A 72,089-nucleotide genomic window follows, 5' to 3' on the forward strand; every position below is an offset into this window, starting at 1 on the left:
CCTGCCTGTTCTCCATACCTAAACCCCATCGAGCACGTCTGGGATGCTCTCGGTCGGCGTATCGCTGCACGTCTTCAAACCCCTAGGGCACTTCACGAGCTCCGGCAGGCGCTGGTGCAAGAATGGGAGGCTATACCCCAGCAGCTGCTCGAGCACCTGATCCAGGGTGTGCCAACCCGTTGTGCGGCCTGTGTACGTGTGCATGGTGATCATATCCCATATTGGTGTCGGGGTACATGCGCAGGAAACAGTAGCGTTTTGTAGCTCATGTGTTTCGGGACGGTTTTCTAAACTTATCACCAATACCGTGGACTTACAGATGTGTGTCGTGTGTGTTCCCTACGTGCCTATGCTATTAGCGCCGGTTTTGGTAGTTCCAAGTTGTGTGGCAGCACATTCTGCAATTATCCTTAGTTTATGAGCATGAGTGTAATTCGTTGAGATACTGATCTCGGGCTGATACGTTACCCCCACCAAACAAGCAGCGGACAGCATGCCCACTAATCCAAGTCACTGAGTGGGTCTTCGCCCGCCGGATATAGTCCGTGTGCGGGAAGAGAAGCGTATGAACGGTGATACTTCAAATGGTTCAAATGGCTCTGAGCACTATGGGACTTAACGTCTTAGGTCATCAGTCCCGTAGAACTTAGAACTACTTAAACCTTACTAACCTATGTGAGCCGTGGCGCTCGTTATTGGCGCGCCAGTCTCTTGGATGTCCATTATCGATTGTTCGTTTCTTATCTTTGCCTGCGTTGTTGTTTTCCGCATCCGTGGGACGAGTGGCAGTTGACGTTTGCTCGGGCTACCTGCTGAGACCCCGCGAGGTACGAGGTGGGAAGCAGCCACGTATATGTGGAGTTGGTTGTACGCGGTCTGCCGGTTCAGTATGGAGGATATGTGTTGGCTGCCTTCCTGTCTGCTCTTGATTTTGCTCGCCGTGCCTTGCGACCGCCTAGCTTGGGTTGCTGCCTGGTGTATCCTACACGAGCCATACCGGACGTCCAGCAGAAGCCAGCAGAAGTTAAGCAGCCTTGTGTTTCTTTAAAGAAAAGGAGCAAATGTATAAGACCTTTTGTAACCAATATTGGTGGCCTCTTAAGTGTGGCCTTAGCGTTTACACTGCCTTTGGGGAGAGCTAATTCTTTTAAATTTAAATAGTTGGGCTTCCCTGTCCTTTATAATCATTTGGGGGTTTTATTTGAATTTTCTCTTTGGGGTTCCTTGTTTGTTTACTTGTATAGCGGGAAGTGACTCCTGGTTAAAACTCGGAGAAGGTGTTTGATGTTACTGCCGCCTCCGGCATTCGTCTTTTCAATTAAGTGTTGTCATCCCTTCGAGCGACTTAGTGTCACTCCTCGTTAATTAATTCTGGTTTATGTGTACTTAATTTTGAAATGGCCATTTGAATTAATATTTTGGAGCGCAGTATAGCACTAAGGCAGCCTCACTGTACACCACCTTGTGCCCCGGTCTAGTACTTTAATTTCCAGTGGCACGAGTTAGCTCCACTACCGGTTTTACTGATGTGCTCCCTTCAAAATCTTGTCTTGTATAAGTTTGCCCCATGTGTGTCTGGGAACACAGAGATGAGCTTTAGTGTAACTTCAGTGCTAGTCAGTTACTGTAATCTTCATTTTGGCTTGGCTTCCACTGAAGAGTTTGAGTGGAGCGTAGTGTGTTTGATTTGTTTTTCATTTAATTACTGTAAGTTTGTTTATTTAATAGGTAGCAAGTCATTTAAAGGCTGTTGGTATTAACTCCCCTAGTTTCTGGGTGTTGCTAATTCGTTCCAAATGGCCTACTACTTATTCAATGGCAAGGCTGTTGATTAGTTGGTTACTATGAGTACAAATTCACGCTATTTATTTGTTGCCGAAATTGTTAAAGTGTCTGTGTCGTGATTCAATCACTAGCTACGTGTTTGAGTTAAATTGATATAAACCTTACACTACTGGCCATTAAAATTGCTACACCACGAAGATGACGCGACGCTACAGACGCGAAATTTAATAGACAGGAAGAAGATGCTGTGATATGCAAATGATTAGCTTTTCAGAGCACAACATGTTCACATGAGGAAAGTTTCCAACCGATTTCTCATACACAAACAGCTGTTGACTGGCGTTACCTATTAAAACGTTGTTCTGATGCCTCGTGTAAGGAGGAGAAATGCCTACCATTACGTTTTCGACTTTGATAAACGTCGGATTGTAGCCTATCGCGATTGCGGTTTATCGTATCGCGACATTGCTGCTAGCGTTAGTCGATATCCAATGACTATTGGCAGAATATGGAATAGGTGGGTTCAGGAGGATAGTACGTAACGCAGTGCTGGATCCCAACGGCCTCGTATCACTAGCAGTCGAGATGACAGGCATCTTATCCGCATGGCTGTAACGGATCGTGCAGTCACGTCTCGATCCCTGAGTCAACAGATTGGGACGTTTGCAACACAACAGTCATCTGCACGAACAGTTCGACGACGTTTGCAGCAGCATGGACTATCAACTCGGAGACAATAGCTGCGGTTACCCTTGACGCTGCATCACAGAGAGGAGCGCCTGCGATGGTGTACTCAACGACGAACCTGTGTGCACGAATGGCGAAACGTCATTTTTTCGTATGAATCCAGGTTCTGTTTACAGCATCTGATGGCCACATCAGTTTTTGGGGACATCGCGGTGAACGCACACTGGAAGCGTGTATTCGTCATCGCCAAACTGGCGTATCACCAGCGTGATGGTATGGGGTGCCATTGGTTACACGTCTCGGTCACCTCTTGTTCGCATTGACCAACTGAAAACGTCTGGTCAATGGTGGCCGAGCAACTGGCTCGTCGCAATACGCTAGTCACTACCCTTGATGAACTGTGGTATCGTGTTGAAGCTGCATGGGCAGTTGTACCTGTACACGCCATCCAAGCTCTATTTGACTCAATGGCCAGGCGTATCAAGCCCGTTATTACGGCCAGAAGTGGTTGTTCTGGGTACTGATTTCTCAGGATCTATGCACCCAAATTGCGTGAAAATGTAATCACATGTCAGTTCTAGTATAATATATTTGTCCAATGAATACCCGTTTATCATCTGCATTTCTTCTTCGTGTAACAATTTTAATGGCCAGTAGTATACATTGCCTCCTTAAAATTTGTTGCCAGCGGAAACCCTTAAGAGAACTAAGTATTGTCACTGCTTATGTTAACCTTTACTGGGAGCAATATTTCATGAAGTTAAATTTTGTCTGAAAATGTGTATTCCTCTGATGTAATAAACGAGTGATAAAACAAAAACCAAAGGGCCCTGGTCTTTCCTATTTTGTCCGGTTTGTAAGCCCGAGGCAGGATTCGAACCTGCGACCGTAGCGGTCGCGCGGTTCCAGGCTGAAGCGCCTAGAACCGCTCGGTCACAACTGACGGCAAATGCTAAGAGACCGTTACAGGTTTGCTGTACACGTTTCAAGATAAGTAGAACCGAAAACTATATAAATAAAAATGGGAAATGTTCGCTTGTTCAAAATCGTGTACTTCCGAAAGTTCTTGACCGATTTCTCTGAAATTTTAAAACAGCGTTGCATTCTAATATAGGCGTTTTTTACGTACTTGTTTAAACATATAACTTTTTGGGACTTTTAACAACTTCTCCCTGTTAGCATATTTGTGTATTACATTTATTAAAAAATACCAGGGGAACGTTGTGTCCAAATTTCAAAGCAACCGCTCAAAACTTGCGGAGATTTGCGATTAGGAACATCTACATTTTCCAAGTGCAAACGTAGATGTTCGTTTCTACAAAATTTCAGATCTGCGCAAGTCCTTCGTGGATTGGTTTGACATTTTGTCACAACGTTGCATTGGAATACTCAAATTGTTTTTTTATACATACTGAAACGCCATCTGGTATATTGTAAAATACATGTAATAAAAGGGGAAACGGTATAAAAGTGTAAATGACAGATTGTTCAAAATCGTTTATCTCCGAAAGTTCTTGTCCGATTGCCTGGAAATTTTGACACAATATTCAATACTAATAAGAGCGCGCCTTTAGGTACCTAATTCGATAACATATGTATATTTTTAACAAATATAATACATAAACGTGTATATGTAATATATAAAGGAAAAATATAATTACCAAAAGTCTCAAATGAACTTTTTGGATTCACTTCAAATTTCTGCACGCTGCTGCAGTGAATATATACAACAGAGAGACGTTGTTGGCAACAATCGTGTTGCAATCGAGGATCTTAGCATTACTTCCGTTTAACGAATAATCAGTACTGAAGGGTGAAAACTGAGGTTTGAGTCGAGGTGACATTTCTGAAAGGGCACGGGCGGTTTCCTTCCCCACCCTGGAATCCGTCCGAGCTTGTGCTCTGTCTCTAACGACCTCCATATCGACGGGACGTTAAACACTAATCTTCCTTCTTTCCCGAGGTTGGAGAACTCTTGTTTCTGAAGTTAAATTATTCGTTTGCAAGGGACAGAAGCAGATAAAAGCATGTTATGTAGTCATAGACAGTAAATGAGCTACTTCTACTTTTATTACAGCTGTGAATGAATGAATTGTTAACTTTTTATTTTTTACTGTTGCCATAATTTACTTTCGCTTTTACTATTTCATATAAATGGCTGAAAAATAGTAAGCTTTTGAGTAAAATTTGAGACATTCATTTTAGTCAAATTATTTCGAATGTGAAATCTCGTTTTAACAGGAGTTTGAGTACAATTGTTTTTATACTGTCAATACTAAAAACACTTCTTTAAAAAATTCAAAATAACAATTTCGTGCCGCCGCTGTGTCCGAGCGGTTCTAGGCGCTTCAGTCCAGAACCGCGCTGTTGCTACGGCCGCAGGATGTGTGTGATGTCCTTAGGTTAGTTAGGTTTAAGTAGTTCTAAGTTCTAGGGGCGGATGACCTCAGATGTTAAGTCCCATAGTGCTCAGAGCCATTTGAACCATTTTGAACAATTTCGTGGTAGGCAAAATGTTACATGTACCAAGAACAATTAAATAAGAACAGTTAAAATTTCAATAACGAATTAATCTGCTGGGCACTGTTCAATATTTGAAAGCAAACACAGCACTGTACTTCACTGCTACCGTACTTCACAGAATACTGCGAAATCAAGGATGGTGTCATTTTGCAACACAATCGATTTGCGGCGACGACATCGATAAACTACCGTACAGACAAGATGGGGGAAAGATTTTTCAGCATACGTGTCAACCTAACCTTCACCTCTTCACGATATGAGGAGTCGCCAGAAATGAGAAGTTGTTCGGTTTCCACGTTGAACTGTACGTTCTCTTTTTTCCCGATGAATAACTGGGGTATGTTACGGACACGCAACTCAACGAAATGACTTGTCTATGCTTCCAGACAAGTAAGAATCAGCAAACGAAGAAGGCAAAGATGAACAAAACACAAAGCCTTCGTTCGTACAATGGACGAATATATGTTGAGGAAGAACAAATAACAAAGAACGTTAATGTGATGAATTCGTCCTGGTTCACTTACGATTGTAACTCTTAAATCGTCGTCGAAATCATCTTTGTCTCATCATAACTCTTCCCTGCGTTGCATTGTCATAGTAGTCATTTACGCACACAACCGCACTGTCAATAGTTGTGTCTGTTTCTTATCTGCAACAGAGGCACATATGCTCACACAAACACCACCCAGAACCGATTGTCTTTATACTAAGTTCAACCCTTTACGACCTGAATCGTTGATGTCTTATTATATACTGTACTACTGAAATCAAATGCGACGCCATTTGACTGCGTATTTCAGTATAAAGGATCTCATAGTATTTCATATTGTGACGCCTCCTATTGCTACCTTCTGGCACTTCCACGACCACGGAAAGTGTAACGTCGTTTCCCTACGCCCAGCCAGTGTTCTTCACCTCGGCGACATACGTGAAAGTAAGGCGACACAACACTATTATTGGAGTCAATATTTGTTGATAATATCCGCTCTTCATACTAATCTGAGACTATATCTTTCGTTTATAAGATCAGATTCTAATTATTACTATCGTCTAGCTGCGTTGTTTAGCGTTTGCCACCAAAGATGCTCATTACATTTACTAGACTGCCGATTCGCGTTTCAAAATGAATTTATATCTTTGATACCGTATCACTTGAACACCGAACTAATTCCTTCAAAAGACCAGGGTTTATTTAACCCAGCACAATGTTTTGTCCACTAAAAATTATTTCCTTTAACATTAATGTAGAATAAACGAGTATTGTTATTATTATTACTACTGTCCAGCGGTAATCCAATATACGGTTCACTTCTCGTGATACTCTACTCGAAATCGGTTTTTACGAAAACAGTTACTTTGATATGATTCACTACTATGAATGGTCACACATTAGCTCTATAATCAAAGTCTTAAACAGGGTCTATAATTGAAAGTCAAGTAGCGACGCGATGTTTGGATAGTAGCTTTGGCAACAACTGAAGTTGTCAAATTGGAGTTAATTATATGGATTTTTTATGGATTGAAATGTTCGCTGGATGTTAGCGTTGTCTCACGTCTGTCACTTTTAGTACTTTTCACAATAAATTAAAAGAAGGAAATTTACTTTTAACTAGCCTGGTTTCCAATGAAGTTAACTATTTCACTCAGTGATACATGAACTTCAGAGACGCGAATACTCAAACGCTGGAAGCTCAGACACTAAAATCTCGAACACAAAGACTCCCAGAAGCTAAAGACGTTATCAGTATTTTCGCTGGGTTTATATAGTAGTTGTGAAACAAAAGGTACGATCTTTAGAAACTCTTTGAATAAAGCCCCTTGCTACTTTGCATGTTGTTGTTGCTGTTGTGGTCTTCAGTACTGAGACTGGTTTGATGCAGCTCTCCATGCTACCCTAACCTGTGCAAACTTCTTAATCTCCCAGTACTTACTGCAACCTACACCCTACTCTATCCTGTGCAAGCTTCTTCATCTCCCAGTACGTACTGTAAACTACATGCTTTTGAATCTGCTTAGTGTATTCATCTCTTGGTCCCTCTCTACGATTTTTGCCCTCCACGCTGCCCTCCAATACTAAATTTGTAATCGCTTGATGCCTCAGAACATATCCTACCAACCGGTCCCTTCTTCTTGTCAAGTTGTGCCACAAACTCCTCTTCTCCCCAATTCTATTCAGTGAAATGAAATGAAGTCCCTTGCTTCTTTACAGAGCGTAGGGGAACGATGCTGGAGACCCGCATCGCTTTACTAGGCCAGGTCCTAGTGGAGGTGGTTTGCCATTGCCTTCCTCCGACCGTGATGGGGATGAATGATCATGATGAAGACGACACAACAACACCCAGTCATCTCGAGGAAAAATCCTTGCCCCGCCGGGAATCGAACCCGGGACCCCGTGCTCGGGAAGCGAGAACGCTACCACGAGACCACGAGCAGCGGACAATTCTACTCAATACCTCCTCATTAGTTACGTGATCTACCCATCTAATCTTCAGAATTTTTCTGTAGCACCACATTTCGAAAGCTTCTATTCTTTTCTTGTCTAAACTATTTATCGTCCATGTTTCAATTCCATACATGGCTACACTGCATACAAATACTTTCAGAAACGACTTCCTGACACTTAAATCTGTACTCGATGTTAACAAATTTCTCTTCTTCAGAAACACTTTCCTTGCCATTGCCAGTCTACATTTTACATCGTCTCTACTTCGACCATCATCAGTTATTTTGCTCCCCAAATAGCAAAACTCATTTACTACTTCAAGTGTAGCATTTCCTAATCTAATTCCCTGAGCATCACCCGATTTAATTCGACTACATTCCATTATCCTCGTTTTGCTTTTGTTGATGTTCATCTTATATTCTCCTTTCAAGACACTGTCCATTCCGTTCAACTGCTCTTCCAAGTCCTTTGCTGTGTCTGACGGAATTACAGTTACGTCAAAGTTTTTATTTCTTCTCCATGGATTTTAATACCTACTCCGAATTTTTCTTTCGTTTCCTTTATTCCTTGCTCAATACACAGATTGAATAACATCGGGTAGAGGCTACAACCCTGTCTCACTCCCTTCCCAACCACTGCCTCCCTTTCGTGCCCCCCGACTCTTATAACTGCCATCTGGTTTCTGTACAAATTGTAAATACATTGGCTCTTGTTATTCATTCATTTAAGTATCTCTACTTTAAAACATGAATTCATAATTTTATGTAAAATATTGGAACTGTTCATGGCCAGTTAGAATAAGTTTTAGTTTCAAAAATAGACCAACTATGAAATGAAGGGTTACAATATTCACTGTGTAGAACTTATCGAGGCGGAGATATTAATGTTCTCACAAAAATACATGCTTTTCTATTGATTTCCACAACTGCAGGTGAGAATGGAATCACGTATGCGCAGTGTTGAGTGAGAGGCGTACGCCTACACGCATACTTCTTCTTGTCTGTTAGGCAAGCAGAGACGCACGGCGAGCCGGCCGCTGTGGCCGAGCGGTTGTAGGCGCTTCAGTCCGGAACCGCGCTGCTGCTACGGTCGCAGGTTCAAATACTGCCTCGGGCATGAACGTGTGTGTCGTCCTTAGGTTAGTTAGGTTTAAGTAGTTTTAAGTTCTAGGGAACTGATGACCTCAGATGTTAAGTCCCATAGTGCTCAGTCATTTGACCATTTGATCTATTGCCAAATAGATCTATAGAGCTAAATAAATTTCATGCATGGTGAATGCTACATTTCAACTGTTATTGCAAATAGTCCCAGATTTTTCTAGGAATTAAGATCGAGTGTTCCAGTGGTGCAGTAGGGGTATAATAGACTCGCTGAGTTTTCGCCGAACCAGGTATGTGTGCATGCAGCCCAGTATGCAGAAACTGGTGGCAGTACAGCGTTTATGACCAAAGGGAACGACACTCTGAGGCTGATGTAAGCTGGTGACTCCCGTATATAAGAAAGGTAGGAGAACGGATTCTCAAAATTACAGACCAATATGCCTAACATCGGTTTGCTGCAGAGACTGAGAAGCTTATCTCCATGAATCAGCACGGTTTTAGTAACCATCGTTCATGCGAAACTCAGCTTGCACTTTTCTCCCGATGTACTGCGAAATATGGACGAAGCGCAACAGGAAAACTCCACATTTACGGAAAGCATTTGACACGATGCCCCATTGCAGGCTGTTAACGAAGGTACGAGCATATGGAATAAGTTCACAGATGGGGAGTGGGTAGAAGACTTCTTAAGTTGTAGAACCCAGGATGTTGTCGTCGATGGTGAGTGTTCATGAGAGACTACGGGATCATCAGTAGTGCCCCAGCGTAGTTGATGTTAAGTCCCGTAGTGCTCAGAGCCATTTGAACCATTTGAACGCATGGCGACCAGGCGCAAGGGGCACAGGAGCAAACGCACGTTGAAAGAGGGACGCCACGAGAGGAGCCTTTCAGAGCTTTCGTCTGTCCCTTGAACGTAATATTGTTTTGGAGAGAAGACCAACGCTTCTGAGCTTTGTCCACAAAAAACTCGGTGAAGGGCCAGGAAGACTTGAGAATGAAAACAAGGGCGAAACGAATTCCTCCGAGTGGGTGACGCAGCAGTTCACGTCCGTCCTTGCGTTCGGGCAGCGTGCCAGTGGAACGCGCTCTCATTATGGCCTCTGTCGTAAGCGGTGAGTGGCGGAGGGTGCTTTGTGTGAGATTCCTGCGGCCTCAGGAGGTAACGCTGGTGGGATGGTGGGATGGTGGGATGAGTGAGTGAGGGGGTTAGGGGGGACCGTGGACTGTCCACGGCGGCCTGGACGCAGGCGAGGCGCCGTGCTGTCCGGCCGGAGAAAGTGTTTTGGAGCCGTGGTGGGGCCGGCAGCAGTTTTGCGCTGCTAGTGCGGTATATATAAGGCGGGCCGAGACCGCTATGGGCATAGTGCGCTCTTCGCCGCGGCTTCTCCTGCTTCCACGCAACCTACCCTCTCACACATCTCGACATGAAGCTCTTGGTAAGTAATGAAGAAGCGTAGAAAACATCGCGGTGCTTTAAAAAATAAATAATAATAATAATAACAAAATGTTCGTATCGTCTCATCTCCGGACAGGGCAGCGTAATCTTTCGTTCTTGCAACTACAATCTTTCCAGAATGAGATTTTCACTCTGCAGCGGAGTGTGCGCTGATATGAAACTTCCTGGCAGATTAAAACTGTGTGCCGGACAGTCTCTCGAATTCGGTCCCGAGTTCGAGTCTCGGTCCGGCACACAGTTTTAATCTGCCAGGAAGTTTCATATCAGCGCACACTCCGCTGCAGAGTGAAAATCTCATTCTGGAAACATCCCCCAGACTGTGGCTAAGCCAATTTCTCCGCAATATCCTTTCTTGAGGAGTGCTAGTTCTGCAAGGTTCGCAGGAGAGCTTCTGTAAAGTTTGGAAGGTAGGAGACGAGGTACTGGCAGAAGTAAAGCTGTGAGTAGCGGGCGTGAGTCGTGCTTGGGTAGCTCAGTTGGTAGAGCACTTACCCGCGAATGGCATAGGTCCCGAGTTCGAGTCTCGGTCCGGCACACCGTTTTAATCTGCCAGGAAGTTTCATATCAGCGCACACTCTGCTGCAGAGTGAAAATCTCATTCTGGAAACATTCCCCAGGCTGTGGCTAAGCCATATCTCCGCAATATCCTTTCTTGAGGAGTGCTAGTTCTCCAAGGTTGGCAGGAGAGCTACTGTAAAGTTTGGAAGGTAGGAGACGAGGTACTGGCAGAAGTAAAGCTGTGAGGAAAGGTGTGAGTCGTGCTTGGTTATCTCAGTTGGTAGAGCACTTGCCTGCGAAAGGATTAGGTCCCCAGTTCGAGTCTCGTTCCGGCACACAGTTTTAATCTGCCAGGAAGTTTCAACTACAATCTTGGTAGGAGCACCGATGTAGAGCAATCATTTCTCCCATCAGCGAAACAGTGAAGCTGGAATCCGGCATTTACCACCGTTTGGTTGATGGTCGGACTGATTCCTTGATAATGGTGCTCTAGACGCAGAGAACGATAGATGAAACAAAAGAAATAAAAAGTAAAGGCAGTGTCTAGTTACAAAACAGATAGCTGCCCGTCCTTCAAAATAATGGGCAAGATCTCTAGGAATGTCTTTATATCCCGCAAATCATTAAAAAGCACTGGGGAAGATCTCTAATGATATCGATAAGCCCTGCACATAGCGCGCCTAAAGACTGTTACTCACACAGTGTAGTGAAAAAAAATGGTTCAAAAGGCTCTGAGCACTATGGGACTTAACCTCTGAGGTCATCGGTCCCCTAGAACTACTTAAACCTAACTAACCTAAGGACATCACACACATCCATGCCCGAGACAGGATTCGAACCTGCGACCGTAGCGGTCGCGCGGTTCCAGACTGTAGCGCCTAGAACCGCTCGGCCACATCGGCCGGCAGTGTGGTGAAACATTTTTGCTTTCGCCGTACGCTGCTATGTGGAAGGCCTTTGTGTTTTTGTCGTACGCCGATGCTACGCGAAAGGCGCTTGTTTCGCTGGCGACATCGTGTAAATGTACACGGAGCAGCACCCGAACGCTTGCATTCAGTACGGTAGCTCTCGTGTGGAACATGTGCTGCCGGTTCCAGCTCGTGTTTTAACAAGTTACGACGTATTTTATGGGTATACATTCTCATTTAACGCATCCTTTCCTACTACAGCGTGTCGGCCGGTTAGCTATCGATTTCACTTCTCTTCGTTTTCTCCCTCTTTTTTGATTTTCGTATCAGTATCAGCATGACTTGGAAGTGCAGTTGAACGAAATGGACAATGTGTTGAAACGAGGATATAAGATGAATTTCAGCAGAAGCAAAACAAGGATAATGGAATGTAGTCGAATTAAGTCAGGAGGAGATACCGAAAGAATTAGATTAGGAAACGTGCCACGTGAAGTAGTACATGAATTTTGTTATTAGGGCAGCAAAAGTAACTGTTGGTGGCCGAAGTGGAGAGGATGTAAAATGCAGAAGGCAAGGGCAAGGAGAGAGTTTCTAAGGCAGAGAAAATTCTAAGATCGGATATAGATTTTAGTGATAGGATTTTTTTTTTGTGAAAGTATTTGAATGGATTGTAGCCATGTATGGAAGTAAACGTAGATTTTAAACAATTTAGACAAGAAGAGAGTTAAAGCTTTTGAAATGTGGTGCTATAGAAGAATGCTGAAGATTAGATTGGTAGACCAAATAACTAATGGGGATGTACTGAATAGAATGGGTGGGGAAGAGAAATTTGTGGTTTACCATGACTAGAAATACGCGGTTGATAGCGCACATTCTGGGACATCAGCAAATCAACAATTTACTACTGGAGGGAATTGGGGGAGGGGAGGGGATAAACATCGTAGAGGGAGACCAAAAGATGAAAACAATAACCATATTCAACACTCAGGGAGTGTTATACTCCGAATAGTGTAACTGCCCAGAAAACTTTAACATCATGGACAAAAACAGATGAATCATTGGCTTCAACGGGCAGTATAATTTTGAATAGAATTATTTTGAGAACAATGCTGTCTTGTTCCAAAACACTAAAAATAGGGATTTAGAAAAAACAGCGATCTACTTTGGACATCTCCCCAGGACTGTAGTGACTTTTGGAGAATGGCATAACTGAACCAACGAAATCTATTATAATGCATATTTACCTGCCGTCTTCAAGTCGCGAGATGAGACTCTATGAAGAATTGAAGGAAGGATCTTTGGCGTCAAATACGTTACCTGTTACTATTTGCAGCATGCGTATGTATGTCACAGACTCTGTAGCCAAAGAAAAAGTTGTGTATCTGACGCAGTATTCCTTCCTTTAGCTTAATACAGTCTGAATCTATGACTTGAAGATGGCCACTTGACCGAAACTTGTGGCCTGTGAAAAAATACAAATCGCCAAATTACGTCAAATTTCGGTGGCTCCAGGACCCTGTTCACTAAAATGGCGAAGCTGTACAGTACTGTTTACAGAACATATCTCAGTGTCTGTGTCGCAATGAGGCAACGGCCTTGCCGCCGTGGATACACCGGTTCCCGTCAGATCACCGATGTTAAGCGCTGTCGGGCGTGGCCGGCACTTGGATGGGTGACCATCCGGCCGCCGTGCGCTGTTGCCATTTTTCGGGGTGCACTCAGCGTCGTGATGCCAATTGAGGAGCTACTCGACCGAATAGTAGCGGCTCCGGTCAAAGAAAATCATCATAACGACCGGGAGAGCGGTGTGCTGACCACACGCCCCTCCTATCCGCATCCTTAACTGAGGATGACACGGCGGTCGGACGGTCCCGATAGCCCACTTGTGGCGTGAGGACCGAGTGTGTCGAGTGCCCACGGTATGGCTGAGTTGCATGTTTACCGTTTGGACGCGCGATCTGTGCCAGCGTGGAGCACCATAACACAAGTGTTCAATACAATTGGTGTTCTATTGAAGCTAGCATTAATTGTTAGTTGTACCTCGAGCATTTACATGGTCATGTTTTTCAGGCTTTCCCCTGACTAAAGTAACTGTGACGGTTAACCTAGACAGTACACGAGATACTAACTTAAATGTGGTTGGATCTGTATAAGGTTCACAGAAATGGGACAGTCTTGGACACGCGTTCGAGTAGTAAATAATTTGTACTCCACTTAAATACACTGACTGAAAAAAAGTCGCAACCCCAAAAAATAGCTAATGTAGTATAATGAAATTATGGGAATACATTTAAGTGATTAACATTGCAAGAGCCGGCCGGAGTGGCCGTGCGGTTCTAGGCGCTTCAGTTTGGAACCGCGTTACCGCTACGGTCGCAGGTTCGAATCCTGCCTCGGGCATGGACGTGTGTGATGTCCGTAGGTTAGTTAGGTTTAAGTCGTTCTAAGTTCTAGGGGACTGATGACCTCAGAAGTTAGGTCCCATAGTGCTCAGAGCCATTTGAACCATTTGAACATTGCAAGATCACAGATTAATGTAGGCGAGAGATAAGCTATTGCAAATGTGAAATGCCGGTACGTTAATGACGGGTGTTAATCGCTAGAGTTTTGAATGCAAGCATGAACACGTGGACGGCGCTGAAGTTGCCGTCCGATGATGTCCCACATCTGCTCGATTGGAGACTGGTATAGTGATCGAACAGGCTAAGGCAAGATGTCGACATACTGTAGAGCATATTGGGTTACAACAGCGGTATATGGGCGAGCGTTATCCTGTCGGAAAATGCTGTCCATGAATGACACCACAACAGTTCGAACCACCAGGCTGACGTATAATTCTGCAGTCAGGTTGTGTGGGATACCCAAGAGAGTGCTCCTGCTGTCACTCGAAACTGCACACCACACCATAACTCCAGGGGTAAGACCAGTGGTTCTAGCATGCAGACAGGTTGGTTAGAGGCCCTACTTCCAACAAACACAGGGCCGTAACTGGCACCGAGATAGAACCACCTTTCATCAAAAAAGACAACCGACCTCACATTACCATCCAATGGGCCCTCGCTTGACACCAATGAAGTCGCAAATGGCGGTGGTTTGGGGTCAGTTGAATCCATGTCACAAGACATCTGGCTCAAAGCTGCCCTTGAAGTAACAGATTTCTAATAGTTCGTTGTGCCACTGCCTTGCCAACTGCTCCTCAAACTGCTGTTGCTGATGCACTAGGATGCACGATAGCCATAAGCCAAACCCGATGGTCTTTCCTCTGTGGTGGCACGTGCCCTATGAAGCCCGGTCTTACTGCGACCAGACATTCCCGTGACCACCGCTGCTAGCAATCATGCACTGTGGCTACATTCCTGTCAAGTATTAGTACAATATCGCGGTAGGAATATCCGTCTTCTGGTAGACCTATTACACGCCCTCGTTCGAACACAGTGAGATGCTGACAATGGCGTCTTTGTCACTTTAAAGACATTCTTGACCAACACCAACACACCACGTCCAATCTCAAAGGTAAAACAACGCCCACTACCGTTATAGCACGTATTTAAAGCAAACCTTATCTGCTTTCTTATAGCAGCGCTACTAGCGTTCTTTGGCTACTGGCTCAAAATTTGAATAGACATCATCTTTCAGACGTAGAAATTCGCCCACCAACTTTCGTTTATGTCGCACAACTCCTTCTTTGTGTTGCAATTTTTTTTCGACAGAGTGCGTAGTTTAAAAAAAAAAATTCTTTAGCAAGTGTATGAAAGCTGCAGACTACCGTCATCCGAAATGTTCAGAACCGACGCTCCGACCATATTTGTGGCCATTCTCTTCAGTGCGCCTAAAACTGCCGTTTACTCCTATTCGCTATGCGGGGACGTCATTGGACAGTCCAGCGTCAGGATGCCTTTGGAGCAATGTCACTGAAAAGCAACTGCTTTGCTTCAAGCCAGCCCGCAAGGGAACTTACATTAATTGAAGGGCTATCATGCTAAAGGTTCTAAACGCCAGTTTTCCATAAATTGTGTTTTCTGCTTCGCTAGGTGGTATGTGAAAAGGGATTTTACACACTAAAAAGGCTATCTGCAATGATGTAGGTGCTAGAAAGGCCGGTAAATGGCATGAGAGGTAACTCCTATGACTTGGTCAAGATAAATGGGAAAAGTTCAAAATGTTTTATAGAAGTTGGCTATCGTTTTGTAGCGTGTCCCTTGCGAGTCTTCACTGGCGGTGGCGCCTACAAGTCAATGAACACAAACATTTAGTTTCTGGGAACAGTTTTTTGGCTTGTGACTGTGACTTGCCAGTTATAGAAGTTGGCTATCGTTTTGTAGCGTGTCTCTTGTGAGTTTTCATTGGTGGTGGTGCCTACAAGTCAATATGACACAAATATTTAGTTTCTGGCAACAGTTTTTTTGCTTGCGACTGCTTTATTTTAAAAATTAGTAAAAGTAAGGAAGACTGTTAAACGCTGAGAAAAAGCAACTATCGGAATGAAGTGGGACATATCAAGGCCACAATTATCACAGTATCTGCACATAGAAATATATGAGCAGAGACTGTGATCATTGTGGTCTTGATATATTGGTGGTACGTTCTCGTATTACATTTCGCGGAATTTGACTGACGTATCGAGATATAATCATCGGTTGGTATGTACGTAGGGACATAATAAATTATATCCCGCCACTACGTAACAACAGCGTCGCATTGTCAGAAGACAGGACGTGTTCCGTGTTTCCTGCGGAGACACTTGTACTGTGGTACGGATAACGGGTGCGTCACAGCGTCACAGAGTGAAATACCTCCAAAGCTGAAGTACGCGAGAGGGAGAGATAATTTTAGACAAAACTTATGGAACAAGAGGCGTCGTAAATTAAACAAAGTCATTGTTATCCAGCACGACAATGCAGCATCACATACGACGAGCACAACACAAGCTTTGCTTCAATGTGTTCGGCAGGAAGCTTGGAAGCATCCACTATATTTTCTACCACAAGATTTCCATCTTTTCGGCAAGCGGAAAGAACGTCTGGGGGGTGGGTGGGGGGAGAGAGGGGGGAGGGGAGGGGAAAGAAATTTTCCAAAGATGAGGACGTTGAGAGAGTGGTTCTCAAATGTTTCTGTGACCGAGAAGCTGATATCTGTTGTCGAGAAATTGAACGACTGCAGCTGCAGAGACATGGTGGCTATGTTGAAAAACAGTGTCATGCACCTACGTCACTTTGAAGTGTGGTACAGTATTCAATAAAAGTTCCTTCACCTGCGGTAGTAATGTATAACTTACGTTAAGTCCCATAATACCTGATCTGGATACGTTTGCTATATACTTATCTTCATTAAGGAGTGTTTTGGAGATTCCTCGAGAGAGAGAGAGAGAGAGAGAGAGAGAGAGAGACAGAGAGAGACCGAGCAATAGTGTGTGTGTGTGTGTGTGTGTGTGTGTGTGTGTGTGTGTGTGTCTATGTGTCTGTGTGTGAAAGAGAGAGACAAAGAGAGAGAGAGAGAGAGCATATACAGACAGTGGTAGAACCGTGGGCTGGTAAGCGTACGATTCTAAATGGCATTACTTTGAATTTTAAACAGCAGTTAAATTAGTGGGGAAAAAAAGAAACATTACCACTGCCATTAACGTAGGCCTATTTCATTGATTGATGCCACCTGCGATACACATATAATTTGGCTTTTTGTGCTCGTGTAGCTAATTGTATCGGTTATAATTTGTGGGAACTGACGAAACTGTCGTTTTGAAGAGGAATGGCAAAGACAGAAAGAGGAACAACAGCGCAGACTTTGAAAGAAAACAGAGGTTAAGTTTTCAGAAACGCGTGCGCTGATATCTGTCTTCATTCTGGTCCGACAGGTCGACGAAGGGGCATTAATACGACCAAGGCATCCAGCGAGGGAACGCGAGACGGGTTCTGTTCGGCTAATGAGCTCATCACGGAAGCCACACAACCTAAGTAGCTCAACCGGTTCGGACAGATCCTCCACTCGAATAGCGTCTTAATTGGGTAGCTTCTCGGCTTAATCAAAAGCGCAAGCATTCATTAAGCTACCGTTTACATGTCGGTAGGGTCTGTATCCCCACTCTACTGGTGGGGGGCCCACGTCTTGCCCAATAATCACCGCATCACTTATGAATTGCTTCCCACACAATGTATCGTTCATTGGAATAAATAGATGGAAGTCGGAAGGTGTGACATCCGGTCTGTAGGCTGGATGAAGAAGAACAGTCCATCGAAGTTTTGTGAGCTCCCTTTGGGTGCGCATACTTGTCTGACGCCACGGACTGTCGCGGAGAAGGAGAAGTTTTCTTACATTCTTGTGGCGACGAACACACTGAGGCCAACGGCCTTGGCGCAGTGGTAACACCGGTTGCCGTCAGATCACCGAAATTAAGCGCTGTCGGTCTGGGCTAGCACTTGGATGAGTGACCCTCCGGTTGTCGAGCGGTGTTGACAAGCGGGGTGCACTCAGCCCTTGTGAGGCAAACTGAGGAGCTACTTGACTGAGAAGTAGCGGGTCCGGTCTCGAAATCTGACATACGGCGAGGAGTGCGGTGTGCTCACCACATACCCCTCCACATCCGCACTCAGTGATGTCTATGGGCTAAGGATGACACGGCGGCCGGTCGGTACCGTGGGGGCCTTCATGGCCAGTGCGGGAGGAGGTTGGTATTTTTGGAACATACTGAAGTCGTTTCTTCAATTTCCTGAGGGCAGCACAGTATGCTTCAGAGCTGCTTGATGCACTATGAGGGAGCACATCAAGCAGAATAACCCTTTCAGAATCACGAATGACCGTCGCCAGTACTTCACCTGCCGAAGATGAGGCCTGAAATTTTTCGTCGGAGGAGAGGTGGCGTGGCTCCGCTCCGTGGATTTCTGTCTTGTTTCCTTTTCGAGGTAATGAACCCAAGTTCCATCGCCTCTCATGATGTCCAGCGAAAAATTGTCACCATCAGCTTCGTAACGCGCAAACAATTCCTTCGTCGCTTTTTACAGTTTTCTATTAGGCGGCGAGGCACACACTTCTGAGCACCCCCAACTAGTGGACGGGTGTGTCAGTAACAGAGGCGCCCAGTTGAGCAGCGAGGTCACCTCGAATGAGAGTGTCCACACGTTCCAGGCGTCACAGCCGTGTGCGGCCGACAGGCATTCGAGAGATCGGACAGATATGCGCCACCTTGCTGGGATGGTAACAGTTGTCAGACTCAGCGTTTTGCCAACCGAAATTGGCAGAGAAAAAATGTGTTAAATTACTTATTGAACGTCTCTCGTAGCTTGGTGATTAACCAAAGGCAGCTTAACATGGCGGTTACTTCTCATGATGTACGCTGGGTGAACCAGAAATCCATCAACAAAATTTCGGAAGTCGTTCCGCATTTTTTGGTATCAAGGACTCGTGATCAGCGCAGGTTCTTTAGAGGCCAGTTACATTTCGTTTGATTTCTTACCCTCCGTCTTTGTACTTGCACTGCACTGAACGTACCAGCAAAACAGTGCAAATGTCGACGGTTGGTGTGGCGTGTCTTGTGAGGTCTGGCGATCTGGGAGGCCCAAAGGAGTGAGCAAGATGTTGTTGTCCACCTCTTCCAAGCCATCGTTGTCGGGTAGCGTTTCATGTTCGGCTACGATGCCAGGATTTTATGACTCCCGAAACTAGTACATTATTAGCGGTTCAGTTTACTCGATAGGCGAAACGTCGACTCGTTCGAAAAGAAGAGTCGTTCGGAAAATGTGTCCCAGAGAACTGAAATGCAAAAGTAGTACCTTCTATTACGGTCTCCCGGACACAGCTGCTGCATAGACTGAGACCTGTAACGCCTCATATGTAGGTATCGTTCCAGAACACGCCACACCCTTGTTTGAGAAAGTTGACGGTGCTGGGCTGCCCATCTTGTGGAATATCAGAGGCTTCGTGTGAACGGATCGCTGATGCGCTAGACGTTTTCATGAGATGTGCATGGCTGACCAGTACTCTTCCGTTTGCGTATGCAAGAATTTCGTATGCCAATCGTAAATCTGCGTGCGCAGCGGTGGCTACTTGGGGAAGCGACGGGAAATGCACGTTGCACTTGAACAATGGATCGACTTCGTGTACATTCTATCATACAAACTGATTTCCCTTGAGATGTACGACGAAGTGACAAATGCCATGGGACAGCGATATGCAGACCTACAGAAGCCGGTAGCAATGTGTACACAAAGTATAAAAGACCATATCACTGTTGGAGCTGTCATTTGTACTCAGGTGATTCATGTGAAAAAGTTTATGGCCGCAAGATGTAAATTAACGGACACTGAATGTGGCAAGGGAAGCGTTTCTGCAGAAGATAAATTTTTTAACATTGAGCATCGATTTAAGTGTCAGGAAGTCGTTTCTGAAAGTATTTGTATGGAGTGTGGCCATGTATGGAAGTGAAACGTGGACCATAAATAGTTTGGACAAGAAGAGAGTAGAAGCTTTCGAAACGTGGTGCTACAGAAGAATGCTGAAGATTAGGTGGGTAGATCACATAACTAATGAGGAGGTATTGAATGAAATTGGGGAGAAGAGGAGTTTGTGGCACAACTTGACTAGAAGAAGGGATCGGTTGGTGGGACATGTTCTGAGGCATCAAGGGATCACCAATTTAGTATTGGAGGGCAGCGCGGAGGGTAAAAATCGTAGAGGGAGACCAAGAGATGAATACACTAAGCAGATTCAGAAGGATGTAGGCTGCTGTAGGTACTGGAAGATGAAGAAGCTTGCACAGGATAGAGTAGCATCAAACCAGTCTGAGGACTGAAGACCACAACAACAACAACAACAACAACAACGATGTGAAATGGTGATTTTAGCTGAACGCATGAGACATTCCTTTTCAAAAATAAGGAATTCAGTATTCCGAGATCCACAGTGTCAAGAGTAGTCCGAGAATACCAAATTTCAGGCATTACCCCGCACCAAGGACAACGCAATAGCTGACAGTCTTCACTTATCAACTGAGAGCAGCGGCGTTCGCTTAGAGTTGTGTCAGTGCTAATAGGAAAGTACCACTGCTTGAAATAACCGCAGATGTCGTTGTGGAACGCACGACGAACGCGTCGATTAGGACGTTGAGGCGAAATTTGGCGTTAAAATGTAATGTCGTGTGACTAGGGCCTCCCGTCGGGTAGACCGTTCGCCGGTCGGTGCAGGTCTTTCGAGTTGACGCCACTTCGGCGACCTGTGCGTCGACGGGGATGAAATGATGATGATTAGGACAACAATGATGATGATTAGGGCAACACCCAGTCCCTGAGCGGAGAAAATCTCCGACCCAGCCGGGAATCGAACCCAGGCCTGTAGGACTGACACTATGTCGCGCTGGCCACTCAGCTACTGAGGGCTGACAATTTGGCGTTAAGGGGCTATGGTAAGAGACGACCGACGCGAGTGCCTTCTCTAAAAGCACGACATCATCAGCATTGTCTCTCCGGGGCCCGTGACCATATGGGTTGGCCCCTAGACGACTGCGAAACCGTCGACCTGCCAGCTGAGTCCCGTTTTCGGTTGGTAAGAGCTGATGCTAGGGTTCGAGTGTGCCACAGACACCACGAAGCTATGGTCCCAAGTTGTCAACAAGATGGTGTGCTCGCTGGTGGTGACGCCATAATGGTCTCGGCCCTCTGGTCCAACTGAACAGATCATTGACTGGAAATGTTTGTGTTCGACTACTGAGAGACCATTTGCAGCCATTCATGGACTTTGTTTTTATGGATGACAATGAGCCAGTTTACGGGCCACAACAGTCCGCGATTGGTTCAAAATGGTTCAAATGGCTCTGAGCACTATGGGACTTTCTCTGAGGTCATCAGTCACCTAGAACCTAGAACTACGTAAACCTGACTAACCTAAGGACATCACACACATCCATGCCCGAGGTAGGATTCGGACTTTCGACCGCGTGGTTCCGGACTGAAGCGCGTAGAACCGCTCAGCCACAACCGCCGGCGTTCGCGATTGGTTTCCAGAACATGCTGAACAATTCGAGCGAATTATTTGCCCACAGATGGAATATTTATTGAACAGAATGTGGAGGTCAGTCCGTGCACAAAATCCTACACTGGCAACACTTTCGCAGTTATGTGCGGTTGTGAAGGCAACGTGGCTAAATATTTCTGCAGGGAATTTTGGGCGACTAGTTGAGTCTATGCCAGGTCGTGTTGGTGCGCTACGCAGGGAAAAATGAGAGCAGACACAATATTTGGAGGTATCCCATGTGTGTAGTCGCCATGTTGCTACAAACAAAGTGGCTGTGCCAAAACTATGAACCTTCGTATATCCACTGACTGACGCAACGTGTTTCTATCTTTTATAGTTTGTCTCCAATGAACAACTGAAAAGTGTTCTTTATTTTTCAGTTATTCGATACTGCCGCCAGATAAGGTTGATGTAGATGAAGTATATAGACGGTCTATACCAGGGCGATGTACTTGAGGACAATATTATGGAAATGATGTAGATGAAATGCGAGATATGATACTGCGTGAAGAGTTTGACAGAGCACTGAAAGACCTGAGTCGAAACAAGGCCCCGGGAGTAGACAACATTCAATTTGAACTACTGACGGCCTTGGGAGAGCCAGTCGTGACAAAACTCTACCATCTGGTGGGCAACATGTATGAGACAGGCGAAATACCCTCAAACTTCAAGAATAATATAATAATTCCAATCCCAAAAAAGCAGGTGTTGACAGATGTGAAAATTACCGAACTATCAGTTTAATAAGTCACAGCTGCAAAACACTAACGCGAATTCTTTACAGACGAACGGAAAAACTAGTAGGAGCCGACCTCGGGGAAGGTCAGTTTGGTTTCCGTAGAAATATTGGAACACGTGAGGCAATACTGACCTTATGACTTATCTTAGAAGAAAGATTAAGGAAAAGCAAACCTACGTTTCTAGCATTTGTAGACTTAGAGAAAGCTTTAGACAATGTTGACTGGAATACTCTCTTTCAAAGTTGATGGTGCCAGGGGTAAAATACAGGGAGCGAAAGGCTATTTACAATTTGTACAGAAACCAGATGGCACTTTTAGGAATCGAGGGGCATGAAAGAGAAGCAGTGGTTGGGAAAGGAGTGAGAAAGGGTTGTAGCCTCTCCCCGATGTTATTCAATCTGTATATTGAGCAAGCTGTAAAGGAAACAAAAGGAAAATTCCGAGTAGGTATAAAAATCCATGGAGAAGAAATAAAAACTTTGAGCTTCGCCGACGACATTGTAATTCTGTCAGAGAAAGCAATGGACTTGGAAGAGCAGTTGACCGGAATGGACAGTGTCTTGAAAGGAGGATGTAAGATAAATATCAACGAAAGCTAAACGAGGATAATGGAATGTAGTAGAATTAAGTCGGGCGATGCGGAGGGAATTAGATTAGGAAATGAGGCACTTAAAGTAGTAAAGGAATTTTGCTATTTGGGGAACAAAATAACTGATGATGGTCGAAGTAGAGAGGATATAAAATGTAGACTGTCAATGGCAAGGAAAGCGTTTCTGAAGAAGAGAAATTTTTTGTGATCGTATATAGATGTGTTAGGAAGTCGTTTCTGAAAGTATTTGTGTGGAGTGTAGCCATGTATGGAAGTGAAACATGTACTATAAATAGTTTGGACAAGAAGAGAATAGAAGCTTTCGAAATGTGGAGCTACAGAAGAATGCTGAGGATTAGATGGGTTGATCGCATAAGTAATGAGGAGGTATTGAATAGAATTGGGGAGAAGAGGAGTTTGTGGCACAACTTGACTGGAAGAAGGGACCGGTTGGTAGGACATGTTCTGACTCATCAAGGGATCACAAATTTAGCACTGGAGGGCAGCGTGGAGGGTAAAAATCGTAGAGGGAGACCAAGAGATGAATACACTTGCAGATTCAGAAGGATGTAGGTTGCAGTAAGTACTGGGAGATGAAGAAGCTTGCACAGGATAGAGTAGCATGTAGAGCTGCATCAAACCAGTCTGAGGGCTGAAGACCACAACAACAACAGATGAAGCGCCTACTTGCTCGGCATTCCACCTGTTCCAGTTACTGGTCAGTAGAACTACAGAAAGCATTTACATGGTGACCTTCCTCTGATGACACGTGGACCTGGAGGACGCCCTGAGTAGGAAAACGACCTCACAGCTGCCGTTGCGTCATCGCACACGTGGGCGGCCTGGTTCATCCGTCCTGTTCCGTAACAGCGCGGCCGCTGCTACTGGTGCTGGATGAAAGGCGGCGGTGACGCAACACCTTTCCCGGCGGCCGCTCGCCTATGTGAGTCAGGTTCGAGGCCGGACGCTCGGTGGAGAAAGCAAGGACGCGCCGGGGCCTTGATGCCTCGCCAGCGGAAGAAAACGAGGAAAGGCGGCCCGGCGCGCTTTCCCACCTGCTGGACAGCGTCCACACCACCTCGGCGCTGCACTGCATTTGATATGAAGCAACGAAAAAATGCCTCTGAGCACTATGGGACTTAACATCTATGGTCATCAGTCCCCTAGAACTTAGAACTACTTAAACCTAACTAACCTAAGGACATCACACACGTCCATGTCCGAGGCATGAATCGATCCGGCGACCGTAGTGGTCGCGCGGTTCCCGGCTGAAACAACTAGAATCGCTCGGGCACACTGGCCGGCTTATGACGCAACGATCGTGTGTAGTGTCTACGGCAAATTGCAAGCTCACTGACCGTATCCGACCATTGGTAGGCTATCGGTGAACATCTGGTCCGTCTCTGGTTCAACCCTACGCGGTGACATCATGTGGTCAGCCTCTTGATGACTTGCTCGTTCTTGGCGATTTACCGCAGCAAGCCCACCCTAGTAAGAATCTTCATCTACATCTACATCTACAACTTCATCTACATACATACTGCGCAGTCCACCATACGGTGCGTGGCGGAGGGTACCTCGTACCACAACTAGCATCTTCTCTCCCTGTTCCACTCCCAAACAGAACGAGGGAAAAATGACTGCCTATATGCCTCTGTTCGAGCCCTAATCTCTATTATCTTATCTTTGTGGTCTTTCCGCGAAATATAAGTTGGCGGCAGTAAAATTGTACTGCAGTCAGCCTCAAATGCTGGTTCTCTAAATTTCCTCAGTAGCGATTCACGAAAAGAACGCCTCCTTTCCTCCAGAGACTCCCACCCGAGTTCCTGAAGCATTTCCGTAACACTCGCGTGATGATCAAACCTACTAGTAACAAATCTAGCAGCCCGCCTCTGAATTGCTTCTATGCCCTCCCTCAGTCCGACCTGATAGGGATCCCAAACGGTCGAGCAGTACTCAAGAATAGATCGTATTAGTGTTTTATAAGAGGTCTCCTTTACAGATGAACCACATCTTCCCAAAATTCTACCAATGAACCGAAGACGACTATCTGCCTTCCCCACAACTGCCATTACATGCTTGTTCCACTTCATATCGCTCTGCAATGTTACGCTCAAATATTTAATCGACGTGACTGTGTCAAGCGCTACACTACTAATGTAGTGTTCAAACATTACGGGATTCTTTTTCCTATTCGTCTGCATTAATTTACATTTATCTATATTTAGAGTTAGCTGCCATTCTTTACACCAATCACAAATCCTGTTCAAGTCATCTTGTACTCTCCTACAGTCACTCAAGGGCGACACCTTCCCGTACACCACGGCATGAACACTCTATCCAAAAGATCATTTATGTAGATAGAAAACAACAGCGGACCTACCACACTTTCCTGGGGCACTCCAGATGATACCCCCACCTCCGATGAACACTCACCATTTTTTTTTTTTTTTGTCATCAGTCTGTGGACTGGTTTGATGCGGACCGCCACGAATTCGTTTCCCCATTGTCGACGCACAATTCTCCTAATGTCGCGTTGCACTCAATAAGACCTGCACTTGGCTGCCGAACTTCCCTCCTGGGAATTCCCGACCACTGACACCATATGATCATTTTCATTTTCCACATTCAGTGGCCTTTTTTAAATGCGAGACGACACTTTCGGACACAGCCATTACTGTGGCCACAGAAGTGACACTGACTGCCTCTGAGTCGTCCAGCTGCTCATCTGCAATAGACAACAAGCTTCATCAAACATTGTACTGCATTAACTGTCGAATGTGTACCCTGCGTTTGTGCAAAAGCTTCACTTCATTTCCTTTTGCTATTGATCGGAAGTTCTGTAGCAATTGTTAGTTGTTTTTCCTCAGCAAGTGTCAGTTGTTCCTTAGCAGTCGTCAAGCAACATAGTTTGCTTCTGGAACAGAAACATTAGACGATACAGCCAATATAAAGGTAAGGGGCTTACAGTGGTGAAGCCAGCTTCATCAATCTCTGATGGTTGTGAATGAGCACCGAGCTTTCATAATGCAGTGACCTTCCTCACAGGTGGTGGTGCTGGCGCTAGCAGGCGCAGTGCTGTGTGAGGAGCAGCAGCAGCAGCAGCAACAGGTGGCGAGCAAGAGGCATGACAAGCGTGGCCTCTTCGGGCTGGGAGACTTCGGCGCCCTGGAGTACGGAACACTGGGCGGCTATGGAGTGGGTTCAGCACTGGCTGGTGTTGCGGCACCAGCTGGCGCTGTCGCTGCCGCTGGTCCAGCCCTTCCAGCTCCTCTCCCAGCAGCTGTGCTCGAGCCCGGCGTCTCTGTGCACACCACCATCACCAAGCAGGTACCTCACAACATGCTACATTATCCACGCCATGATGTACTCTGGCAGCACACCACTCCAGTTTGTTCTTCCTCGTTTCTTCCTAGGCTAAAGCGCATTTTCGTCATTATGTTCTACCTTGAGTTCTTTTCCTTGGGCAACCTATATTCCTTATAGTAGCTAGTGATTTATGTCATACGATTTTCGCAATCTCCTGTTCATCAATCACGTCTAAGTGTCTGTGCTATTCACGCATTCTTTTATGCACACACTCATTGAGTCCAGTTTCTTTTCTAATGCTTTCACTTCTGTATCTCTAAGTGTCTTCCTTGCAATCCTCCACAGAACTTTCAATTCCCAGCTTTCCAAAAACTTCTAGTTACTGATGTTTCAGAAATGGCCTCAACTGTGTATATCATAACTGGTCTAATTATTTTTCTAGATGTTTTCTTTCAAGTTGCAGTATTTAAACACCATGCCACTTTGTTTGGTTTTGCTGCTTATTCTCTAACCTCTTTTTCGACATTTCTACTGTTCGATAATATGTATCAACACATTTAAATGTCACGAGCTGTTGAACAATTTTCTGTCTATTTCCAGTTGGTATCCAATTGCTTTCATGGATACAGTTGTGCATTTGCTTTCTGAGTGGTTACAGTATCTGTCAACACCAAACCTGTACTTATAAAGTAAGACTGTTTCCCCTTTTTGAGTAGTTATGGCGCCCATTAACACCAATACTGTAGTGAAAAGTAAGGCTGCTCCCATAACTTCATCCACATACTGTTAACTGCTTACGATTTTCTATGCATCTATCATAATTCAACAAATGTGTTTATTTCAGAGCTTTAATAACATTTAAGGGTCTTTCAGAAATATGTTGTTTTTATTTGTATGAGTACAATGTATGCCTTTCGTAATTGAATTGTAAATTAATCTGGCTGCAGCATGTTAAGCCATGGTGTAGTTCTACTATTGCACTGCTCTTGTTGGTTCTGACATGCCAACGGATGAGCTATTTTACTTACAAGCGATAGCTCCAAGGTTCATAAAGCAAACAATACCTGGGACATCAATGTGATGATCAGATGCCCCTCCATACAGCATCCAAGGTGCTGTTGTCAGTAGATGATATAGAAGGCGGGCAATAGTGCATCATCTTCGGGAATTAGGTAGTGAATTTAATTTGTTCAAGTATATATCCCCTACACATTAATTAGTAAGTATACTGAGTATAGCTGCTGAGACAAACTGCATTGTGTGGATGAAACACTCTCCACCATATCCTGTCCTACTGGGGTATCAGACTAGCAATGCATCCAGAGGAGACCTCATTTAGTAAAAAACTTAAGAGGGAGTTCCTAGTAGGCAATGCCTAGGAGTCAGGGCATGCAGTGTTACTTTATGCCAGTAGGTTAATTCATCGCATTAGTACGCTTCACTTTTGAGTCACCTGTGATGCATCATACTCTATGTTTCTGACTTTTCACTCATATAGCACGTAGAGCAATTTTCTTAATGCATGGACTGTGAAAAATGAAAGGTTATAGAGACACAAGATTGTAGATATGTATCTGGTGCGTTCATTTAGCACCCCAAGCAACTACCACCAATCCTGTAAGTCCACATAAGCAGATGAACTGACACGGTGATGCTGAAGAGGGGTTGACAATGTGTGTTTCTTTTTGTGGCACAGGTCCCAGTTCCCGTACCAGCACCGTACCCCGTAACCGTGGAGAAGCACGTGCCCGTGGCTGTCCCAGCACCGTATGCTGTACCAGTCCCCAAGCCGTACGCCGTCGCCGTACCCAAGCCGTACCCAGTCGCCGTGGACCGGCCAGTCCCTGTACACGTGGACAGGCCGTACCCAGTGCCGGTACCTCAGCCTGTAGCGGTAAGTACCCTCCCTCACACGTACTCGTCAGTCCTCCGACTGGGTAGATTAGGAATGAAGTCTACAGAAGATGGGACAATCAATGAGCTGTCATTTCACCGACGTATGAGGTGTATGGCCGCTGGCAGGTGTAGAGGGGAAAAGCTGTAGCTGTGGAAGATGAAAAGGAGTTATCAGGTATGATAGATGTAGTAGACATGCAGAAGATGGGACAATTAATGAGCTGTCATTTCACCCACGTGCGAGGTGTATGGCCGCTGGCAGGTGGAGTAGAGGGGAAAAGCTGTAGCTGTGGAAGATGCAAAGGAGTTATCAGGTGTGATAGATGTAGTAGACATGCAGAAGATGAGACAATTAATGAGCTGCCATTTCACCCATGTACGCGGTGTATGGCCACTGGCAGGTGGAGTAGAGGGGAAAAGCTGTAGCTGTGGAGGATGAAAAGGAGTTATCATGTATGATATATGTAGTAGACATGCAGAAGATGGGACAATTAATGAGCTGTCATTTCACCCACGTACGAGGTGTATGGCCGCTGGCAGGTGGAGTAGAGGGGAAAAGCTGTAGCTGTGGAGGATGAAAAGGAGTTATCATGTATGATATATGTAGTAGACATGCAGAAGATGGGACAATTAATGAGCTGTCATTTCACCCACGTACGAGGTGTATGGCCGCTGGCAGGTGGAGTAGAGGGGAAAAGCTGTAGCTGTGGAAGATGCAAAGGAGTTATCAGGTGTGATAGATGTAGTAAACATGCAGAAGATGGGACAATTAATGAGCTGTCATTTCACCCACATACGAGTTGTATGGCCGCTGGCAGGTGGAGTAGAGGGAAAAAACTGTAGTTGTGGAAGATGAAAAGGAGTTATCAAGTATAATAGTGTAGTAGACATACAGTTGTGAATAGGACACAATTGAAGATTGTTGGAAAATGATACCTACCACTCGCCTTAAATTCTGCCTTATCATTTCACAACTGCATGACTACTAGACCTTGCTTCTTTGATAACTCCTTTTCATCCTCTACCCTCTACTCTTCCTGCCAGCACCTATACACCTATTACGTGTATGACTTGACAGCTCACTAAAATGTCCCACCTTCTGATACCACATAGGTTTTCTGTGAACTTCGTTCCTCGTCTTCTCTTGCTATTGTACCATATCGTTCTTCACTTCAACTGCTCCTTCCCCTACCACTGGTACTATTCCTTGGATGTTTTGAGATGTATGTCACTAGTCAGTTCCTCCTTTTGGGGAAAGTTTTTGCGTCATATATTCCTGTAACTATTCTTAATAGTAGAAATTTAACATTTTAAAGGTCTCCAGTTTTGTCTCTGTTGTATTCTGTACTACTCGCTTTCCCATAATACAATGATCCAGTCATAAATGGCTTCTGTAATTAAATATCTGTTTCCAAAAGACTGGTGCGTCAATTCGGATACCTTTCCTGGTACAGCTCATATACATCGAACAACAGCATCCTTCCCCTTATTCGGCTTTTACCAGAATGTAACAATTCTCCTCTCTCATCATCTCTCGCAGGAAGAGCCATTGCGTTAGCCTTGCGTGTGAAATAGAAGCTCTCAGTTTTTCCCTTCATGGTGTTTTAGAGGTGCAGTTAGGAGGAAATGATATATTTGTGGCAGAATGGCTCTCAGTTTTTCCCTTCATGGTGTTTTAGAGGTGCAGTTAGGAGGAAATGATATATTTGTGCTAGAATGAAATTTTCACTCTGCACCGGAGTGTGCACTGATATGAAGCTTCCTGGCAGATTAAAACTATGTGCTGGACCTAGACTCGAACTGAGGACCTTTTAACCGTAAGGCACACCTTGATGCAGAACGCCTCTCTTGCAGCTTCTGCAACTGCAGCTGGCTGAGAATTTCCGTGCTCCTTTCACACTTACTAAACGCGCTGCTCTTCTTTGAATTTTCTCTGTTTTTTCTATCAGTCGTATCTGGTGTAGATCCAAGACTTTCGAGCAGTATTCAAGTATTGGTCGAACGAGAGTTATTAGCTTCCTTTCCAGGAGGACTACATTTCCTGATGTTTCCTGGAATGAGTCTCGGTTTGGCATCTGTGTTACCTGCGATTAGTTTTATGTGGTCGTTCTATTCTATATCGCTGGGTATACATTCTCCTAGATATTTTATCGATGCGTCAGCTTCCATTGTTTGTGCTAGATCTTATTCTTCCACTCCCTGCAACCTCTGAATTAAAGTCCACCTATTTGTGCTGATTGAAGTCTGGTGTTGTCTCGGTGAACATCTGTGTCAATTACAGGGACTCGCAAGCTCTGTTAGGGAACCAGGTGTCCAAGTAAGTGCGTGGTGGAGGGTTTTCCGTACGTGACGGACGTGGTGACTTTTTCCCCACAGGTGCCAGTGGCGAAGCCGGTCCCCTACTTCATCCACAAGCCAGTGGCGGTGCCCGTGGCCCACCCCGTGCCCGTCGCAGTCCCGAAGCCCATCGTCTTCGAGAAGACGTTCGAGCTGGGAGGCTGGCACTAGGCGGCGAGCCGCGCTGCTCCTCTGCGAGACCCTCAGGTGAGTCCTCAGCTGCAGCTGCTGCTCCTCACCTCACCAGAGGAGGGAAGCCTGCCCCTCATCATCCAGGAACTAGACGCTACTCAGTTGCTTCACTCGGTGTTATACAGGGTGTCACAAAAGGTACGGCCAAACTTTCAGGAAACATTCCTCACACTCAAAGAAAGAAAATATGTTATGTGCACATGTGTCCGGAAACGCTTACTTTCCATGTTATAGCTCATTTTATTACTTCTCTTCAAATCACATTAATCATGCAATGGAAACACACACCAACAGAACGTACCAGCGTGACTTCAAACACTTTGTTACAGGAAATGTTCAAAATGTCCTCCGTTAGCGAGGATACATCCATCCACCCTCCGTCGCATGGAATCCCTGATGCGCTGATGCAGCCCTGGACAATGGCGTATTGTATCACAGCCATCCACAATACGAGCGCGAAGAGTCTCTACATTTGGTACCGGGGTTGCGTAGACAAGAGCTTTCAAATGCCCCCATAAATGAAAGTCAAGATGGTTGAGGTCAGGAGAGCGCGGAGGCCATGGAATTGGTCCGCCTCTACCAATCCATCGGTCACTGAATCTGTTGTTGAGAAGCGCATGAACACTTCGACTGAAATGTGCAGGAGCTCCATCGTGCATGAACCACATGTTGTGTCGTACTTGTAAAGGCACATGTTCTAGCAGCACAGGTAGAGTATCCCGTATGAAATCATGATAACGTGCTCCATTGAGCGTAGGTAGAAGAACATGGGGCCCAATCAAGACATCACCAACAATACCTGCCCAAACGTTCACAGAAAATATGTGTTGATGACGTGATTGCACAATTGCGTGCGGATTCTCGTCAGCCCACACATGTTGATTGTGAAAATTTACAATTTGATCACGTTGGAATGAAGCCTCATCCGTAAAGAGAACATTTGCATTCAAATGAGGACACATTGTTGGATGAACCATTCGCAGAAGTGTACCCGTGGAGGACAATCGGCTGCTGATAGTGCATACAAATGGTACGGAAACAACTGGTTCTCCCGTAGCACTCTCCATACAGTGACGTGGTCAACGTTACCTTGTACAGCAGCAACTTCTCTGACGTTGACATTAGGGTTATCGTCAACTGCACGAAGAATTGCCTCCTCCATTGCAGGTCTCCTCGTCGTTCTAGGTCTTCCCCAGTCGCGAGTCATAGGCTGAAATGTTCCGTGCTCCCTAAGACGCCGATCAATTGCTTCGAACGTCTTGCTGTCGGGACACCTTCGTTCTGGAAATCTGTCTCGATACAAACGTACCGCGCCACGCGTATTGCCCCGTGCTAACCCATACATCAAATGGGCATCTGCCAACTCCGCATTTGTGAACATTGCACTGACTGCAAAACCACGTTCGTGATGAACACTAACATGTCGATGCTACGTACTGATGTGCTTGATGCTAGTACTGTAGAGCAATGAGTCGCATGTCAACACAAGCACCGAAGTCAACATTACCTTCCTTCAATTGAGCCAACTGGCGGTGAATCGAGGAAGAACAGTACATACTGACGAAACTAAAATGAGCTCTAACATGGAAATTAAGCGTTTCCGGACACATGTCCACATAACATCTTTTCTTTATTTGTGTGTGAGGAATGTTTCCTGAAAGTTTGGCCGTACCTTTTTGTAACACCCTGTATTACTAGAAAGAGAAGTAGACATAATATTTCAGCTCTACCACACTTATGTTAATCATATTCGTAATCTGACCACATTAAAACTGACTCGTTTCGGAAGTGCAGTCTTCCATCTTCAGACTAATCTCCTGGTCACCTAGGTGAACTCCGTCATCACCATCCAGACGGAAGTACCTGTTGGTTGCACCGGTCTCCTTCAGTGATCAGGGATTTTTTTCCAGCTATGTCCGATTTGCGGGTGAAAATACTGGAAGCTGTGATAAGTAATATTGACCTAAGATGCTGCACAGCGTAACACACTGTTCATCCAATGTTGGTAACGTCCAGCATGAATGTAAGCTATATGTAGTGTAAAAACAAACTTAGTTTTATACGTTAAATTCAGCCTTTTGCAACTGTAATGAAAGTCTTATTGAGACCAAACACTTCTCGCTTTTTTCCAAAAAGGTCGTCAAGTTTCGTATTGTTTACGTCATTCTTCTTGGTGGGAAACATGTACGCATTAGACTTCAAGAAAAGCACTATTACTAACACTAAATATATTGACGGTTTTGTGCTGTGAAGAACCACTGTCATCTCGCCATTTAGTGAGAAAATAAGGTCTAATACGGCAGTTACGGTATCTCAATACATGTCCACCTTTTACGTAATATCTGGTCAAAAATTTCCGGACACCCAATTGAAATGTGATATTGACCGCTAGGTGTCACTAGTGGCTGACACACCAGTGTAAAAGGAAACGGTGGGTATTGGGTTGTCAACAGAGTTACATTAACAGAAGGACGGGTTGGTCAGGAGAGCTACGAAGAGGGCTAGTAATTGGATATCACCAGGGCGCAGATCCATCAGGGACATTTCAACCCTTCCAAAGCTGCACAGGTTGACTGCTGACGATGTGATACTGATTTGGAAACACGAACCAAGACCAGATCTCATATAGTGACTGGAACCCTCAAGTGATTCAGTTCTCTGATCTCAAGCGATATTTTTACAACCAACCTTCGCAAATGCTCGACAGTACCTCTCTGTCACAAGAATTACCAGCGGACCATTTAGCACAATGACTGCGTATGAAGCTGAAATGAGATACGACTGTCGAGCAGCTCCTAATAGGCCAAAAATTTCTGTACAGCTAAGCGATGCTTGAGGTGGACGTAAAGCGCCAATGGACTGTGGATGACTCGAAAAAAGTAATTGGAAGTAATGAATCATGGTATATTCTGCGCTTATCCGAAGGAATGGTCTGAGTTTGGAGTATGGTTGTAGAACGTTGCCTGCCAACGCGATTAGTGCCAACAGTGAAGTCCGGAGGGGGTGGTGTTATGGTATGGGGGCGGTTTTCGTGGTCTCCATATTGTGCTCCAGAAAACGTTAAATGTGGACCACTACAACATTGTGCGTACAATAGACGAGCAATTGGAAGACGATGATTGAGTCACCATGACAAGTGTAATGCAATGGTTTGTGGACACTATTATTCCTGAAACGGATAGGCCTGCACAGAGTTCCAACGTGAACCCAGTAAAACAACTGCAGGATGAGTTAGAATGTTGACTTCGCTCCAGACACCATCTCCTCTAGTTTGAGCTCTTGAGGAAGAATGGCGCGGCACTCCCCCACTCCGAGACACGTCACTGAAAGTGCCCCCAGCAGGGTTCAAACCGCCCTAAAAGGCGAAGGGGAAGACTCAGCGCGCTACTGTCCACTAATCTGTGCGAGGATACTTTCGATCACATAGTGTATTGGCTTTTTCTACGCGCATGCGTCCTTCAAGTTTGGCCGTCATTCTTTGTTGTTAATGTTCATTTTACAGTGTGTGTGTTTGGTTTGACCTTTATTTGATGCCGCCGTTCCGTGTTCCAGGGTCCGTGGCGCACCCCTCTGCTGGCTGTTCTTAGCGGCGACAGACGGCTGTGGGGGAGGCAGGAGCCACCTGCCCAACACTCAGGCTTTACTCAAGTGTATGCGAGAACCAGCGAGCACTCCGATTGTTTTTTATACTTTCATATACGTCATATGGGTTCAAGTCACTGTGCAATGTACAAGGCTGCTAGTTTATACAAATAAATATATATTATTTTTCACAAATTTTTACGAGCATTTCTCCCACTTCCCGACCTGTATCTCTTGCTCTCGAATGACAAAACAAATCTTAACTCTATCAACGTACTTCATACGTCAGATATACATTCATGAACCAAAACATTACGACCACTTGCTTAAGATGTTGTTTGGCAGTCTTTAGAACGAAATACACTACCGATTGTGCGTGTCGGGGGTCCGACAGTCTGTTGATAGGTTCGCGGAGGTATGTGGCATTAGATGTCTACGTACAAGTCATGTAAATGGTGTACATAACGGGCCGCTGATATGCACACGCAGGGATGGCTCCCGATAGCTACCCAAATGCGTTCCAGAGGATTTATGTGAGGCAGCTGCTGTCGCCAGACATGGACGTCAGTTCAGTACAATGCTCCTCAAACCGCTGGCTCCGAGTCATGGAGAATTATACTCCTGAAAGATGACATCACTGTCGGGGAAGATATCAAGCATGAAAGGGTGCATGAGGTTCGCAGCCGTCAGCGTCATTTCGATTACGACATAGGTCCCATGCAAGCGTAGGGGGCCGTCTCCCATAAAATGCTTCCACCAGCCTGCGTCCATGGTGCGCTGCACATTTCGGGCCACCGTTCACCTCTATGATGGTCTGGTCTTACGTTAAATCAGTAAGTGGCTCGAAACAGCATATCCAGACACTCGGGGATGATGATGGCACTGAAACAGACAAAGACACGCGTAAAGTGGAATATAGACACCTTCTTCCAAAGCTGTTTCACAGAGGAAGACCGCACTGCAGTTCCTTCTCTAAATACTCGCATGAACGAAAAAAAGGCTGACATCGAAATACTGTAAGTGTCCAAGGAATAGAAAAGCAACTGAAATCACTCAACAGAGGAAAGTCCACTGGACCTGACGGAACACCAATTCGATTCTACACAGAGTACGCGAAAGAACTTGCCCCCTTCTAACAGCCGTGTACCGCAAGTGTCTAGAGGAACGGAAGGTTCCAAATGATTGGAAAAGAACACAGGTAGTCCCAGTCTTCAAGAAGGGTCGTCGAGCAGATGCGCCAAACTATAGACCTATATCTCTGACATCGATCTGTTGTAGAATTTAAGAACATCTTTTTTGCTCGCGTATCATGTCATTTCTAGAAACCCAGAGTCTACTCAGTAGGAATTAACATGGATTCCGGAAACAGCGATCGTGTGAGACCCAAATCGCTTTATTTGTTCATGAGACCCAGAAAATATTAGATACAGGCTCCCAGGTAGATGCCATTTTCCTTGACTTCCGGAAGGCGTTCGATAGAGTTCCGCACTGTCGCCTGATAAACAAAGTAAGAGCCTACGGAATATCAGACCAGCAGAGTTTTTAGCAAATAGAACACAGCATGTTGTTATCAATGGAGAGACGTCTACAGACATTAAAGTAACCTCTGCCGTGCCACAGGGGAGTGTTATGGGACCATTGCTTTTCACAATATATATAAATGACCTAGTAGATAGTGTCGGAAGTTCCATGCGGCTTTTCGCGGATGATGCTGTTGTATACAGAGAAGTTGCAGCATTAGAAAATTGCAGCGATATGCAGGAAGATCTGCAACGGATAGGCACTTGGTGCAGGGAGTGGCAACTGACCCTTAACGTAGGCAAATGTAATGTATTGCGAATACATAGAAAGAAGGATCCTTTATTGTACGATTATATGATAGCGGAACAAACACTGGTAGCAGTTACTTCTGTAAAATATCTGGGAGTAAGCGTGCGGAACGATTTGAAGTGGAATGATCATGTTGTTGTTGTTGTTGTTGTGGTCTTCAGTCCTGAGACTGGTTTGATGCAGCTCTCCATCCTACTCTATCCTTTGAAAGCTTTTTCATCTCCCAGTACCTACTGCAACCTACATCCTTCTGAATCTGCTTAGTGTATTCATCTCTTGGTCTCCCTCTACGATTTCTACCCTCCACGCTGCCCTCCAATACTAAATTGGTGATCCCTTGATGCCTCAGAACATGTCCTACCAACCGATCCCTTCTTCTGGTCAAGTTGTGCCACAAACTCCTATTGTCCCCAATCCTATTCAATACTTCCTCATTAGTTATGTGATCTACCCATCTAATCTTCAGCATTCTTCTGTAGCACCACATTTCGAAAGCTTCTATTCTCTTCTTGTCCAAACTATTTATCGTCCATGTTTCACTTCCATACATGGCTACACTTCATACGAATACTTTCAGAATGATCATATAAAATTAATTGTTGGTAAGGCGGGTGCTAGGTAGAGATTCATTGGGAGAGTCCTTAGAAAATGTAGGACATCAGAAAAGTAGGTGGCTTACAAAACAGTCGTTCGACCTACACTTTAGTATTGCTCATCAGTGTGGGATCCGTACCAGGTCGGGTTGACGGAGGAGATAAAGAAGATCCAAAGAAGAGCGGCGCGTTTCGTCACAGGGTTATTTGGTAAGCGTGATAGCGTTACGGAGATGTTTAGCAAACTAAAGTGGCAGACTCTGCAAAAGAGGCGCTCTGCATCGCGGTGTAGCTTTCTGTCCAGGTTTCGAGAGGGTGCGATTCTGGATGAGGTATCGAATAAATTGCTTCCCCCTACTTACACCTCCCGAGGAGATCACAAATGTAAAATTAGAGAAATTAGAGCGCGCACGGATGCTTCCCGGCAGTCGTTGTTCTCGCGAACCATACGCGACTGGAACAGGAAAGGGAGGTAAAGACAGGGGCACTTAAAGTGCCGTTCGCCACACACTGTTGGGTGGCTTGCGGAGTATAGATGTAGATGTAGATGTAGACCATCGACCTAGAAGAGCCGAAGAGCCGACACGTTTCTATTCATCGACGGTCGAATCCCGATGGAGCCGTCCCAACTGCAATCGTAATTGATGATGCCGTTGGGTCAAGATGTAAACATGTGGGTGTGGTCTGCTGCGGAGCTCCATGTTCAACAACGTACTATGTGCCCCAATAGCGTGCTCTTTCGGCAGATCACAGTCTGTTCTACTTTAAAGAGCAGACAAACTTCCGAAACCCACGTTCTACGAAGAGTCGTGGACGTCCAACCACTTAGCTCCTAGTGGTAGTTACACTGTCCTATCTCTTTCCGTAGATGGTCACGACAGTGGCACGGGAACATTCGACCAGCTTCGCCATTTTCGAGATACTCGCTAACGGGCTCCGCGTAATAATAATCTGCTCGTTTATCTCAACGGATTTCCACATTTTCAGCCAATGTCTTCGCTGTGTTGAGCCCCCATCCGTGTCTGCTCGGTTTACATACCTTCGTTAGCACTACACGTGTCAGCAACGCCACCCTGCTGCATGCAGCGTCACGGTGGGCAATGGGTATGATGTTCTACATCTACATCAACATCCGTACTCCGCAAGCCACCTGACGGCGTGTGGCGGAGGGTACTTTGAGTACCTCTATCGGTTCTCCCTTCTATTCGAGTCTCGTATTGTTCGTGGAAAGAAAAATTGTCGGTATGCCTCTGTGTGGGCTGTAATCTGTATCCTCATGGTCTCTTCGCGAGATATACGTAGGAGGGAGCAATATACTGCTTGACTCCTCGGTGAAGGTATGTTCTCGACACTTTAACAAAAGCCCGTACCGAGCTACTGAGCGTCTCTCCTGCAGAGTCTTCCACTGGAGTTTATCATCTCCGTATCGCTTTTGCGGTTACTAAATGATCCTGTAAAGAAGCGCGCTGCTCTCCGTTGGATCTTCTCTATCTCTTCTATCAACCCTATCTGGTACGGATCCCACACTGGTGAGCAGTATTCAAGCAGTGGGCGAACAAGCGTACTGTAACCTATTTCCTGTGTTTTCGGATTGCATTTCCTTAGTCTTCTTCCAATGAAACTCAATTTGGCATCTGCTTTACCGGCGATCAACTTTATATGATCATTCCATTTTAAATCACTCCTAATGGCTACTTCCAGATAATTTATGGAATTAACTGCTTCCAGTTGCTGACCTGCTATTTTGTAGTTAAATGATAAAGGATCTTTCTTTCTGTGTATTCGCAGCCCATTACACTTGTATACATTGAGATTCAATCGCCATTTCCTGCACCATGCGTCAATTCGTTGCAGATCCTCCTGCATTTCGGTACAATATTCCATTGTTACAACCTCTCGATATACTACAGCATCATCCGCAAAAAGCCTCAGTGAACTTCCGATGTTATTCACAAGGTCTTTTATGTGTATTGTGAATAGCAACGGTCCTATGACACTCCCCTGCGGCACACCTGAAATCACTCTTACTTCGGAAGACTTCTCTCCATTGAGAATCATATGCCGCGTTCTGTTATCTAGAAACTCTTTAATCCAATCACACAATTGGTCGGATAGTCCATATGCTCTTATTTTGTTCATTAAACGACTGTGGGGAACTGTATCGAACGCCTTGCGGAAGTCAAGAAACACGGCATCCACCTGGGAACCCGTGTCTATGGCCCTCTGAGTTTCGTGGACGAATAGCGCGAGCTGGGTTTCACATGATCGTCTTTTTCGAAACCCATGCTGATTCCTACAGAGTAGATTTCTAGTCTCCAGGAAAGTCATTATACTCGAACATAATACGTGTTCCAAAATTCTACAACTGATCGACCTTAGAGATATAGGTCTATAGTTCTGCACATCTGTTCGACGTCCCTTCTTGAAAACGGGGATGACCTGTGCCCTTTTCCAATCGTTTGGAACGCTACGCTCTTCTAGAGACCTACGGTACACCGCTGCAAGATGGGGGGCAAGTTCCTTCGCGTACTCTGTGTAAAATCGAACTGATATCCCATCAGGTCCAGCGGCCTTTCCTCTCTTCAGCGATTTTAATTGTTTCTCTATCCCTCTGTCGTCTATTTCGATATCTACCATTTTGTCATCTGTGCGACAATCTAGAGAAGGAACTACATTGCACTCTTCCTCTGTGCAACAGCTTTGGAAAAAGACATTTAGTATTTCGGCCTTTAGTCTGTCATCCTCTGTTTCAGTACCATTTTGGTCAGAGTGTCTGGAAATTTTGTTTTGATCCACCTACCGCTTTGACATAAGACCAAAATGTCTCAGGATTTTCTGCCAAGTCAGTACATAGAACTTTACTTTCGAATTCATTGAACGCCTCTCGCATAGCCCTCCTCACTCTACATTTCGCTTCGCGTAATTTTTGTTTGTCTGCAAGGCTTTGGCTTTTTTATGTTTGCTGTGAAGTTCCCCTTGCTTCCGCAGCAGTTTTCTAACTCGGTTGTTGTACCACGGTGGCTCTTTTCCATCTCTTACGATCTTGCCTGGCACATACTCATCTAACACATATAATACGATGGTTTTGAACTTTGTCCACTGATCCTCAACACTATCTGTACTTGAGACAAAACTTTTGTGTTGAGCCATCAAGTACTCATTCTAAACAGAAAAATCTTCCCACCTTTTTTAATATTTCTATTTACGGCTGAAATCATCGGTGCAGTAACCGCTTTATGATCGCTGATTCCCTGTTCTGGGTGAACTGTTTCAAATAGTTCGGGTCTGTTTGTCACTAGAAGGTCTAATATGTTATCGCCACGAGTCGGTTGTCTGTTTAACTGGTCAAGGTAGTTTTCAGATAATGCACTTTAAAAAATTTCACTAAATTCTTTGTCCCTGCCACCCGTTATAAACATTTGAGTCTCCCAGTCTATATCCGGCAAATAAAAATCTCCACCCAGAACTATAACATGGTCGGAAAATGTACTAGAAATATTTTCCAAATTTTCCTTCAGGTGCTTTGCCAAAACAGGTGCTGAGCCAGGGGGCCTATAGAGACATCCAAATACCATGTCTGAGCCTGATTTAACCGTGACCTTCACCCAAATTATTTCACATTTCGGATCTCCGTCAATTTCCTTCGATACTATTGCACTTCTTATCGCTATAAACACGCCTCCCCCTTCACTGTCCAGCCTGTCTCTGCTGTATACATTCCAATCGGAGTTTAGGATTTCATTACTGTTTACATCTGGTTTGAGCCAACTTTCTGCCCCTAGTACTATGTGGGCATTGTGACCGTGTATTAATGAGAGCAGTTGTGGGACCTTTCTATAGACGCTCCTGCAGTTTACTATTACCACATTAATATTGTTATCCCCTGTTGCGTTTTGCCTACTACAACCTTGTCGCGTCTCAGGAGGTGTCTTGTCGGGCCTAGGGAGGGAATTCTCTACTAACCTAAAAAACCCACATGTGCACTCCACATGTACTCCGCTACCCTTGTAGCCGCTTCCGGCGTGTAGTGCACGCCTGACCTATTCTGGGGGACCCTATATTTCTCCACCCGATAGCGGAGGTCGAGAAATTTGCAACGCAGATCTCTGCAGATTCGTCTGAGCCTCTGGTTTAAGCCTTCCACTCGGCTGCAAACCAGAGGACCGCTATCGGTTCTAGGAACGATGCTACAAATAGTTAGCTCAGATTCCACCCCGCGAGCGAGGCTCTCCGCCTTCACAAACTCCGCCAACCGTCTGTACGAACTGAGGATGACCTCTGAACCCAGACGGCAGGAGTCATTGGTGCCGACATGAGCAAAAATTTGCAGTCGGGTGCACCCAGTGCTCTCTATCGCCGCCGGCAGGACCTCCTCCACATCTCGGATGAGACCCCCGGCAAGCAGACAGAGTGAACACTGGCCTTCTTCCCCGACCTTCCCGCTATTTCCCTAAGGGGCTCCATCACCCGCCTAACGTTGGAGCTCCCAATAACTAATAAACCCCTCCCCCCGTGTGCCTGCTCGGACCTTGCTGAAGGAGCGGCCACATGTCCACTCACAGGCAGAGCGGGCGATGCCAGACGGCGCCGCGCTGAACCCGCCACTCCCCTTGGGGAGAGGTTGGCCGAACCGCGCCCGGTACCCACGAAGATGTCTCGACAGCAGGGACCGTGGGCGAAGCACGTAGCACCTGGGGTGTACCATGTGACGCACCGGACTCCCCACTGCCGCTACACTCCGAAGCAGCAGCCTGAAGACGGCTGACCGCGGCCATCAACACGCTCAGCTGTTCGCGAACAGTGGCCAGCTCCTCCTGCGTCCGTACACAGCAGTCACACATCCTATCCATCCTAAGAATTCAATTTACTGTAGAGAGTTAATCAACTTTTAACTAGACTGCTAATTCTCTAAAGGCGGCTGATTGTTGACTAAACTGTGGTTACTAGACACTTCTTGTTGAAAAGAATGACAAGAAGCACTTCCTGTCTCTGGTCTGTATTGAAAACAAACACTAGCACTACTGGCACTATGGTTGACCAAAGGGACTCTCTCTGACTGTATTCGAAACAAACACGAAATCTATGGAACACATCAATGTATAAAATGGTTTTTTTAGATTCCTTTTTGTTATGTGTTTTTGTAATTTCATCTTTTTTGAATGAAAGACTGGGACTGTGGCTGGTCGACGAACTGCAGAAAGGAAATATCCAACTGTCGCAAATTTATGGAATAACTTTTATTCTGTGGTGCTGCTCTTGTTGGGATGTCAGATGTTAGCTTTTCGACTCAAAACAGATTACACGACGTACACAGACACAAATAACGAGAAACCTTGGCAAGCATTATCAAATGAAAATCAAGTAATATATAGCTACATCTATTTATATCTGGTGCGATGTCTGAGAAGGGTCTTATCTTTGAACACAAGTGCAATTTCTGTTCGTCTCATTGCGTATTTCCTTCATTTACCCTCTGTACTAAGCTGTAGCAGTTCTTTCATAGAGCTTTATTACTTTACAGCGGCACATCATGCGAAAATTACTTCTGTTCTTAAGTTTTGCATGCCTTTGTATAACTGTAAAAGGACGCACATGAAATAAACAACATAAAGACGATCAAGCAATAAAAGGTAAATAGATACAAATAATGTTCGGCGTAACTTAAAACTATTTCATTTATATTTTAAAGTTTGTGGGCACAAATAAACTTACTACCCCTATGTCGGCACTGAAGTTATATAATGCTCAATCCCCTACAGTATTAAAGAAAAATGTTTAAAGAATGACAAGATAACAAAGTAAGAACTAAGGAGCATTAGACAGTCCAGGTCTTCCACTTCTCCTCTTGTCTTAAATAGTTTCTCCCATTACGTTAGCGGGAGAACATTTGCGCCAGTAGATGTGGCCCATTTCTGCTCATACGATAATATAAATCTTTATTCAAAATTTCTTCATTTTTGAGCTTCGCTGTCCACTAGATCATTTCCAGGGTCCTTCAGTATAACACTCCAAACCTCTCCAGACTTTGCAGACCACGCCTCTGAGCCATACAAGGCCACACTTGAATAAAAACCGTTATTTATCGTTTGTACGTTTATGACGCTTGATGCAAGCAGTACTTTTTTCGACTAGTTCTGCTATTCGTATTAATTTTCATGATATGTTTCGATTTCAAGATCTTGTTTATTATTGCTAACGTTTATTTGCAGTTTCTCTTCGTTTTCTTCATGACATCTACGTAGGCAGCAAAACTTATCATTGTAATTTCCACTGCACTTAGTTTTATCCCTTACGTATGCTCTTTACATTCCACAGTGCCTCTGTCATAGTCGTTCTGAACAACGCTGACGACAATTAACATCAATTTACATCAGGGATTATCGAAAACTATTCAGTTTTGCAGTTTAATTTCCAAACTGAATACATTGCTGGCTCTGAAATGTACTTTATCATAAAATGGTTCAAATGGCTCTGAGCACTATGCGACTTAACATCTATAGACATCAGTCCCCTAGACTTAGAACTACTTAAACCTAACTAACCTAACGACATCACACACATCCATGCCCGAGGCAGGATTCGAACCTGCGACCGTAGCGGTCGCTCGGCTCCAGACTGCAGCGCCTAGAACCGCACTGCCACTCCAACCAGCTACTTTATCATCAACTGCAACTGTTTGCAATAAGTATTTGTATTTCTCCAAACAAAATTTTAATAAAATACGATAGCCCTTGGAAGTTGCTACGAAAAAATCATTAAATATGAAATATGATGGTGAAGATGCAGATAAACATAACATTTGAAGAAACAAACATATTTAAACTACACAAAATCAGTTTCCGCAAAAACGTGCAAAAACGTAACGGGACATAGAGAATGTTCCACTGAGCAATTTGAGATAGGGAACCTCGTGTCGGAGAAGTCAGTTTAAACAGATATGGAAGTAAACTTGTCTACCGCTTTATCTAGCATTGCTATTTTCCAGCGTAGTTACAACTAACGTTGTTACAAATGGTTCAAATGGCTCTAAGCACTATGGGACTTAACACGTGAGGTCATCAGTCCCTTAGACTTAGAACAAACCTAACTAGCCTAAGGACATCACACATATCTATGCCCGAGGCAGGATTCGAACCTGCGACCATAGCAGCAGCACGGTTCCGGACTGAAGCGCCTAGGACCGCCCGGGGCCACAGCGGCCGGCTGTTACAAGTTTACATGTATTTAGATGATGTACATTCTTTATTTCCTGCAACGAAACAAGGATGAGGAGCTTGATTTCCAGGAAGTCATGAGGCGGGTTTTGTTTACTTGACTTGTGCATAAGGCGACTCTGTCGTATCGTATTTACATTGTCCTACGACAGAACGTGCTGTGTATCAACGACAGACTCTTTCAGTGCTCTTTCAGTGCTCTTCAGAGACGCACAGTAAACTACGGTGGAACAATAACGGTACAGTATTCCCTGGTCGCTGGATTGAAAGGGGAGGTCCGATTGCCGGCCGGAGTGGCCGTGCGGTTTAAACTCTGAAAGGCATCAATTATCAGTAACAGGAAAATAATTATGATTCCATAACAGATCTGTTAACTTCACTAACTTCTAAATAAAGTTCTGAACCAATTATTTGTCTATATAGCACAGGTGATTCTTTTCGCATTCATCTGTGGTGGTCAGTCAGAACACTGTGTCCATGGACCAACTGTCCACATAAACCCGTCCAGGTGATAACAGCGTCATCTGGCTAAGAATCACTGCTACCAGAGATCTTCTTCATCTTGGCGATGGGAGGGAGCGAATCCATCGTCTTCGAGAGCTCCTTGACACGCCTACTGCTGGACAGAGACAAGCTGGCGGCCGCCCCAATATGCTCTGGGGAACATTCATACAGCCGGCCGATGTGACCGAGCGGTTCTAGGAGCTTCAGTCCGGAACCGCGCCTCAGCTACGGTCGCAGGTTCGAATCCTGCATCGGGCATGGATGTGTGTGATGTCCTTACGTTAGTTAGGTTTAAGTAGTTCTAAGTCTAGTGGACTGATGACCTCAGATGTTAAGTCCCGTAGTGCTTAGAGCCATTTGAACCATTTTGAATTGGCTCGTGAACAACAACGATCAATCCTATACTGTACTGATAACGAGAAATGGAGTCTTATGTTAAAGATCTGCGCGCGTTCACAAAAGATAATATTAAGCATCTATGGGAACAGTGACGGTGTGGTATACTACAAGCAGATACTGTGGTGTCACCGCCAGACACCACACTTGCTAGGTGGTAGCCTTTAAATCGGCCGCGGTCCGTTAGTATACGTCGGACCCGCGTGTCACCACTATCAGTGATTGCAGACCGAGCGCCGCCACACGGCAGGTCTAGAGAGACTTCCTAGCACTCGCCCCAGTTGTACAGCCGACTTTGCTAGCGATGGCTCACTGACAAAATACGCTCTCATTTGCAAAGACGATAGTTTAGCATAGCCTTCAGCTGTGTCATTTGCTACGACCTAGCAAGGCACAATATTCAGTTACTATTCTGAACAGATAATATTGTGAACCATGTACCGTCAAAAGCGACGTTCATAATTAATGGATTAAAATTAAGTATCAAACTAATTACGTCCGCTTTCTGAATTCTAATTCCTTGTAATGTTCCACACTTTACGTCAGTATAGTTCTTCGCTTATCACGCCAGCCTGCAGGAGCTAAACGCGTGCATTTCCTCCTCCACTAGTAACACGGTGTTAGCTCTTCTGCCAACACAACAGATACAATCCAAGAGCAACGACTAGGAAGACCGAGTGTACACTGCTTGAATACTGCTCACCGGTGTGGGATCCGTACGAGATGGGGCTGATAGAAGAGATAGAGAAGATCCAACGGAGGGCAGCGCGCTTCGTTACAGGATCATTTAGTAATCGCGAAAGCGTTACGGAGACGATAGATACACTCCAGCGGAAGACTCTGCAGGAGAGACGCTCAGTAGCTCGGTACGGGCTTTTGTTAAAGTTTCGAGAACATACCTTCACCGAGGAGTCAAGCAGTATATTGCTCCCTCCTACGTATATCTCGCGAAGAGACCATGAGGATAAGGCCAGAGAGATTAAAGCCCACACAGAGGCCTACCAACAATCTTTCTTTCCACGAACGAGACTGGAATAGAAGGGAGAACCGATAGAGGTACTCAAAGTACCCTCCGCCACACACCGTCAGGTGGCTTGCGGAGTATGGATGTAGATGTAGATGTAGAAGTGATGCTACTCCACGATAGCGCCGGCCCGTATTCTCCTAGGCTGACAAAAAACACTATACAGGAGTTACGTTGGGAAGTCTTTCCGTACCCACCTTATTCACCTGATCTTGCACCTTCAGATTTTCACCTTTTCCGTTCTCTATCAAACGACTTTCAAGGAATTTCCTTTTCGGGTAGAAATGTGCTCCGAACATGGCTCGAAGAGTTCTTCGTCTCAGAACCATGTCATTTCTACAGTAACGGAGAGACGAAGGTAGCAGACTGTTGTAAACAGTGAAGTACAATATTTCAAGGTTTTAAACATGGCTGAAACAGCAACTGTTGAAATTCCTCACGGTAAATGATGACAGCCAAAACAGTTGCAGGATAAAGATTTATTAAAATTCTTGACCTCGGTTTCGGTATACCTAAATATATCTTCATCAGAAGTAAAATACACTAAAATCACATCCTGCAATGGAGATTCATAAAACAATTCCGTCAAAGGCGTCGTCAGTAGTTAAAAAATTATGTTGTATAAATGGAGATGATGTTTTAATTACTAACGACGCCTTTGGCACAATTGTTTTATGAATCTCCATTGCAGGATGTGATTTTAGTGTATTTTACTTCTCATGAAGGTATATTTAGATATACCGAAGCCTTGGTCAAGAATTTTAATAAATCTTTATCCTGCAACTGTTTTGGCTGTCATCATTTACCGTGAATAAGTACAATGTACTATTGATGGCTAAATTCTGCGTTATGTGTATCTTCTTGGTTAACTAAACTTACAGGAAAGCGCTGCGAACTTATACACCAAGTGTATAAGTAATACTTCACTATTTGTGTGTATTTTGTCTTTATGATTTTTATATGAATCATATGGTGTTCGTCTGTCGCTGAAATCCAGACCAGTACTACACATAATTTTCATTAACATACGTTCCAGTTCACATTATCTAAGCTTCTTCGTTATCTACGGATCCTGTAGGTAACTGTTTTCTTACGTCCAATACATTAAACATAACCTGTCGTAACATGAAGACAGTTTCACTTTTGCAACTTTTTTGTCTACGTCCAAACTGGCATTCAGCTAAGTATGTCTCAAAGTTATTGTTATTTCGTTCTACATTATTCTCGTCAGTGTTTACTACATTTGTGACAAAAGTGTCTTCACATTTCAGAGTTTCAAGTTTCTCATTGGGAATTTGAGGCACTTTCGTGGCGAAATAGGCCGCATATCGTAAGGTCCAATACGTTCTTTTATACTTAAATGTCACCAAACGAAGGTAGACAAAGAAAAAATACCTGTCGGTACATTATGCTTTTTTCCGAAATTTATTCGCTGATTGCGAATACATCAGCTGTATTAGTGTAGGTGTACTATCCATTAGTGATATATCGAAGTCGTAGCCAGACTGGGACTCAAACCCGGTTCCCAAGTCGTCGAGAGCTTACGCGTTAACCACTTCGACTATTCGGGCAAGTTCTCCGTACCGCGCTAAACCCCTATATGTTTCACTGTCTCCATCCTTATTTCCCTTTCACCTCCTGAACACATTTTTCAAAGAAATAAAGCAATGATACTCGTTGAAATTAAAGCCGTGTTTTCGACCACATATTTAATTAAATATCAGATCTTCAAAATGTGTTTATTTGCGACTAAGGCTTATAAACTCAGACGATTACCATATCTCGTACGGTGGAACACCAATAAAAGGTCATAGAGAATGCAAATACAAGCAACATTTTGCGAAAGACATAATACCAAATTGCATATCTTCTTTTTTACTGAAACACTCTCGTTTCACACAGGTGACAGTATTGCCTCACTGTTGAATTTTTGTAACACCAAAACAAATGTTGAACAAAATATCTCTTTATTAAAATACACTACTGGCCATTAAAATTGCTACACAACAAGAAATGCAGATGAAAAACGGGTATTCATTGGACGCATATATTATACTATAACTGACATGTGATTACATTTTCACACAATTTGGGTGCATAGATCCTAAGAAATCAGTACCCAGAACAACCACCTCTGCCGGTAATAACGGCCTTGATATGCCTAGGCATTGAGTCAAATAGAGCTTGGATGGCGTGTACAGGTACAGCTGCCCATGCAGCTTCAACACGGTACCACAGTTCATCAAGAGTAGTGATTGGCGTATTGTGACGAGCCAGTTGCTCGGCCACCATTGACCAGATATTTTCAGTTGTTGAGAGATCTGGAGAATGTGCTGGCCAGGGCAGCAGTCGAACATTTTCTGTTTGGTGTCACCGCCAGACACCACACTTGCTAGGTGGTAGCCTTTAAATCGGCCGCGGTCCATTATTATACGTCGGACCCGCGTGTCGCCACTGTCAGTGATTGCAGACCGAGCGCCACCACACAGCAGGTCTAAAGAGACTTCATAGCACTCGCCCCAGTTGTACAGCCGACTTTGCTAGCGAAGCTACACTGACAAAATACGCTCTCATTAGCCGAGACGATAGTTAGCATAGCCTTCGGTTACGTCATTTGCTACGACCTAGCAAGGCGCCATTACCAGTTATATTGTGAAGCATGTACAGTCAAGAGCGATGTACACCAATTATAAATTAAAGTTAAGTATTCCAAGAACTACGTTCTTTTCTTTATAGGATAATTACTTTACCTTGTTCCAGACCTCACGCCAGACTGCGTGAGCTTTAAAAGCGTGCATTTCGGCCTCCTCTAGCAAAACGGTGTTGGCTCTTCTGCCAACACTTCATTCTGTATCGAGAAAGGCCCGTACAAGAGCTGCAACATGCGGTCGTGCATTATCCTGCTGAATGTAGGGTTTCGTAGGAAACGAATGAAGGGTAGAGCCACGGGTCGTAACACATCAGAAATGTAGCGTCCACTGTCTAAAGTGCCATCAAAGCGAACAAGAGGTGACCGAGACGTGTAACCAATTGCACCCTATACCATCACGCCGGGTGATACGCCAGTATGGTGATGACGAATACACGCTTCCAATGTGCGTTCACCGCGATGTCGCCAGACACGGATGTGACCATCGTGATGCTGTAAACAGAACCTGGATTCATCCGAAAAAATGACGTTTTGCCATTCGTGCACCAATGGTTCGTCGTTGAGTACACCATCACAGGCGCTCCTGTCTGTGTTGCAGCGTCAAGGGTAACCGCAGCCTTGGTCTCCGAGCTGATAGTTCATGCTGCTGCAAACGTCGTCGAACTGTTCGTGCAGATGGTTGTTGTCTTGCAAACGTCCCCATCTGTTGACTCAGGGATCGAGACGTGGCTGCACGATCCGTTACAGCCATGCGGATAAGATGCCTGTCATCTCGACTGCTAGTGATACGAGGCAGTTGGGATCCAGCACGGGTTTCCGTATTACCCTCCTGAACCCACTGATTCCATATTCTGCTATCAGTCATTGGATCTCGACTAACGCAAGCAGCAATGTCGCGATACGATAAACCGCAATCGCGATAGGCTACAATCCGACCTTTACCAAAGTCGGAAACGCGATGGTACGCATTTCTCCTCCTTACACGAGGCATCACAACAACGTTTCACCAGGCAACGCCGGTCAACTGTTGTTTGTGTATGAGAAATCAGTTTGAAACTTTCCTCGTGTGAGCACATTGCAGGTGTCGCCACTGGCGCCAACCTTGTGCGAATGCTCTGAAAAGCTAATCATTTGCATATCACAGCATCTTCTTCCTGTCGGTTAAATTTCGCGTCTGTAGCAGGTCATCTTCATGATGTTGCAATTTTAATGGCCAGTAGTGTAGAAACAAAATTAAATCATAATATCCACTTAAATGACTTAAGGAATACTCATACCAAATTAATGTAAATAAAAATTTTTATCATGAGATAATTGGGAAAATTATGGTGAGCTGTTAAAGTTGTTGCATATTTTTGTGTCGTTTAGGCGACTATCATTTATGTTGAGAACCAAGCTAATTTACGAAAAGTGCACTGACTCTGTTAAGGCGTGACACGTTTGGCGCCAAGAAATAGGTGAGTAGTGGGTGCCGTTGAGCAGACGTAATTGAAATTTTCGCCCCGTGTTAGCCGTCAATGGTGTGTGAATTTTGTCCGCGTTGTTATGATGATGATGTATGCGGTTGATTCAAAAATTAAAAAGTAGCTAGGTTCCAGTACGGCTCGCACACCGAGGGTTCCGTGCAAACGTAATTACGTATGTAGAGCGTTCATCCACTCTGGGAATCCAGGATCTCGATGATTTCTTCCTGTTATCGACACCGATATTGGCAAGATACTGGTCCCAGGTATTCGAAGACTTGCGAGAATGTTTTAATTTCAGGTCTGATATCGGATAGCAAATAACCAAACAACTTTTTTTTTCGTGAGATGCACTGAAGAGCCAAAAAAAGTGGGCTACACTTGTGTATTCAAATACAGAGATAAGTAAACAAGCATATTGTGGCGCTGCGGCCGGCAACGCCTATATAAGACAGCAAGTGTCCGACGTAGTGGTTACGTCAGTTATTGCCGCTACTATGGTACGTTGTTCTTGTTGTTGTGGTCTTCAGTCCTGAGACTGGTTTGATGCAGCTCTCCATGCTACTCTATCCTGTGCAAGCTTCTTCATCTCCCAGTACCTACTGCAGCCTACATCCTTCTGAATCTGCTTAGTGTATTCATCTCTTGGTCTCCCTCTACGACTTTTATCCTCCACGCTGCCCTCCAATACTAAATGGGTGATCCCTTGATGCCTCAGAACATGTCCTACCAACTGATCCCTTCTTCTAGTCAAGTTGTGACACAAACTTCTCCCCAATCCTATTCAGTACCTCGTCATTAGTTATGTGATCTACCCATCTAATCTTCAGCATTCTTCTGTATCACCACATTTCGAAAGCTTCTATTCTCTTCTTGTCCAAACTATTTATCGTCCATGTTTCACATCCATACATGGCTACACTCCATACAGATACTTTCAGAAACGACTTCCTGACTCTTAAATCTATACTTGATGTTAACAAATTTCTCTTGTTCAGAAACGCTTTCCTTGCCATTGTCAGTCTACATTTTATATCCTCTCTACTTCGACCATCATCACTTATTTTGCTCACCGAATAGCAAAACTCCTTTACTACTTTAAGTGTCTCATTTCCTAATCTAATTCTCTCAGCATCACCCGACTTAATTCGACAACATTCCATTTTTCTTGTTTTGCTTTTGTTGATGTTCATCTTATAACCTCCCTTCAAGACACTATCCATTCCGTTCAACTGCTCTTCCAAGTCCTTTGCTGTCTCTGACAGAATTACAATGTCATCGGCAAACCTCAAAGTTTTTATTTCTTCTCCATGGATTTTAATACCTACTCCGAATTTTTCTTTTGTTTCCTTCACTGCTTGCTCAATATACAGATTGAATAACATCGGGGAAAGGCTACAACCTTGTGTCACTCCCTTCCCAACCACTGCTTCCCTTTCATGTTCCTCGACTCTTATAACTGCCATCTGGTTTCTCTACAAATTGTAAATAGCCTTTCGCTCCCTGTATTTTCCCCCTGCCAACTTCAGAATTTGAAAGAGAGTATTCCAGCCAACATTGTCAAAAGCTTTCTCTAAGTCTACAAATGCTAGAAACGTAGGTTTGCCTTTCCTTAATCTAGCTTCTAAGATAAGTCGTAGGGTCAGTATTGCCTCACGTGTTCCAATATTTCTACGGAATCCAAACTGATCTTCCCCGAGGTCTGCTTCTACTAGTTTTTCCATTCGTCTGTAAAGAATTCGCGTTAGTATTTTGCAACTGTGGCTTATTAAACTGATTGTTCGGTAATTTTCGCATCTGTCAACACCAGCTTTCTTTGGGATTGGAATTATTATATTCTTCTTGAAGTCTGAGGATATTTCTCCTGTCTCATACATCTTGCTCACTAGATGATAGAGTTTTGTCAGGACTGGCTCTCCCAAGGCTGTCAGTAGTTCTAATGGAATGTTGTCTACTCCCAGGGCCTTGTTTCGACTCAGGTCTTTCCGTGCTCGGTCAAACTCTTCACGCAGTATCATATCTCCCATTTCATCTTCATCTACATCCTCTGCCATTTCCATAATATTGTCCTCAAGCACATGGCCCTTGTATAGACTCTCTATATACTCCTTCCACCTTTCTGCTTTCCCTTCTTTGCTTAGAACTTGGTTTCCATCTGAGCTCTTGATATTCATACAACTGGTTCTCTTCTCTCCAAAGGTCTCTTTAATTTTCCTGTAGTCAGTATCTGTCTTGCCCCTAGTGAGATAAGCTTCTACATCCTTACATTTGTCCTCTAGCCATCCCTGCTTAACCATTTTGCACTTCCTGTCTATCTCATTTTTGAGACGTTTGTATTCCTTTTTGCCTGCTTCATTTACTGCATTTTTATATTTTCTCCTTTCATCAGTTACGTTCATCAGTTCATGGTACGTTATCAAGACTTAAATGAGTTTCAAAGTGGTGCTATAGTCGGCGTACGATGTATATGACACAACATCTTGGAGGTAGCCATGAAGTGGGGATTTTCCCTTACGACCATCTCCAGACTTCAATGCTGAGCCATCAACAAGTACAACGTGCCAACCAGTCAACGAAACATCATCGATATGGCCTTTCGGAGCCCAAGACCCACTCGTGTACCCTTGATTACTGCACGACACTAAGCTTTGCTCCTCGTCTGGGCCCGTCGACACTGATATTGGACTACTAATGAATGGATACATTTTGTCTGGTCGGACGAGTCTCGTTTCAAATTGTATCGAGTGGATGGACTCGTATGGATATGGAGACAGCCTCATGAATCCATGGACCCTGTAAGTCAGCAGGGGCCTGTTCAAACATGGAGGGTCTGAGGGTATGGGGCAGTGATATGGGGTCCCTGATCTGTCTAGATGCGACTCTGACGGGTAACACGTACGTAAACATCGAGTCTGATCACCTGCACCCATTCACGTCCATTGTCCATTTCAACAGACTTGGGCAATTTCAGCAGGACAATGCGACACCCCCTCCGTCCTGAATTGCCACAGACTGGCTCCAGGAACGCTCTTCTGAGTTTAAACGCTTCCGCTGGACACCATACTCCCCAGACATGAACGTTATCCAGGATATCTGGGATGCCTGGCAACGTGCTGTTCAGAAGAGATCTCCACCCCCTCGTACTCTTACGGATTTATGGACACCCGATCAGGATTTATGGTGTCAGTTCCATCCAGCACTGCTTCAGACATTAGCCGAGTTCTTACCATGTCGTGTTGCGGCACTTTTGCGTAATCGCGGCGGCCCTACATGATATTAGGCAGCTGTACCATTTTCTTTGGCTCTTCAGTTTTTGTTATAGTTTGTAATGTCATGTGGGTCACACCACTGAATCTGACAACCTGCACTGTCTCTGTTAGTCAAAGGCTTAGGTACGTATCATGATTAGAGAAGATAGTAGGTTAAAAACTTGTTAAGTTCCTGTACTTGAAACACATTAATAGGTATTAGACGATTTGGTGCTAAATTATTCGTTATGATGTTACGAATGTGTACCTTTGTATTTTGGAGGGTTTGGTAACTGCTGTGTTGTATGTTTGAGTTATGGCCGAGCAATTGTAAATGTAGCAAGACGGACCACTGCCTTGGGATTGATGTTTGATTACCTAAGCTGCGAGAATCCGAGAGATCGTAAAGTTAGTTGCACGGCGTTCTAGCCTTTGTGCCGAGAGATAAATTTGTTGGTCCACTATTTTAATCTCTGAATCAGCAAACTGTTTCGTTGCGTTCTGGGCGCAGTATGTGTTGTGTCTAGACAAGACAGCCTAGACACAATGAGAGGAAGCCGAAAGGCACGCGCTAAGCTAAAGCTGGATGGCGTGAGGTCTGAAACAGGATGCGTAATGAATGCTATAAAGAAAAGTACGTAGCTGCTGGAATACTTAACTTTAATCCATCCTTGTGGTACATCTGGAGATTGTGGCGATACAAGTGAGACTCCATAGATACATGCAATGTTACTAATGGCGCCTTGCTAGGTCGTAGCCATTGACTCAGCTGAAGGCTATTCTAACTTTCTGCTCGCCTAATGAGCGAGGCTTCGTCAGATGTGCATCGCTAGCTACGTCGTCCGCACAACTGGGGCGAGTGCTAGTCCGTATCTCGAGACCTGCCTTGTGGTGGCGCTCGGTCTGCGATCCCTGACAGTGGCGACACGCGGGTCCGACATGTACTAATGGACCGCTGCCGATTTAAAGCTACCACCTAGCAAGTGTGGTGTCTGGCGGTGACACCACAGTATGAATTACTGTTGAGACTTGGCACCTTGTTGCGCACCAGTTTGACATCTTTTGTTGCAGTCTTCCACCGATTAAATAATAAATTGAGTCGTTAAGTCGCCAATTAGAAATCAGTAGCTTGTCGTGATTTTGAGTACTAAATTGTAGCTTGAACTGTCTTCTGCACCGAGCGCTGTAAAATTTAAGTGATTTCAGATTCTTTGATTAGTTTTTTTGGCAAAGTTTCATGAAAAACCTAATGATTATAAGCTCTTGTTATGTGCTATTATGCCTCAAACAGTTCTTGCTGCCAAAATGTACTTGCAGGAGCGACTTTGTTGCAGCTACAGTGTGTGGCTGAGCAATTTAATGAAGGTAACCAATTCTTAATGACAAAGATCTTTTTTTGTCCTGAATTGCCCCTAATAGACCATTTTCTCGTATCGCTTGACCCACTCGCTGAACAATGTCACCGGTTAACACTCACTTCCATTCCTGACTGCCTGCATCATCAACTTCTACGTCTACATCAACATCTATACATACATCTAAATACACGCTCCGCACGTCACTGTATGGTGCGTGGCGGAGGATACGCTGTTCCTCGACCTGAACGTCGCCTTCATTCCACGGATTCCCATTTGAGTTCACGAAGCATCGTAATACTTCCGCGTTGATCGAATCTACCTCTAACAAATCTAGCAGCCGGCCTCTGAATAGCTTCCATGTCTTCTTTTAATCCGACCTGGTGTCGATCCCGGACATTCGAACGGTGCTCATGAATGGGTCGCACTGATGTACTATATGAGGTCTCATATTAACAGAATCTTCCGTCGGTTCTTGGTAGAACAACATTATAATAATAAATGAAAAGCACCAGTTTGCTTTTGTTCTACAATATTTTTTTTTTATTTTGTAATATTGTGGTGCAGACAAATGCAATGTAACAGTAATATTGTAGAACAAAAGCAAACTGGTGCTTTTCATTTATTATATGAGGTCTCCTTTACAGACGAACCACACTTTGCTAAAAATCACACAATAAACCGAAGTCGACAATTCGCCTTCTCCACCACAATCCTTAACTGCTCGTTCCAGTTAATATCGCTTTGCAACGTTAAGCCCAGATATTTAATCAACATGACTGTGTGAAGTAGAACAATACTTATACTGTATTCGAAGATCACAGGATTGTTTTCCTTACTCATCTAGCTCCCGTTCACCACACCAACTAGAAATTTTGTCTCGTTCATCTCCCAGTATATCACAGCTTCAGCAGCAAACAGAACCAGATTGCGGCTCACCCTGTCTCCCACATCATTTATACATACAGGGAATAATAGCGGTACTAACACACTTCCCTGGGGAACTACTGGCGATATACTTGTCTCTATGTGTGGTGTTCGTACTGTAAGACCTTCAGTACACAAACCATCAGATTATTTGACTTATCGCTCTAACGAAATAGGCGAGTGTCAGCAATATGTCTCGTGGTCTTGTAGTGGCGTGTTTATCTTCTGCCATTAGATCAGATGATAGAAATGCCACTTGCACGCTTAGAGTAGCAGATTGACGGTGACCAACTTTAAACAGAACTTAATTAATTTTCACACACTTTCATTAAAATAGTAACTGGCATAAACCTTACGTAACTTGATTCTGGATGCTATTTACAACTGACAATCTGAAGTTCCTTTGGTCTTGGTACTTTAATCTTATTCTCACATATCTCTGATACTTGACAAAGTGTCTATACATTTCTCTTCATGGCTATGTACAGGAATATGATAATCTTATTAGGTGCAGACTGAAACTTGACTATAGACTGGTACAGACTAATGCAGACTGGTACAGATTGGTGCAGACAAATGCAGACTCACTAATCGGAGGTCTGTACGCTCGTTATATTACCTCGTGCGTTCATGTATCACTGTGCGAGTGTGATCTGCGAGGAGAAAACGTTCTACGTTAGCAGCAATCTCATTGGCTGCATTACATATTAATACGCGGATCGGCGGAAGCAGAATTTGGTCCGTCCCTAATGCAGCGCCATCTCATAGTGCGGAGACAGACGAGCGCTGCGCCTGCGCTGTTGTGCTTAGCGGGACGCACTCTAGTGGGAAAGTTGTGTACGCACTGACTATGCGGAACTATGTACCCAACACTACGACCACTTGCCGTCCAGAATAAGATACGGGGTCCTATTACTTAAGAAGTCTTCGAACCACTCACATACCTGAGAAACTGTTCCATGTGGTCGTATCTTCGTTAGCAGTCTGAAGTGGGGCACTGTCTCAAACACTGTAGCCTTTCATTCACAGTTCGCAGGATGTCATGTGAAAAAAGGGCAAGCAAAGTTTCGTACGAGCGATACTTTCTAAACTCGCGTAAGTTAATGGGCAGAAGCTTATTATACAGGGTAGTCCATTGACCATGCCAAATAGCTCACGAAATAAGCGTCAAACGAAAAAACTACAAAGAACTAAACTTGTCTAGCTTGAAAGGGGAAACCAGATGGCGCTATGGTTGGCCCACTAGATGGCGCTGCCATAGGTCAAAAGGATATCAACTGCATTGTTTTTTTAAAAAGGAACCCCCATTTACTATTACATATTCGTGTAGTACATAAAGAAATATGAAGCTGGACCACTTTCTTTGCTTTGTGGTAGATGGCGCTGTAATACTCAGAAACATATGGCTCACAATTTTAGATGAACAGTTGGGAACAGGTAGGTTTTTTAAATTAAAATACAGAACGTAAGTACATTTGAATTTCAGAACATTCGCTCCTTCCACTCCAACAAATACTTAGTCATGCACACCCTCTCCCGCCACCAGATCGGCACCTTCCTCTTGAACGAAACCTTTCTCCAGCCCCACCATTCTATTCGCACCTCTGCCTATATCGTCCACCGCACTGACGCTCCTGGTCCTCGAGCACAGGGTGGAGTCGCGATTGGTCACCTTAAGCATATCCCCGTCCGGCCACAACCTCACCTCGATGACCACACTGAACACCTTATCCTCAGCGTCTTCTTCCCCTCCCTCACCATTACCTGTGCCACCGTCTATGTCCGCTCCACTGCTCCTCTTCCTTATGACTTCATCTCGCACATTGACCACACCTTCTCCATCTATGTGACTTCCGACAACCTCAACATCCATAGCCGCTCTCCTGCCGCCCTTCGGCGGTGGCTTTAGTTCCTCTCCATGATCCAAGGTGACCTTGTTCTCCTTCCCCAGCACACCTAACCCGAAAGTGACACCACCACAGATGTTGTCATTGCCTCCGCCAACCTCCTTGGGCATATTGCCGTGACCATCCTTGACGCCACAGGTAGCAATCACCTCCTCATCCTTCTCACCATAACTCACCGCCCCCCTATACTCTCCACGCTGCACCCCCTCCAGAGGTCATCCATGACTAACACTGTGCCAACTGGGTTGCCTATCGGGAATGCATCACCACCCAGGTCGAAAGCCACCCTCTTAGCTAACGCCACCCTGATGACATCATCCACGCCTCATCCTTCCTTCAGAAGGTAATTACTGACGCCGTGGAGGCCCATGTTCCTACTAAAACCATCCACCCGCACCATCCCACTCTCCCTCTGTGGGCTGTCCTCCTCCTCCGTGAATGCCGCCGGCTCTATTGCTCCTTCCTGCACACTCGTGACAGGGATACACTCCAACACCACCGGCAATTACAGCGACACGTACGGAACCTTATTACAGCAACGAAACGCCGAGACTGGCGCCAGACCTGCACACGACTCAACGCCACCCTCCCTATCAACTCCTTCAAGTACTGGTCCGCCTTCCATTGCCTTACTGGTTCCCATTCCGCTCCCCACTACCTTCTTCTCCATAACGACAGCCTCCTTACTGACAACCTCAGTAAGGCCAACCACTTCGCTTCCCACCTTTCTGAGGTCTTCTCCATCCCAGATGATCCCCACTTTGGTTATTCTCTTTTCCCTACCATCATGGAACATGCCGATACCTTGGTCACTCTTCTTGCTCCTAGTCTCTAGTACTTGGGGCAGTTGCCTCCCTCCGACATCAACACTCCCATCACAGCACAAGACGTTAAACTTATCCTCTGGTCCAAATGCAGCACGGCCCCTGGTCACGACTGTGTCACCTACCGCCACCGTAGTGAAAGCCCCTATTCCTTCCTGACTGTCCTCACCCATCTCTATAACATCATTCTCTCTATCGGCCTCTACCCTGACCTGTAGATGACTTCCCGCATCCTCTTATTCCTCAAGCCCAACAAACCCCCTCGTGCCACCTCTTCCTATCGTCCCATCTGCCTCACCTCTGTCTTCAGTAAGGTCTTCGAATCCATCCTCTCCCACTGTATCCAACAGCACCTTAATCAACACCACCTCCTCCCCCTTATCCAGTGTGGCATCCGACCCTCCCCTGCTGAAGACCGTAACCTCATTCACCTTCTCTCCCTCCAGCTCAACTCCCGCCACTCCGCCATTTTTGTTTCCCTTTACCTCCAAAATGCCTATGACAGTGTATGGCATCCCGGTCTCCTCTTTAAACTGCAAACCTATGCCCTGCCTATCAATTTTGTCCATCTGGTCACTTCCTTCCTCTCACGTCATCCTTCCTATGTCACCCTCAACAACACTGTATCTTTTATCCCACTGCTGGCATCCCCCAGCGCTCTGTCCTCTCCCCTCTCCTCTGTCTCTTGTATACGGCTGATACACCCAAGCCACCTCCACCTGTCCACCTTCTCCAGTATGCTGATGACACCGCCTTCCTGGCTCTCTATCCTACCCTTCAATGGTCCCAACGCGCCCTCCAAACCCACCTTAACCAGTTCTCCACTTGGTGTAACCAGTGGTTTCCCCATCTCAACCCCTCCAAAACCCAAGCAATCATCATAGGCCACACCATCCACTCCTTTCATCTCCATGATTTCTACCTCACCCTTTATGGTCGTCCCATCCAGGTCACCCCAACCCTGAGATACCTTGGCCTCACCCTCAACCATCACCTTACCTGGACCCCTCACCTCCAGACCATCCAGCAGAAAGCCCATTCCCGCCTCCGCCTCCTGAAACTCCTGTCTGGCCGGAAATGGGGATTGCATCCTTCTACCATCCTCCACACCTACAAGTCCTTCATCTGTCCTATCCTCTGTTATGCCAGCGTTGCCTGGCTCTCCGTACCCACCTGCTTTTACAAGGCCCTCCAAGTCCTCGAACACCATGTGCTCCACCTTGCCTTCTGTATCTGCCTTCCTTCCCCCACACGGCTCTGGTATTAACTGATCCCCTTCCCCCATCTCCTCCTGTTCCACCAAAATCTCCACATCCTTTACACTGTCTGCAGGCTTGATCTCCCCCACCCTCTGGTTTCCTCCTTCCCCTCCACTCCCCACCCGCTGCCGTGCCTCTATTGCTGTATCCCTCCTTCTCTCCACCTCCACACCCTCCATCTCCTTCATCAGGGCAATTTCCAGCGCATCCCCCTCCCTGATGATGAACTTTGCCGTGACATATACACTTCCTTCCAACTATAACCTGGCCTTGTTCCCCTCCCCTCCTCCCCCGAGTCCCCCTTTTCCTCTTCCCTCCTTCTCCCAGAGCGGATTTTCCTCCTTCCCCCCCCCCCCCCCCCCGAGGCCCTGCACCCCATCCCATCCTCGCCTTTCCTTCCCACATCCCTCCCTACCTAGCCCTCTCCAGCGCGCCCCCCGCTCATCTCCCCCCTCTCTACCCTTCCCTCCCTCCCTCCCTTCTTCCAGTCTCCCTCATCTCCTTGCGCCTGGCAGATCCTCCATTTTGATCATCGTCAGTGTGCCTTGTCAGTGTTGTGTTTAGTGCTGTTTCTCCTGTGTGTCGAGAGGTATGATTTTAATTGTGTGCCGGCCTTGTACTTAGTGATATTGTCAGTGTTTGTTATGTGCTACGCCATCGTCGATACTTTTATACTACAGTCATACTGTGCCTCGTGTTCTTTTAATTGTCCCAGTGTGTGGTTTTTGTGTGCACTACTTTTTTACGGTTTTTATCTCCATTTTACAATCGCCCCTTTTTTATCTATTGTCTTCCATGATGTTCCTCCTTTTTTATATCTATGTTCACCATGTTTTCTCCTTTGTTATTTTTAAATGTCTTCTCTTGTTTTGTTCTCTGTCTTTCGGCTGAAGAGCAGCGCACATGCTGCTACCAGCCCACCCCGATGGGGAATTGAAATAAAATAATGAAAAAAAAAGTTTGAATATTTTATTTCGGTTGTTCCAATGTGAACTTATCAGTCCTGAGAACGCATGCTGTTACAGCGTGATTACCTGTAAATAACACATTAATGCAATAAATGCTCAAAATGATGTCCGTCAACCTCAATGAATTTGGCAATGCGTTTAACGACATGCCTCTCAACAGCGCCTTTCGTAATGTTCGCACATGCATTGACAATGCGCTGACGCATGTTTTGAGGAGTTGTCGGTAGATCACGATAGCAAATATCGTTCAACTTTCCCCACAGAAAGAAATCCGGGGACGTCAGTTCCGGTGAACGTGCGGGCCATGGTATGGTGCTTCCACGACCAATCCAGCTGTCATGAAATATGCTATTCAATACCGCTTCAACCGCACGCGCGCTATGTGCCGGACATCCATCATGTTGAAAGTGCATCGCCATTCTGTCATGCAGCGAAACATCTTGTAGTAACATCGGTAGAACATTACGTAGGAAATCAGCATACATTGCACCATTTAGATTGCCATCGATAAAATGGGGGTCAATTATCCTTCCTCCCATAATGCCGCACCATACATTAACCGGCAAAGGTCGCCGATGTTCCACTTGTCGCAGCCATCGTAGATTTTCCGTTGACCAATAGTGCATATTATACCTGTTTACGTTACCGCTGTTGATGAATGACTCCTCGTCGCCAAATTAAACGCGTGAAAAAAATCTGTCATCGTCCCGTAATTTCTCTTGCGCCCAGTGGCAGAACTGTACACGACGTTCAAAGCCGTCGCCATGCAATTCTTGGTGCATAGAAATATGGTACGGGTGCAATTGATGTTGATGTAGCATTCTCAACACTTTGTTTTTGAGATTCCCGATTCTCGTGCACTTTTTCTGCTACTGATGTGTGGATTAGCCGCGACAGCAGCTAAAACACCTACTTGGGCATCGTCATTTGTTACAGGTCGTGGTTGACGTTTCACGTGTGGCTGAACACTTGCTCTTTCCTTAAATAACGTAACTATCCGGCGAACGGTCCGGACACTTGGATGATGTCGTCAAGGATACCGAGCAGCATACATAGCACACGCCCGTTGGGCATTTCGATCACAATTGCCATACATCAACACAATATCGACCTTTTCCGCAGTTGGTAAACGGTCCATTTTAACACGGGTATCATGAAGCATGTACTTTCCGCACTGGCGGAATGTTACGTCGGACCACGTACTTATACGTCTGTGACTATTACAGCGCCGTCTATCACAAAGCGAAAAAAGTGGTCCCACTAAAACATTCATATTTCTTTATCTACTACACGAATATGTAATAAAAAATGGGGGTTCCTATTTTTAAAAAAAACGCAGTTGGTATCCGTTTGGCCTATGGCAGCGGCATCTAGCGGGCCACCCATAGCGCCATCTGGTTTCCCCCTTCAAGCTAGACGAGTTTCGCTCTTTGTAGTTTTTTCGTTTGACGCTTATTTCGTTAGATATATGGCCCGGTCACGATCAATGGACCACCCTGTATATCTTATTGCTCCCCGAAAATTGGAATATTCTACTCCAAGTGGTTTCTGAAATATAGGGAAAAATGCAACAGAAAATGTAAATTTTCAGGAACGGCTTCTAAAGTTTCAAAACACTGTAACTCACTCAATATATGCTTAATTTTTTATTTTTAGTCACTGAGAAGCACCCTGCACCATATTGTATATCATCCTCTTGATGTTTTTCCAAGTTTTTCTTCTTTTCTTCTTTCTCGACTCCTTAGTGGCCAACTGTACTGAATGCTCCGCTTTAGCAATGCGAACTTTGTCCATCCGTCGAAGTTCTCTGATGCAGTTTGCTCCAGGATTAATTCCCATATGCTGTAGCACTTTCAGCCTACCAATGTAGCCATCATTAAAAGCAGTAACAGCATCACTGACTCCCACTTTAGTGTCTTCATTCCAACGAAAACATTTTCTGGTAAGCGAGTCCATATAAGATTACTGAATGACTCACTGGGATTTTGAGTCTGACCATGCAGACACTTCGTCAGTAATTCAGGATTTGGCTGGCGCTGGCCTCTGTAAATAGGTTTCATGATATCCATGACTGCTGCTGGGATGGAATGTTTATGGCTGTATGAACTGTTTGAGTACTGGGCATTCCGGTAATTACACCACGAATAAGGTCCAGGAAGACAAAGGTGGTGATTTTTCATCAGTTAACAGTCTGTGGAAGAAGGCAGCCCATACTGCCTGCGTCATTTCGAACAAATCCTCAGTATTATTTCTAGTGGCAATCCCATAATATTGCTGTAGTTCATCAATCATTTTGTCTGTCAGCCAACCTCTTATGGTTTTACCATCAGAATGTCTCTTGTCTCTCAAACTTTGTTTCAACCTCCTCAACCCTGTGCCCATCCTCTTCTCGACATGATCTTTACAACACAGCAATTCTCAGCCTTCTATATAAAAAAAATTACCGATTTTATTTGGTCTTGAACTAATGCACGTAAAGACTTTAACATTTTCAGTCGGTGTAGATTTATTTTTTTAAAATATAAATAAAATACTTCCCATTTTAGTTTATAAGTGATATATACATCATTTTATTCGTAAAATTGCAAATATTAAAATGTGATAAAAATCCGAAAATTAGAAAAAAGTTTTCCGTTCTAACTCCCCTTAACCACTGCGCGTTCAGGACTCAGTGTTTACCGCAAACACGCGGGCAACCTCTGCACGCTCCCCGGGCGACACCGATTACAATCTGGCGCCACCTACTCGGAATCCCGGTCCACGTATTTCATGCTCGCCAATTCTTGATTCCCACTTAAGGGGCTCCGGAACGCCCTATACTTGCAATGTTAAAATAACGCTTATAAATTACATCTTTCCTCACAAAGTATTTGAGGTAGGAAGTTGAACTTTTTACAGATTATTTATTGGAATATGGGCTACAAATTAACACAGGGATTTTACTAAATTTTAGTTCAGTTATTAAAGATGATTTTTTTTTCAATTGTAATGAAAATTCACAACATTTTTTTGCAATTTTTTATTTATATATTCAAAAATATACAGTTTTTTGGAAAAAGGCTGTGTTAAATTATGCAGAAGGTACTGTGTAACATTTACTGAAAGTTTGAAACAAATATGTTTGGAAGATCCTTATAAAACATGTAATTAGTATGAGAAAATAAAAGTTTTGGGAATGGAGCGACAAAGATTGAATTAACTTTTTAGTGCATTCCAGGTCCATAGGATGGATTATCTTCATCCTCTGCAAACTCCTCCTCCAACTTCCTCTTGTTCCTCCTCCTGTTTACTCTTGCTTGTATTTCTAGACTCTTTACAGCCCTGTCTGCAGCCCGAAGGCGTTCCTTGTCTAAAGCAAGCATCGCTCGTTGTTGTGTTCGTAGATTTTGCTACCATTTTCTTCAGTTGCAGTTACTGCAACACTGTTCCAAAAGGTGGTCATGTATGAACACTTATCACATTTCAGTTGTATTTCACTAGCAAGTCCTACGTGCTTTATTATGGAGAGTTCCAGACCAACTTCACTACAATGAATACATCTTACACAGTTTGAAAAAATTCCTTTGAGAACCGACATATCAAATATTTCATTCACATCCGATTCGCCCATAAAACATTCATAGTTTTCACTCATTGAACCAAGCTTCTTCTGTGAAGTATCTTCTTTCCCACTTTGACTGCTATGGGCAGGTGTACTTGAGAGATTAGGTCCACTCACTTGGTTATCGTCTTTATTGTTTACAGTAATAACACATACCTTTGGCTTTCCAACATTTCTCCTTTTCTTAAAAGCCTTCAGAGGATTTCTAATAACTTTACTTTTACTCATTATTATACTTCAACAAAACAGAGACTCAAGAAACAGAATTAATTACGAATATTTTCGAGATAACGACAGAGTAAATAAACATGAAACAATCGACAATCACACCAGCGATATATACGAGGTGTGGCTAGAAAAAAACCGGACTAGTACTGGTGAAACAATAAAGCGAATGCAATAAGGCTGAAAGTCGCGTGGCCTGTCACGTGACTCTCGCTCCGCCTACTGCTCGAGTTTCATCTGCCTCCTGCACTCAGTCTGCCCGTGGCGTCTGTTTTAAGTAGTTGACGTTTTGTCTGTGCGTCGGAAAATGTTGAGTGTACAGAAAGAACAGCGTGTTAACATCAAATTTTATTTCAAACTAGGAAAATCTGCAAGTGAAACGTTTGTAATGTTACAACAAGTGTACGGCGATGATTGTTTATCGCGAACACAAGTGTTGAGTGGTTTAAACGATTTAAAGATGGCCGCGAAGACACCAGTGATGACACTCTCACTGGCAGACCATTGTCAGCAAAAACTGATGCAAACATTGAAAAAATCGGTAAACTTGTTCGACAAGATCGCCGTTTAACAATCAGAGCAGTGTCTGAGTTAACAGGAGTTGACAAGGAAAGTGTTAGGCAGATTCTTCATGAAAGTTTCAATATGAACAAAGTGTGTTCAAAAATGGTTCCAAAGTGTCTCACAATTGAACAGAAGGAACGCCGAAGAATGATTTGTTCTGACATCCTGGAAAACATTGAAAGTGATCCCACCTTCTTACAAAATGTTATTACTTGCGATGAATCGTGGTTTTTTACTTACGATCCCGAAACTAAACGCCAATCGATGCATTGGAAAACTCCTGGTTCTCCACGACAAAAGAAAGCACGAATGTCAAAATCGAAATTCAAGGCAATGATTACTTTTTTTTGACATCAAAGGGATTGTGCACATTGATTGGGTACCAGAGGGACAAACAGTGAATCAGCATTACTACATTAGCGTCCTGGCTACCCTACGTGAGCGAGTACGGAGAAAACGGAACGATTTGTGGAGAAAAAAATCATGGATCCTTCACCAAGACAATGCCCCAGCTCACAGTGCGTTGTCAGTGAAGACGTTTTTGGCAAAACACAACATTCCCATCTTAGATCATCCACCCTGCTCGCCTGATTTGGCCCCCTGTGACTTTTTCCTTTTCCCTAAAGTCAAGTCAGCTTTGAAAGGAACTAGATTTGAGACTGTTGAAGCAGTAAAAGAAAAAGCGACGGAAGTAATGTATGGACTTACCGAAAATGATCTGCAGCATTGCTATGAACAGTGGAAAATTCGTATGGAGCGGTGTAGAGACCGAGGAGGAGAGTACATTGAAGGAGATAACATGAAATTGTAAATAATTGTAAATAAACGTTTTTTCCAGCATCAGTCCGGTTTTTTTCTAGCCGCACCTCGTATTGAACCATCACAGGTTAGCCACAACACATACTTTATCTCACATCACTAAAATGTACCTGATGAACACGGACGTTAATAATAACACCATTTGACAGCAGTTTAACAGCGCCACAGTGGGTCACGCCCATGGAGAACACATTTCAAAAAAAATTTAAAAATAGTTGTAGTCTTCGGAATTGAATAAATTATATATCTATTAAAAGGTAATAGTCTGCAGATTCAGAAAACGCAAAAAAGTAAAAATTGAACTTTTCATGATTTTTGAGCCTTTCCGGAGCCCCTTAAGATAGAAATAAATGTGCATTCCCACTGATGGTTGTGGTTTCATTGTCCACCGAGAGGAACCAATTATATAATAAGACACCGTGCTCGTACTGGTTGCTGCTCATATGCTGCATCAGTTGTCGGTATGACTCTATTTGATGTGCAGAACTAAATATACTTTCAGTGGTTCAAAATACCACTTCATTTGTAAGTATCTTTTACTATCCCACGACCGGTTTCGGTCTGTTACAAGCCCATCTTCAGGTGTCGTAGCTGTACTGAAATGGAAATGTCGTGTGGCTACGGCCTCCCGTCGGGTAGACCGTTCGCCTGGTGCAGGTCTTTCGATTTGACGCCACTTCGGCGACCTGCGCGTCGATGGGGATGAAATGATGATGATTAGGACAACACAACACCCAGTCCCTGAGCGGAGAAAATCTCCGACCCAGCCGGGAATCGAACCCGGGCCCTTAGGATTGACAGTCTGTCACGCTGACCACTCAGCTACCGGGTACTGAGGCCACCGAGCGCCGCGATGGACGTGTACTAGGTGCAGTATGCTACCTATGAGCTCATAGCGACTAGTGCACGTCCATCGCGGCGCTCGGGGGCCTCAGTACAGCTACGACACCTGAAGATGGGCTTGTAACAGTCCGAAACCGGTCTTGGGATAGTAAAAGATATTTACAATTGAAATGGTATTTCCAACCACTGGTATAATACTCAGTTGTGGATGTTCTTCCAACAGGATTGTTTGAATATAGTGTGTGTGTGTGTGTGTGTGTGTGTGTGTGTGTGTGTGTGCGTTTTTTTTTTTTCAAAATTTAAGAAGAGTACAGGTTCTGAGAACTAATTTATAGCCTGAGATAAATCTCATTTATTTTTCAGTCTTAGTTGTACATTTTTAATAAGATTACATGTTTCGATCTCAGGATCATCTTCAGAGCAAAGTAGTTGCCTCAATAACCTGTCTTGTCTACTCGGAATCACATATCAGAATGCTATATTTTGCATTTTGTACTTCTTTGGAAAATGTCGTTTAACATCTCTTCTGTTTCTTCCTCTTAAATGGGTCTATTTATAAAACATGTAACGTTTTTCAAAAAGTAGAAGTTCTGCTTGTTGAATGGTAAGTAGAAGATCATTCACATAAACTATGTGGTCAAAAGAATCCTGACACCCCGAAAAACGTAAGTTTTTCATATTAGGTGCCTTGTGTTGCCAGCTACTCCATATCAGCGACCTCAGTTGTCATTAGACATCGTGAGAGAGCAGAATGGGGCGCTCTGTGGAACTCACGGACTTCGAATGTGGTCAGCTGATTGGGTGTCACTTTTACGCGAGATTTCAACACTCCTAAACATCCCTAGGTCCACTGTTTCCGATGTGATAGTGAAGTGGAAACGTAAAGAGACGAACAGCGCAAAAGCGTACAGGCCGATCTCCTCTGTTGAATAATAGAAACCGCCGACAGTTGAACAGGGTCGTAATGTGTAATAGACAGAAATCTGTCCAGACCATCACACACGAATTACAAACCACAACAAGAATCATTGCAAATACTATGACAGTTACGCGAAAGGTGAGAAAAACTCGATTTCATAAGCAACACATCACGCCGGTAAAAGCCAAATAACACCTCGCTTGGTAAGGAGCGTAAACATTGGGTGATGGAACAGCGGAAAACGTTGTGTGGAGTGACGAATCACGATACACAATGTGGCGATCCGATGGCAGGATGTGGGTATGGCGAGTGACCGGTGAACGTCATCTGCCAGCGTGTGTAGTACCAACAGTGAAATTCGGAGTCGGTGGTGTTATGGTGTCGTCGTGTTTTTCATGGTGGGGCTTGCACCCCTTGTTGTTTTGCGTGCCACTATCACAGCACAGGCCTACACCTTCTTGCTTCCCACTGTTGATGAGAAATTCGGGGATGGCGCTTGCAACTGTTAACACGATCGAGCACCTATTCATAACGCACGGCCTGTGGCGGAGTGGTTACACGACAATAACATCCCTATAATGGACCGACCTGCACAGAGTCCTGATCTGTATCCTATAGAACACCTTTGGGATATTTTGGAACGCCGACTTCGTGCCAGGCCTCACCGACCGACATCGATACCTCTCCTCAGTGCATCACTCCGTGAAGAATGGGCTGCCATTCCCCAAGAAACCTTCCAGCACCTGATTGAACGTATGCCTGCGAGAGTGGAAGGTGTCATCAAGGCTAAGGCTGGGCCAACACCATACTGAATTCCAGTATTACAGACGGAGGGCGCCACGAACTTGTAAGTCGTTTTCAGCCAGGCGTCCAGATACTTTTGATCACATAGTGCATATAAGGAGTAGAGGTGAACCCAAAGTTGGACCATCAAACCAGTTGTGTGTGAAGCCATCAACTCCATAAAACTTAAGTTTTTTTATGAAATGATCGTGAATAACACTGTTAAAAACGTCATGAGCACTATCGAACCCCTTGGAAAGATCACAAAAAATACCAAATTTCGATATTTTGTTGTTGAAGACTTGTACTATATGGTGAGAAGATGTATGAGGGGCATCAATAAGTAATGCTAGATCTTTTTTTTCTTAAATCAAGTTGGTTTTATTCAGCGTTCCAGTATACCATATAACTCCCAACTTTTTGCTAAAAATCATATTTTTCAAAATAGTCTCCACTCAAGGCGACAGCCGTACGCCACCCTATTGGGAGGGCATAGGCCCTCCCAGTGGGGTGATGTACGGCCGTCGTTTTGAATGGAGACTATTTTGAAAAATATCACTCTACTGGTCGAGGTCGGAGCCGACGTGTTGCTGCGACAGTAACCTCCCTATGATCCACGCACTGCATTCCGAGGAGTGCATTCTTCATTGGCCCAAATGGATGGAAGCTGGAAGGTACGAGATCCAGGCCATAAGGTGGATGAGGAAGAAGTCCAATGAAGTTTCGTGCGCTCCTGTTGCGTGCGAAGACTTGTTTGACGCCTTTCATTGTTCAGTGGAGAAATTCGTTTACGTTTGCCTACGAATGTGACAAAGTCGTTTCTTCATTTTCTTAAGCGTACCACAACACACTGTAGAGATGACCGTTGCATCATGAGGGTTAATATTAGTCAGGATAACCCCTTTAGAGTCCCAAGAGATCTTGCGCATGTCTTTACAAGCTGGCGGTGAGAATTTGAACTTTTTCTTCGGACGTGAAGCGGTGTCATTGTTGTGAAAGTCGTATGTGGAGAAGTCATTGACTATTCTTTCCTTCAGCATGCCAAGACCTAGTCTGAAGGTATTTAGAAAGCGTGTACATTGGCGCAAGAAAGTAAAGTGTACTAAAAATTCGTCTGATTCATCTTCATCAGTACCTGATGTCCCAGTAGCGACTAACCTCAACACTGGTAGTGATACATTGAGTGATGATGCTGCCACTACACCAGAAAGTGCTTCAAGAAGAAAAGTAGCTGGAATTGAAAAAGAATACAAGAAACTAAATGCTGGGACTACAAAATATGAGGTAATTAACGTCTCTTTATTATCAGACGTTTTGGAGAACAATGTGTGCTGCAAACAATGTGGAAAATGTGGTGTTTCATTGAAAACAAACTTACATGTAGGACTTGTGAATTAGAGTTGATGTGCAGTTATTGCAAACACAGTGTTACTTTCTTCAATTCCTCACATGTTACTGCAGATACAGGTAAACTATACGATATAAACATTAGACTGGTTTATCGATTACGGTGTATAGGAAAGGGCCGGGCTGCAGGTGCCATGTTGTGTGGTGTGATGAACCTCCCTCCTCCACCTTCAAAATTTAACAAACACATAATTGCAATAGGCTCTGCTGTAGAAGATGTGACACAGGAAAACATGAAAGATGCTGTTGAGGAAGCAGTTGTTGAAAATAATAATAACAGAGACTTGTCCATAGCTTTTGATGGAACTTGGCAGCAGAGAGGCCACACATCTCTGAATGGTGTAGTAACAGCTACAAGTGTGGACATTGGTAAGGTAGCTGATGTGGCAATACTTTCCAAGCATTGCAGATACAAGGAGAAAATGAAAACTAAACATGAAGAGGAGTGCATGGCAAATTACTATGGGTCAAGTGGTGGTATGGAAGTTGCTGGTGTAAGAAGTATTTATCAACGCTCAGTAAAATGGTACAACGTTAGATACATAAATTATCTTGGAGATGGTGACTCAAAGGCTTTCAAAGAAATTGAGGAACTGAGACCCTATGGTAACGATGTGAAAATTTCCAAACTGGAGTGTGTTGGCCATGTTCAGAAAAGGATGGGATCAAGACTTCGACGGCTCAAGGCTAGCATGAAAGGCAAGAAATTGAGCGATGGAAAAACTTTAGATGGGAAAAATAGACTGACAGATGCTACAATAAATCATATTCAGAAGTGCTATGGTCTAGCAATAAGACAGAATACAGCAGATGCAGAATTAATGAGAAGAGCAGTCTGGGCTCTGTTTTTTCATACAGCTTCAAACAATGAGAAACCCCAACATGGGCTATGTCCAAAAGGAGACGATAGTTGGTGCAAGTACAACTGAGGCAAGGTAACTAAGAAACAATACAATCACCCTCATCACCTGCCCCCTGCCATAATGGATGAAATAAAACCAATATTCCGAGACCTCGCAGATATTAGTCTACTAAAGAAATGTCTTCATGGCCGGACTCAAAATCCAAATGAGTGTGTGAACCATGTGATATGGAATAGACTACCTAAAACTGTGTTTGTGGGTATAAACACACTTCACTTTGGCGTTTATGATGCTGTTTCATCATTCAATCAGGGCAATATAACAAAGTGCAAAGTTCTGCAGAAGTTCGGTCTCTGTGTAGGACTACAAACTGCCGCAGCTATGCTTTGTTTGGACATCCCAGACCAGAACAACGGTATGGTAGAAGTAATTTTTCACTTGGTGTTCACGATCCACATTTTTATTTAACTTCTTGTAAATTCACATATACTTCTTCTTAATTGTCACATCATCAAGAAAACAGCTGAATCAGACGAATTTTTAGTACACTTTACTTTCTTGCGCCAATGTACACGCTTTCTAAATACCTTCAGACTAGGTCTTGGCATGCTGAAGGAAAGAATACTCAATGACTTCTCCACATACGACTTTCACAACAATGACATGGATGTACTCACAAAGGAAACAATACAAATGGTGCAGAACCTATTGTCAACTGTCTAGCAGTGTAGCCAACAGAAAAGCTAACTCTCTTGTGCTCAATTATATCTCTGACAAGGCTGTCTATATCAGGTATATTTCGCGTCTCATATACAAGGTGCAGAACATCGTGTGTCGAAATTATTTTAAAAAATTATTTAAAAGAGTTCTGTTCACGTCATCCAAATATTTTATACATGGTATTAAACGGGAGAGTTTAAATTTTTCGAAAATACGTTTACCCAAAAATCGATTTTTTCATCGAAAAACTCATTCCGTATACCCTTAAGAATTTCCTGAAAAACGCATTGCCAAAATACATATCTGGACCTTCTAGCAGTCAAAATGGAATCACCCTAGAATCAACAAGATGAGCCATAACGACTTCGACGAAATCTACGTGGGAATCCGTTCAAGATAAGTGCCAAGTTAATGACTTTTCTACAGTGACCTCATTATTTCCATTCTGACGATACCATCCACAGTGAATAACTTTGTCGGTGCTCGATAAAGCGAATATATGCTGCGTGAGCAACGTTATTAATCTGATTTCTAACCTACTTTGGAAGTGGTGGTATTGTTAGAAGCCTCACTCCGTGGATCGCCGTTTCGATTCCGGTACGGAGTGATGCACCCGCGTTTCATGGCCTGTGACAATGTTCGACAAAAATTTGTCACGATTATGTTGGTAACATGCAAGCAATTCCACGCAGATGCTCTGTCATTGCCCTTTAGGGTCTTCTGCTAGGTGGTGACTAACCCCGCAGGCACACACCCCTCTGTTGGACGAATGTTAAAACGCTACTGGCGCAACTCGCGCTACCTGTTTCCTAATAACCGAACCTCCAGTCCTGTCACAGAAAAGTCAAGTATAACGCTACCGCGGAATGGAGGGAAACCTGAAAAGTTTGACGGCGCATTAACGTAACGGACAGAGGGAATCGAACGTGAATTTCGTAAGAGTGGCAATTACGAGGGCAGTTCAATAAGTAATGCAACACATTTTTTTCTGAAACAGGGGTTGTTTTATTCAGCATTGAAATACACCAGGTTATTCCCCAATCTTTTAGCTACACAACACTATTTTTCAACGTAATCTCCATTCAATGCTACGGCCTTACGCCACTTTGAAATGAGGGCCTGTATGCCTGCACGGTACC

At 44.5% G+C, this 72,089-nt stretch overlaps 1 protein-coding gene across 1 annotated transcript; it reads left to right on the top strand.

Annotated features, from left to right (window-relative positions):
* Nucleotides 1–9,918: 9,918 nt before the first annotated feature.
* LOC126425280 (cyclin-dependent kinase inhibitor 1C-like) lies at nt 9,919–30,469 on the top strand. The gene is made up of 4 exons (XM_050088253.1): nt 9,919–9,974; nt 25,777–26,058; nt 27,734–27,931; nt 30,310–30,469. The coding sequence occupies exons 1-4, from the start codon at nt 9,963–9,965 to the stop codon at nt 30,439–30,441; spliced, it is 624 nt and encodes a 207-aa protein (XP_049944210.1). The 5' UTR covers nt 9,919–9,962; the 3' UTR covers nt 30,442–30,469.
* The last annotated feature ends 41,620 nt before the right edge of the window (nt 30,470–72,089 follow it).

The sequence above is a fragment of the Schistocerca serialis genome, chromosome 10 (assembly GCF_023864345.2).
Source record: "Schistocerca serialis cubense isolate TAMUIC-IGC-003099 chromosome 10, iqSchSeri2.2, whole genome shotgun sequence".
NCBI lineage: Eukaryota > Metazoa > Arthropoda > Insecta > Orthoptera > Acrididae > Schistocerca > Schistocerca serialis.

What these genes read in the sequence shown, in the direction of transcription:
- LOC126425280 (XM_050088253.1), top strand. An exon ending in ACACCACCATCACCAAGCAG is followed by an intron (nt 26,059 to 27,733) that starts GTACCTCACAAC and finishes TTTGTGGCACAG; the next exon opens with GTCCCAGTTCCCGTACCAGC. An exon ending in CGGTACCTCAGCCTGTAGCG is followed by an intron (nt 27,932 to 30,309) that starts GTAAGTACCCTC and finishes TTTTCCCCACAG; the next exon opens with GTGCCAGTGGCGAAGCCGGT.